This window comes from Mirounga angustirostris, unplaced genomic scaffold, assembly GCF_029215605.1.
Source record: "Mirounga angustirostris isolate CCGP_5_RB_7025 unplaced genomic scaffold, mMirAng1.0.hap1 SCAF_2, whole genome shotgun sequence".
Taxonomy (NCBI): Eukaryota; Metazoa; Chordata; class Mammalia; order Carnivora; family Phocidae; genus Mirounga; species Mirounga angustirostris.
Window position 1 is genome coordinate 150,037,669 of NW_026991710.1, and position 71,587 is coordinate 150,109,255.

Below are 71,587 nucleotides of genomic sequence, written 5' to 3' on the forward strand. Positions count from 1 at the left end.
TTTCTCTCTCTCAAATAAATAAATAAATAAATCTTTTTAAAAAAAGATTGAGAGGTGAGCCACTTTCTTATAATTTCAGAGCTGTTGGCCCAGTGTCCTGGATGCTAGAGCTAATTCAGTGTGTCTCTGGGGAATAATGTCTTTAGGTCTTTTCCTGACCATTCTCACATGACAAAAAGGAAAGGTAGCCTGTGTTCCTTGTATGATACCAGATATGGTGAGGATAATTTCAGATTATTGGAGCTATCATGACTGCTTAGAACTCAAAGGGACCTTGAAGATCCCCTAGGTCCAAAACATTTTACAAAGATGCTGAGGTGAAGAGCCGCTTGGTGAACTGCCCCAAGTCATGCAGCTAGACGACAGCCAAACTGAACTACAATTCTGAAACCTCAGAGTCCATCTTTGACTCTTTCTGTTAGACTTCCTCCCTCAGTGTTTGAGGAAGCAGAAGCATGGGTAGAGATGGGTACGGAATCCAATGCAGAAGTATATGACAGTGGTCCCCTTCTAGAGCCCCTGGGGCCCAGAGATTCACCCAGTAGGAACCCACAAGCCGTTTTTAATGAGTCAGAATACCCCAAGGTAAACAGCCATCCAGTTACCATACCAAGATCATAAAGCAAACCAAACTGAATGTCTGTGCATTGGGTGGGAACAGTATTGGCTCAGTGTATCAACTATCTGGCACTTGTTAGCGGAGGTTAGCAGTTATGCCTTTGTGCTTTTAAAAACGGAGGTGTCATTTACATGCGGTTCTGGTTTTGATCTATGAAAAATGAGGAAAAGCCGAAATAATTATGTAAGTAAAACAATTTCAAATCATGAGAATTCTAGCAGGGGCGGGGTGGGGGGAAGGGGACTTCGGCCGTGCTAAGGGGGAAGCCATATTAAGGAAATCTGCAAGGTGAGCTGTACCAGGAAATGGCATTCAAGGATGTCACAGAGCCAGGGGGGAAGTGGGTTGACCTCCTGAAAGTGTTTCCCACCCACATCACTATAGCATTGCTGGGGGATTCTCTGAATAATATAGCAACACCTTTAGGATGAAAAGCACATTACCTATTGCTTTGTTCAGCAGAGAGGCCTGCTCCTAGGTCTACTGAGGATTCTGTTATTTCAGTCTTTTCTTACCACACCTGTCCCTCAACCCAACTCAAACGTCTCCGATAATCAAGAACCCTAGAAATAACAAATAGTGTCAATTTTTTATTTTCTTGTGTTCTAAAGGAAAAGAACAAGGGAGGAATGATAAATTTAATTTTTTTACATCTCTAATTAGAACCCATTTCACTTGAGCAAATCCATCTTAAAGAAGAGGACACACAAGAGACTACAGTCATTGTAAGGGGTCTATAGTATGGTCTACTAGTACTATTTACTAGTACTGAGCTTCTTCTGAACTAACTCCTTGCAATCAGAGATTCACTGCTTAGAAATCTGCCACTCCTCAGTGATTAGAACAGCAGGTGCCCTGGGGAGCCTGGGTGGCTCAGTTGTTAAGCGTCTGCCTTCAGCTCAGGTCATGGTCTCAGAGTCCTGGGATCAAGCCCCCCATCAGGCTCCCTGCTCGGTGGGAGGCCTGCTTCTCCCTCTCCCACTCCCCCTGCTTGTGTTCCCTCTCTCGCTGTGTCTCTCTCTGTCAAATAAATAAATAAAGTCTTTAAAAAAAAAAAAAAGAACAGCAGATGCCCCTATTTAAAAACCTCTTATAAACCCAGGGTGGAGGCAGGCACATCTTCGTTTCTCAGGTGAAAGGGACCACCACAGCTGTACGACAAAAGGCAATCACCAGAAAGCACAGAGGGGAGGGGAGGAAGTGTGTGTGTGTGTGTGTGTGGTGTAGGCAAGGGGGTCTCATTTATCACCCTTTACTCAGGAGGAGAAGCTCTGTCTTTGCGTCCATCTGAAGACCTCCCCACATGGAGCCTGCAACCACTTCTAGAGCCTGGGCCCAAGAGCGCTGGGTGCCTAGCAGGCTTTTTCTGAACTCTTCTGTTCCTGGTAACCCCCAGCACTGCTGTCAATCACCTCTATAAAACTGTGAACCCACACGCTCCCAGGCTTCAGACCAAAAGCAAGCTGGACTTGGAAAAATGAGGTCTGTTTTAATGTCCTCTTCACTTGGATTAGTTAGTTCTCTCTGTTACTAAATAGTCTGTTTGCAAGCGCCATGCCACAGCTCCTGGAGGGGAGAAAAAAAGTCATCCTGGAGCCAGTGTGGTTTAGAATAGCAGCACACCCCAGGAGGCTGCAGGACAGAGGCTTCAGTGGCTGAAATGAAAGAAGTGTCCAGGAGCAGAGAGACCTTGGGAATTCAGGTTCCAGCTCCCAGGCTAAACCGTGAAGCCCCAAGGCTGGTGCTTGGTTATGGGATGACACCTATTGGGGTTGTTATGGGAGGTGGCATTTTGGTGTTCTAGCTTCAAGGGAGGCAAGGATGCGATCTGAAGAGTAGCCTCCAATGTCAGAAAATGGTTAAAAAGCCAAAAAGACCAATCACCTCCACTGCAAAAGCAGCTTTCCAAACGGCGATTTCTCATGCAGTCAGTATTCAAGTGTGTCAAGTTCTGGAGGCTCGAGGGGTGGGAGGTTCATCCAAATAGCCCGTACCCCAGCTCCCTTAGGTGTAGGTTCAGTGAATATCAATATATTTTCACTGTTGTCATCCCAAGCCAGATACAATCACAGCTAAATGTGCTACAACTCATCCGCTAAAGGCATTCAAAAATGTTCTCCGACCGTTACTTTAAACTGTGCTTCTAAAGGTTTTGTCCTAGCAAGAGGTGAGATAGTAGGGGAATGTGAAGGACTGCTTAACCTGGACACATGAACTGTCTGCTTCACTCACATCAAGCCAGACATTCATTGTAATGACGCCATCCTTGTGAGTGTCCCCTCCCCATCCTTCCACACCAGCCACTTCCCGCCCCTCGGGGAATTGCATCCTTTAGAACATCCTGATTGGGGGCGCCTGGGTGACTCAGTCGTTGGGCGTCTGCCTTCAGCTCAGGTCATGATCCCAGAGTCCTGGGATCCAGCCCCGCATCGGGCTCCCTGCTCAGTGGGAAGCCTGCTTCTCCCTCTCCCACTCCCCCTGCTTGTGTTCCCTCTCTCGCTCTGTCGCTCTCTGTCAAATAAATAAATAAAATCCTTAAAAAAAAATAGAATATCCTGACTGGTAGCAACTTAACCTCCTCTGAGGATGGATGCAATCTGGGGAAGTCACCAAGTCTGGTGAGCAGGGAGGCTGAATCAGGCTTCCATATACCATCGGGGGGAAGCACCAAGTTATGACTCTTTAAGGAACGAGGTTGATCTGGTGGTGTAGGTCATTCTGTTCTGAAAGCCATTCCTAAAGGGAAGTGGCAAATGTCTTCAGCAAAGACTTCATCATCAGAAAACATGCACTTCCCAAGGCCAGCATAAATCCTGGTAGGTTTTATTAATGTTTCTGAATCTCTTGTTACTTGTAGTTGTTAGTCATCCGCTATGCGTCCTTTTGGATGGTAGCTACGTCTACTTAGTAGGTTTAACTATTCCTTAGCAAATTTAAAAGCTTTTCTGATTTTACATAAAATATTGGTTGTTCTAGTTTTTTTTCCCCTTCCCTGCTCAGAAACATTAGGGGTGCTGTGAAAGGTCAAAGCCACCAGTTGCCTGTGGGTTTGGCAAAAGCCAGTTGAGAGCAAGAGGCAACCACCACCAACAGTTCTGAATGGGGGCAGGTCTGCTTGTCTGCGTCCCATCCCGCAGGTACTGAGTCAGAGGGTAGCGTCGGGACCCCCACCCCCACTCCCAGCCCACCTTTACAATGAAGCAATTAAGCAATTCTGTCGCCCAAGCAGGTGAAGACAAATGGATAAAGGAGAAGTTTTCATCTCCTCTCTAGAAGCTTCTTTGGATCAAACCATAAAGAAGTGGAAGAGGGCAAGAACAAGTCAGGGTGATCTTAAACCACATGGGCTGGACAGACCACTGCCCTGCGCTCTGCCTCATGCCCCAGCCCCTGCCAGTCCCGAGGAAAGCTCTAGAAATGGCTCCCTTCATCAGGCAACAACTGTTGGGCCTTAGGAACTTTAGTTAACAGCTGGCCCGTCTCTTAGGAAACCAAAGCCTAGAGGTTACCCGGCAAGGTCGCAAACTAGTCAGTAGCAGGGCTGGGATGAGTGTTCTTTTCACTAGCCACCACCACATACAGAGGAAGTCCTGGCCCACTGCCATAAACGACTGAAAGGAGAACACGATTTTATGCTGCCTGTGAGCAGATGGGCGAAGGGGCCTCCGTGGCTCAAGATTGCCTTGCAAAGGGCAGCATCGAACCTCCCAGTACTGACCTCTGAGGGAGGAGAAGGAAAGAGGAGTACAGATAAATTTATTAGTTAAATACTGATTTTACAGCCATTTCACCTTAAGACAATGTTAACAGGTTCGTGGGTTAGGGAAGGTATACAAGGGTGGCCTTCATGGAAGAAAGCAATGTAAATGATGATTAAAACAGAATCTTGGTTTAAAAATATTCTCTGCTACAGCCAGTAGGATTTGGGGGTCGGGAGCTGGGCGTCTGGGGGGAGGATGGAGGAAGGCCACAGTCAGCTATAGCTCTGCTGCTGATGAGGACCAGGAAGGAGGCGTCTCTGTGAGCCCCAGCATCACGGGCAGAAACAGCAACATGGAGAAAAGAAGGCCAATTCCAGAAGAGCACAGAGCTGGAGACTCCCTCAGGGCCCACCCTCGGTGTCTTCTCTTATCGGTCATCATCTTTGCGTCTGCGTTTGGTTTTGTTGTGTTTGTTTGCCTTGAAGTGATGTTGCGACGTCCCTAGTTTTCTGCCTCCGGGACAAGAGACTTCTGCTGGGGAAAGGATGCAGGTGCTGCTGCTCACCACCCCTTGGACGAGCTTAGCCTGCTGTCTGCCCAAGAGGCCCAACTCCACAGAGCAAGAGCAGCGTCCGCAAGATCCAAGTGCAAGCGAGCCAGCATCCACGGAAAGCCTCTGCCCGCTCCGGGGACGGTGTCCACCAGACCCGCTCTCCAGAAGGATCTCAAGTCTTAGGTGAGCGTTTGTCCAACTTGCTTTAGCAACAGAACCTTTTTGTACGTACTCGGGACCCGCCTGTGCCTGATGGGGTGGATGAAGGATTGGGGGACAGTTGTGGGGGAGACTGCTGTGTGGCTAAACTGCCGAGCTCTTGTTCTGCAGAGGGAGAGACCTGTTCAAGCCGAAGGCAGAGCTGAATCACTCAGCGGTGGAAAGGATTTTTATTTTCAGAGGCCTTGTGGGGTGAGGAGTGGAGGTTTGAGCCGTGAGCCAGGGAAATGAACTTGGGAGAGGCGAAGTTGCCAAGTTATGATTTTGCCAAAGGCACCTGCAGTGGGTGAAGCGGCCCTCTCCTCCATCTCCCCATGAAGCATTCAGTAACATCGGGGCTAAACTCAACGTTTCTGGGGTCAATATTCGGTACTGAGGAATGCAGGGGTGTGCCAAGCCTGAAGGGGGAGTGCTGGACAGGGGCAGCAGCGGCCTGGAGGGGCTTGTCACATCCACATGCATGTCAAACAGGTGCCCTGGTTCAGGCTGGACCAGAGATCCCAGCGCCTTGACCCCTCCACCCACCCTCAGATCCCCAGTGCTGGGAACACCATGGAAAAACCACCATCTTAGGCCAAGGTGGTGGAAAGGTAGGGCAGAAGGACATCTCGTCTCTTGTGCGGGAGGGGTGGGGTGGAAAACAAGAAACAAGTCTCTTACTCCACAGAAGGGACTTAAATGTGCTCATAGTGAAGGGTGGGTTCTTCCAGATCAGAGTCTGGGCTCTTTCCAGTAGCCCACCCTTGAAAAGGCATCCGATAAAATCCAACACCCACTTCCCCTAACCAAATTGTCAATTTCAAGTTTCTTCCCAGTTGTTCTTCTGGAGTCATTCCCCAACAGAGCGGCTTGGCTCCCAGGAGCCCAGAGCCTCATCTCTGCTGTCCTCCAAGTCCCAAGTCCGTGCAGGAATCTGAGGAGGGAAGGAGGTGACATTATGCAGTGATTATGTCCCCATGACCGTCAGCCAAGGCCAGGCTATTCCAAGGGTCCTGCTTGGAGCTGGCCTGCGGTGACTGGCTGACGGAAGACGCGTAGCCTTGCGGGGAGAGCTTCAGGGCCGAGAGGACTGGGTGGATGGAGGGCCCGTGGCCAGACATCGCACTAACTGAGAACGTCTGAAAGCAAAAAGGGCACGATGAGCTCAGTGGAATCACTCCTGAGGGCTCAGGAACGGGGGGTCTGGGCTGGGGAGGGGAGCCCCATGACAAAGATGTCCCTCAGCTAGTTCCCACCCCTAGGAAAGGGATGAGGGGAGAGGGCCCGAGGACAAGGGCAGGATAAGACACAAGCAGCCCTTGTCTGTTTTTCCTAAGCCCTGTGCTGTGGGACATGAAGGGTCTATGTGATTCATTCGCTTCTTCTGAGCGCTGGGACCCAGTACGTGTGTGGATACTGTGCCTTCTCAGAAGGCTCTGATAAGTCACGTGAGACATTTTCTACGGTCTTATCACCACTGGATCTCCATGCCCAGAAGAGGCTCCTCGCTCTCCTGGTTCTATGGGACCAGCCTCTTTACCCTGACAGTAAAAAGCTCTTTAGGATACAGCCTCCCTCCAGCGCATGTGGAGAACAGATCGGAATTAACGGGAAACGGTAACCAAGCGTGGGACTATCCTAATCCCAAATAGGGGAACCAAAGAGGGAAAGAGTCGGGGAGTAGGAATACCATCATATTCGAAAGAGGGAAATGACAGTACTGCCAACCTGTCTTCTGGACACATGTCTGAGGCTGGAGCTGTCGCTGACCTTCATTAAATGGCATCCTGCCTGTGACCTTCTCACCAACCCCCTGTGCCCATCCACCCTGCTCTCTATAGTTTCCACACCTTTGCTCATGCCAGGAGGGTCCTCTTCATCCCCCCCTCCTCCTGTTAAAATCTATCCATCCTGGGGCACCTGGGTGGGACACCTCAGTAGGTTAAGTGTCCGCCTTCAGCTCAGGTCATGATCCCAGGGTCCTGGGATCGAGTCCCGCATCGGGCTCCCTGCTCAGCGGGGAGTCTGCTTCTCCCTCTGCCCACCCCCACTTGTGCTCTCTCTTGTGCGTATTCTCTCTCTCTCAAATAAAAAAAATCTTAAAAAAAAAAAATCTATCCATCCTTCAAGGTCAAGGTCAAAGCACCTCTCACTTAGGAGACAGACTTGCCTAGAAAGCCCATGCGCCATCCCTCAATGCACACTCAGGTTGTGGTTGTGCCCTAATGTGTCCCTCCCCATAACCTGTGTCCGAAGGTCCCGGCATGGAGGAGCTACTCAACATTTGTGTGTCACAGCTGTGTGCCCCAATCATTGTAACTTGATCCGATGTGCTGAAATAGACCCTCGTGCAGTCAAGGCCCTAGCCTCAGGTGGGGCCCCAAGGGCACCAAGCAGCTCCTGCTGCCACCTGCTGGGGCCCGGCTACAGCCCCCGTGTTCCAGGGCTGACCCATCCACCTGGTCCTTGGCAGTGTACCACTGTCCCCCAGGCGGTCCCATCTCCCCGCCTGGGGGTGTACCTGGGACATGGAGCTGCTGTGCCCGTAGTGGGACGACAGCCCGGGCTCTGTCTTGATGGGGCGCATCTCTTCGCTGCTGCTGGTGGCGGCGTTGCTGGAGTTGCTGGAAGCGCTGCTGGTGGGAGGCAGGCTCTCACCGCCCGAGGGACCTGGAATGAGGCAGAGTCAGGCCACCCAGGCCAGGGGCAGGGGCGAATGGACGGCGGTCCTTGGAGACAGCCAGGGTAGGTCTGCGCTAATGGCTTTATTTAGATTTGCTGGGGAGTGAAGCAGGGTCCTTCATCAGCACCGGGCAACGATTCTCAAAATGGGACACATGAAAATACCAGAATTGCAAGGGAACTTTTTCAAGTGATGGGCTCACCACCCCTTATTCCAAATCCTTGAGACCACATATGTTTCAGGATTCAGAAGTGTTTGGATTTTGATACTGTATGTTAGAGTACTTCCAGTGGAGCCTGAGACAACACCCCATAATTAAATACATCCATGGTTCTGCAGCAAAACATGTGAATCTTCACACATGGGATAAATAAAGACTATAAATAGCTGGAGTCTGTTCAGATTAGGTTTCGCTGCCAGATCTAGCTCCCTGGATTTGGAATTTCGGACTGAACCAAATGCTTGCTCTCCCTGTCACCACAACATGTAAGGAGATGAAGTTCCCCAGGGGAAGGTGCTGTACTTATAAAACAGTGTGGACACAGGCAGAAAGGCTGAGGACCACTGGTGTGAGACACAGAAAATTCTAATGAGACATACTGCCAGAAGGGGTAAGCTGTTGTGGAATCTGGGAATGGAGAACTTTGGTCATGTTCTTGGTAGTGGAAAGGGGAAATCTGTCTGTTTCTCATGCCTTAGATTAAAAGATAAACTTTCCATCGGATCAGCTGGTTTATTTTCTCTGCAATGGCAGCATGTCCCCATTGAAACCTTTACTTTGGTAGCAGTATTGAGGAGGGTGTGCTCTTGATGGGAACATGAGTCGTCCTCATTCTTCATCTAGAAACTGAGAAGGCAAAGTGGCACATGGGACAGAATAGGGACCTGGAAGTGTAAAAACTTGGGTTTTAATTCCAGGTCTACCCACTCACAGCTGTGTGACTCTAGTTAAGTCACTAACCTCTCTGTGCCTCAGTTTGCTCAGGAATAAAATGGGGATAATGGGTCACATGGGGGTCTTCAAGGACCAATGAGCTAGTAATGGTAAAGTAGCTTTCTAAAACGCTAAGTACTACATGATGTTAACTATACACTGGCTTACAAATCAAGCTGTTGTGAACAGGACTAACGGGATCCTGTCCTCCTAGATCCCAGTTATCTCAAGGAGAATAGAGAGGAACTGAGCTCTTGAGTGGCTGGCTGCAGCACCAAAGATGGGAGGGATGAGTAGTTCTCCTTCTGGCCCCCAACCGGTCCAGCTGGTCCACTATGGCCTTTGCAACTGGCAGTGATCATGCACCTTGAATTGAGCCTGCTTCAAAAGCTCCCCAAATGTTGCATGGTGATGCTACTTTTCCCTGGGTTATCATTCTGTCCTGAATAGCTGGGGCTGGACAATGCTATCATGCCTCCGTAGCCTGGGCTGGCCCACCTAATACCTGATTTTCACATACTCCAAGGGCCACTGAGTTAGTCCTATAATTTACACACGATTTTTTTTCCTCACCTGCCGGTGTCTTAGATTTATTAAGGTTCTTGGGCTTCCGTTTTCTGGTTTGAATCCCCTCTTTCCGCATTGCAAGAGGCCTTGGGACCTAGAGGGTTACAAGTCAATATATATGGTTTTCCACTTGCACATGATCTGCTACAGTATTTAAGGCAACATCTAAGCAATTCCTCCATAAACCTTGGGGCTGGGACTAGGTGAATCAGCCCCTTGCACGCCTGCTGAGAAAGAAATCAAGTATGTATTGAGCTCCTATACTACATGCTGTTTGTTACACTCACCCTGGAGAAATGGAGGCTTAAAGGCACCATTCCTTCCCTCCAGAGCTTCAGTTGACTGGGAAAGACAGACAGCAGGAAACAACCAGACTCATAAGTGATGTGGGAGAACGGAGAAGAAACACTAAACTGTGTCCCCGGCTGGGGAGGAGGGGAAGTGGCACACGACCATATCAATGAAGGCTTCACTCAGGAGGTGATGCCTAAGTTGTGGGAGGTTGTCAAGTAGACAAGGGGCAGGCATTTCAGGCAGCAGGAACAGTATTTGCAAAAGCCTTTAGTTTATCAGCAAAATCAAGACACTATGAAAGTGAAAAGGGGGTGCTATTAATAATTATGCTAAGAAAATAGGCAGACACGGGGACAGCCCCAGTGAATTGAGACGTCAAGTCACTCTACTTAGAGCAGCTCAGCATTGCACTACGTCTGGTTGGAGCCAACCATGGTCTTTCCGTGGGGGGTGGGGAGCAAAAAGAGATCATGTTGGGGAGACTGCGCTGTGGCCAGGTCCCGAGATAAACAGTCCATGGACAACACTTTTACTGCATTGGCTTCTCATAAACAAGCAGCGACTGTCAGGTGCCACGCTCTTGAACCATTCACAGGTGCCTACACAGGGTCTGGGGAGGAGGCTTGCTGGATCACCTTCCTAGTATTTTCAAATAGTGTGCCTTCCCCACGTCTGGTTTCTCTTAGGTCAGGCCAACCAAATCTTTTAGCTCCTGCTCTGTGCTTGTCTCCTGTATGGGACTCATAATGGCCATGCTTGAAATACTGAAAGACAAGTAATTACCACTTCAGAGATGAAACATGGAATGGTTCAGAGAGAGGGGCAGCAAATTAGGTGAACTTGAACCTGCCTTCTAGATCAGTATTTCCACCTTTGGAGGGAAGTGTCCTCTCCTCCCTCCAGCCCCCCACCCCGACCTTGGCCCACTTGAAGCCCATCCTGGCCTCAGAAGATTATAGCCCTCATGTTTATCCCCACCAACCTCAGTACTTCTTTAAAAAAATTTGTAGTAAAATACGCCTAACATAAAATTTATCATCTTAACCCTTTCCAGTCGTGTTAAGTATATTCGCATTGTTGTGCAACCATCACCACCATCCGTCTCCAGAACACTTCTCATCTTGCAAAACTGAAACTCTGTACCCATTAACCACGAACTCCCTATTTCCCCCTCCGCCAGCCCCTGGCAGCCCCCATTCTACTTTCTGTCTCTATGAGTTTGATTAGTCTGGGTACCTCAAGTAAGTAGAATCATATGAGACTTGTCCTTGTATGATTGACTTCTTTCAGTTAGCATAATGACTTCAAGGTTCATCCATCTGGTACGATGCGTCAAAATTTACTTCCTTTTAGGGCGCCTGGGTGGTTCAGTCGGTTAAACGTCCACCTTCAGCTCAGGTCATGATCCCAGGGTCCTGGGATCGAGTCCCACATCGGGCTCCCTGCTCAGTGGGGAGTCTGCTTCTCCCTCTGCCCCTCCCCCTGGCTCGTGCTCTATCTCTCTTGCTCTCTCTCAAAAATAAATAAATGAAACAACAACAACAAAAAAGAATTTACTTCCTTTTAAAGGCTGAATGGTATTCCATTGCATGGACAGATCACATTTTGCTTACCCAACCGTGGACACTTGGGTTGCTTTCACCTTTAGCTATTGTGAAGAATGCTGCTGTGGACATGAGGACACACATTATCTGTTCAATGCTCTGATTTCAATTCTTTTTGGATCTATCCCCAGAAGTGGGATTGCGGGGTCATATGCTAATTCTATTTTTTAATTTTTTGAGGATACAATTTTTTTTTAAGATTTTATTTAGTTATTTGTCAGAGAGAGAGAGAGAATGCACAAGCCGGGGGAGCGGCAAGCAGAGGGAGAAGCAGGCTTCCCACTGAGCACGGAGCCCGATGTGGGACTCGATCCCAGGACCCTGGGATCATGACCTGAGCCGAAGGCAGATGCTTAACTGCCTGAGCCACCCAGGTGTCCCGAGGACACAATCTTTTTAATACCTGCATAATATTCCTTTCTCCATTTCTTCTACCATTCCCCTATAGAGGAACAAGAGTTTCTTTAACCATTTCCCTACTGAAGGTTTTTTTTCTCCATTTTCTCTATCATGGTGATTCAAGAAACATCCTTGATACACTTTTCTGCAGAAAGAAGTATGAATGTTCTTAACTATATTTTTGGCTATTTTTTTTCTCACTAACAAGAAAATATGGTACACTTCTCATGATGAGCACCCAAATAATGTACAGAACTGTTGGATCACTGGGGCACCTGGGTGGCACAGTTGATTTAAGTGTCTGACTCTTGGTTTTGGCTCAAGTCGTGATCTCAGGGTTGTGAGATCGAGCCCTGTATTGGGCTCCATGCTCCGCGCCAAGTCTGCTTAAGACTCTCTCTCCCGGGCGCCTGGGTGGCTCAGATGGTTAAGCGTCTGCCTTCAGCTCAGGTCACGATCCCAGAGTCCTGGGATCAAGTCCCGCATTGGGCTCCCTGCTAGGCGGGAAGCCTGCTTCTCTCCCTCTGCCTCTGCCTCTCTCTCTCTCTCTGACTTTCATGAATAAATAAAAAAAAAAATTAAAAAAAAAAAAAGATTCTCTCTCCCTTGCTCTCTGCCCCTCCTCTCCCTCAAAAAAAAAAAAAAAAAAAAGAATTGTTGAATCACTGTATTGTACATCTGGAACTAAAATAACACTGTTATGTTAGCTACACTGGAATTAAAATTAAAGAACTAATAAAAAAAAATAAAGAAGACATGAAAAGATTCAGGAAGACTAAGGTAGTACTGCCCCTCCCACCCCTCTGCCATCAATCCTGTCCCCACAGGGCAATTGGAGGACCAGCCTGTTATGTTTCTTACATTTGAAAACATTCTCAAACGTATATGCACACCTACAGATCTATACACGTATGTACGTGTGTATTCATCCATCCATCCATCTATATCTGTGTGTGTATTTAACACACCCTCACCCCCATAGTATGGGGTCATGCTATGTGTATTACTTTGCAATGTGCTTTTTTGTTACTCCAGGTCAAGATACATAGCTCTAACTTAGTATTTTTTAAATTTCTGCACAATATTCCACATCACAGTACTGCCATAATTTACTCAACCATTCCTTTATGGGACTTTACGGTGGTTTCTAGTTTTTGCCACTACGAATACTGCAGCAATAAACAGGTCAAACATCATTACCTACTGATTCTTTTATTGTTTTACAGGCTCGTTTCCCAAAAGCAGAGCTGCTAAATCAAAAGATATGTGTGTTTCTTATCCTTAGTAAATATGGCCAGGGGCGCCTGGGTGGTTCAGTCAGTTGAGTGTCTGCCTTAGGCTCAGGTCATGATCCCAGAGTCCTGGGATCAAGCCCCGCATCAGGGAGCCTGATTCTCCCTCTCCCTCTGCCTGCTACTCCCCCGGCTTGTGCTCTCTCTCTCTCTCTGTGTCAAATAAATAAATAAAATCTTCAAAAAAAAGGTACTGTCGGGGGCGCCTGGGTGGCTCGGATGGTTAAGCGCCTGCCTTCGGCTCAGGTCATGATCCCAGGGTCCTGGGATGGAGTCCCACATTGGGCTCCCTGCTCAGCGGGAAGCCTGCTTCTCCCTCTGACCCTCTCCTCTCTCATGCTGTTTCTCTCTCGTTCGCTCTCTAATAAATAAATAAATAAAATCTTAAAAAAAAAAAAGGTACTGTCGGGTTAATCTCCTGTGAATACTTGCAGTAAGTCCCACGCAAATCAATAACAGATGAGAGTATGCCCCCAAATCCACACCAGCGTTTGACCACGCCGGCACCTGAGCTGGGACTCCCAGCCTCCAGGAATGTGGAAATGAAGGTCTGTTGTTTAAAGCCACCCGGTCCGTGGGGTTTTGCTACGGCAGCCTCTACGGTCCCTTCCGAATCCAAGGGTCTTTGCTAAGGAGGAGACAACGACGTCGAGTCTGCAAGCGAGCGAGAGCGGACGGCCGGGAACGCCGGGGCGGGGCGGCTACTTACGCCGTGGAGCTTCATGTAGAGGCCGCAGGCATTGCACACCGGCTCACCCTCGGCGTTGCGGCGCCACAGCGTAGTCGTGGTGGTCTGGCAGTTGGCACAGGACAGGCCCACTCGGCGGGAGGCGGACTGCAACAGAGAAGACAGAGCCTTGGAGTCCAAGCCGAAGGCAGGCGCTGCGGCTTTTGCTCTTCCGTCGCGGGGAGCGCCGAGGGCCTGGCCGTCCCTGAACGGGTGGCAGGGTCAGCCGTAAGAGCCCTGAAGGAGAACCTCCGAGCAGCCAGCCGAGGCGCTCTTTCTCCCCTCCCCTAAGCCACTCGGGGCGGGGGGTGAGAACAAAGACTTCGGCGGCAGGGGGAGTAGAGTGGACTCTAGTCCTCACTGGAATCAGTGGCATACCAATCATTCAGCAGACAGGACCCTGCGCGCAGAAGAGCTTTCCTCAAAAGGAGAATCAATGGGGACCTCGGGTGGGGGAAGGGCGCTGGGGGAAGAACTGTATTCAAGTGTCTTCAAAGGCTGGATGGGCCTTAGGACCGCAAGAAAGGTAAATGTCCGGTTTTAACCTCTCCGTTCCTCCCTCCCTAATATACATGAAAGCTAATTTGTGTTGGTCAAAATCAAATCATACTAGAAAAGACCACGGAGCCGAGAACCAAAAACCCCTTTACGTGCTCTTTCCGGGCCATAGGGCCCAACACACACTGCTTAATCTCCCCCCTGGGCTTCAGGTTTTATTAACCGATCAGCTGAAAACAGGGTTAAGGAAGAGTCCCCCATCCTCCTGGGGCAGAGGTGAAAACAGGAGCTGTCCAAGGCAAGGCTGGACTGGGAACTGGGAAGCCTGGACTCTGGTTCTAGACGAACACTCGGTATCCCTGTGACCGTGGGCGAGGCTGTTAGCTTTGCTGGGCCTCACTTTTCACTTCTGCATAATGAAGGGGTTAAACTAGATGGTCTGGAACATCCTGGCATATGGAGCTAACTCTAAAGATATGGGAAATTACTGCGTTGCCACCCAGCCACCCAACCCCTCCACAAACACCATCTTTTAAAGACGACTTGAGGGGCGCTTGGGTGGCCCAGTCAGTTAAGCATCTGCTTATGGCTCAGGTCATGATCCCAGGGTCCCAGGCAGCAGGGAGCCTGCTTCTCCCTCTCCCTCTGCTGCTCCCCCCACTTGTGCGCGCTCTCTCTCATTCTCTGTCAAATAAATAAATTAAATCTTTTTAAAAAAATTAAAAAAAAAAAAAAAAGATGACCTGAAGTCCAAAATTCAGAACCTGGGAATTCAGAACCAAAGCGTGAGCCCCAAAGCCAGGTGAGAAGGGTGGACTTGAGCAATCGGCGCACTTGCTTACCAGCCGGCGCTGAGGCTTGATGAGGGGCCGGTTGATGCCGTTCATCTTGTGGTAGAGGCCACAGGCATTGCAAAGGTAATGCCCTGTCCCGTCGCGCCTCCAGAGCGGGGTGGACATGGCCCCACAGTTGACACACTCTCTGCCTTCCGAGAAGTCGTCAAACATATCTACTGGGTGGAAAGTAAGACAGAGGATTAATTCTTTCAGTTTGTGCCCAGAAACCTTACCTCGGAGAATCCGGAGGCCAAGGAAATAATGCCTTTTCCTTGCAAGGAGTAAAAGATGGATCAGCTTCAGCTGCCTCCCTTTTCCTGACTGGGCTCGGCTCAGAGGACTGTCAGGGGAAGTGGACATTCTTACTCTTGGGCATCGCACACACAGCACAAGACCCGGGTCACAAGAAAAGGAGGACTCGGGCAGCGACCACCAGCAGCCTGCGTTTTAGTCCCTCTCTCTCCTCCAGAGCCGGTGGCCCTGAGGTTCTCACCCAACACTGAATTCTGCCCAGACCTTTCTCTCTTTTTTCCCTTCAAAACTGAGATTCCTTTTCCCTTTCAATACAAACACAAAATCAAACAAACAAAAAAAGGAATTACTCCAGGGAAATTAGAAAATAAAGTGTGTAAAGAAAATACACATCATATATAATCCTGTGACTTCAAGATCACCAGTGTTATTAACATTTTGTTCTATTATATCCTTTGCAATATTTTATATATTGACACATACTTTGCCTAGTCGAGGTCAAGCTATTGAGCCTATTTTTTTCACATAATACCAAGGCATTTTTCCCACATTAGAAATTCTTCATAAACTCGTTTTAGCAGAGTATGGTATCCCATCTTATAAATGTGCCATCCTCATTATCATTAAACTTTTACTTAATCCCTACCCAGTTTCTGATTCTTGTTTTGTAAATACTGCTCATTTTGTGCACAAATCCTAGCATTTCTGCCTATTCCTTAGGATACTCCCCTAGGAGTAGAATTACTGAACCAAAGGGACTACATTTTTGGAAAGTTTTTGAAATTTTCAAACTGCCCTGCAAAAAGGGCTGTGATCCATTTTTGTTCATTTTTGCCATTTCAATATATCTGTATGACATGCTGTATCACAGTTTGACACTTTTTCCTGCTTATTGGTACATAAAATACAGGTCCATATTGCAAGCAACTGTGACTTAGAGTCACTCACACTTCCGTGGGCACATTGCCACCACTCAGTCTCCTGCACTCACTCACCACCCCCCAACCCCGCTCCCCACCACCTCTATTGCCCAAGTCTATAGGATTTTACAATTGACAAATTTCATTCATGCCCATTTCAGTTGCCTTGCTGATATAGGCTGGGCCAAGTTTCTTATTCTCTATGATCTGTATAAGACCTGGCTCAGAATTCCAGAAGTCTCCCTGACTCCATGTACACCACTTCCTAGCCTGAAAAATATTTTAGATCCTATCCAGATTTTCTGTCCCTAAATGCAGCTACCCTGGTGTTCAGATTGTTCTTGTCCTACCACCAGAGGCAAGAGTGGATTCTTCTCTTGTAACGGGGTGGGGAATATTTGGAGAGGAGGGGTTTTAAGAGCTCTCCCTCTACCAGGACCTAGTACTGGGTTTTAAGGTCACACATTCTGCTAGTTCTGTGGCCCAGCTACTTGCTCTAAGGGAACGTGGGCTGAAGAAGAGGATGGTGGGGGGCCCTCCCCTCAACTCTGGGTACACAAACAGTCATTTGCACCTGCAAACAAGTAGCTGTGTGTCCACACCGAGTCAACAATGTGCAGGTGTGAGGGGCTATTTGCTCAGGCCAGGGAGCTGAGCACACACCCGTCACAAGAGAGGCTATTTTTGCACCTGGGTCACACGGAGAACCCTCCGGCAAGGTCACCTGCTTTCAGAGCCGCACACAAAAGGACAACTCCCGTCCCAGTTTGCTTCCCCGCGCCTGGGTGAGGCAAGGAATGAGCCCGCACGCCACCTCCACCTCCAGACCCTCAAGTGCTGCCCTTGTCCTGAGCCGGTCAACCCTGTTCCCTCGGCCAAGGCCTTCCCCTGAGGCCAGGGGAGTTCACAGGAGGACTCTGGAGCAAGGAGAGGTGCTTGCAATGTCGGCCTTTGGTTGGGGGGTTTGCAGTGAACACTAGATGGCACTACAGCCTCAAAATTGAACCAATACACGGTATTCTAGCCTAAACCATGCTTGGGGATGGAGGACTCTTTCAGATCATGTTCCTTCCCAGTCCAAACCTAATGCGACCCTCTTATTCTTTTTTTTTTTTAATGGAAAGATTTAAACACGCTCAAAAGTGAACAGAATGAACTCTTATTTTTTTAAAAAGATTTTATTTATTTGACAGACACAGCGAGAGAGGGAACACAAGCAGGGGGCAGTGGGAGAGGGAGAAGCAGGCTTCCCGCGGAGCAGGGAGCCAGATGCGGGGCTGGATCCCAGGATCCAGGGATCACGACCTGAGCCGAAGGCAGACGCTTAACAACTGGGCCACCCAGGTGCCCCATGAACTCTTATTTAATCATCATCCAGCTTCCAACAATTTGTGGCCAGTCTTGTCCCTTGTATCTCTCCACCCTCTTTCCTCCATCCTGTATAATTGAAGGAAATCCCAGACATCCTACCATTTCATTCATAAATATTCCAGTATGGAGCTCTCATAGATAAAGAATCACACTCTCCTCCCTTTAAAGATAGTAAACTGGGGGTGCCTGGGTGGCTTAGTCCGTTATGCATCTGCCTTTGGGTCCTGGGATCGAGTCCCACATAGGGCTCCCTGCTCAGTGGGGAGTCTGCTTCTCCCTCCCTCTGCCCCGCCTCCCTGCTCGTGCTCTCTATCTCAAATAAATAAATAAAACCTTTAAAAAAAATCTAAAAAAAAATAAAGATAAGCAAACCGGTTTCTTTCCCGTGTTCTGGTTTACCTAAAGAAGCCTCCAGAGACAAAAATCTCATAATCTGGTCCTCTCTTTTGGAGGGGAGATCTCGTCTCTTCACACTTCTGGTTTTATATGAAGGGGTAGAATCTCATCGAAGGAGCCATCCAGGCAATTATAGGTTTCTCTGCTACTTACTGGCCTTAACTGAAACCCCAACACAAAGATTTGCCTTAGAAACTCCTTCACACTTGCCTCACAGAATAGGTTACACTCAAGGCAATTATTTTACTGGCCAGGGAAAGGCACTGGAGGTTGGCAAATATGTATTTGTCACCGACAAATATTTACTGAGCATCTGCTATTTAAGCACTCTGATAGATGTCCCAGAAACTAAGAGGGAAACTTATTCTCAGAAGGCTGATAACCGAGGTGGGCAAACTGGGCCAAAATACCAATAATGAGTTAACAATACTGCTCAACTCATTTTCAGAACACACCTTAACCAATATGGGATTTGGATGGCAGATACTTCTTGTCTACGGTGGGAAGTGCAGAAGTCAGACCCAGAATGAAGGGTCAGGTGTTAACAACAGTAGCCAAAGAAGAAATGGCATAGGAGGTCAAGGCCACGCTTCCTCAAGGCACCCTGTCAGATGCACCAAGTCTCTCTACAATCCACTAACCCTCCAAATTTACAGAAGTTTCCATGTTTTCTACCAGAAAGTCTTGCCATCCAACCTACTCAATAACATGTTACCAAAGTTTAAATGCTTATTACAAAGACACTGTAACAATCGAGGAAAATGTTTACCCCTCACGTTAAATGAAAAGTGCAACACATGAACTGCCAGACCACCCTGATGGCAGCTAAGGCACTGCGAAGGAAGACGTTTTTGTTAGGCTAGTTATTGTAATGTGGACTTTTCTTTCTTAAAAATGCCATTCTGGAATGCCATAGTTGCCTGTTTTAAAAAAAATCTGATAAAAAATTAAAACAAAAACAGAAAGACTTTTGATCACCTTGAGCAGCTCCCAGTCCACTATGGGGGGACTATTTTACTCTCTTGCATCACACACACACACACACACACACACACACACACACACACACCCCTACCTTGGGCTGAAGAAAGGAGAGAACGAAGTTCAAACCCTGCTGCTTAGCAGCCACCCTGCCAGAAGTGGGAGCTGATAGGCAGTGAGCCCCACACCAGCACAAACATCTGGTGGGCAGTGGCCTGAAGCCAGTTTCTCAGCCTGATTTCTAAGGGCACAGCTGTGACCTTCACTTATGAAAGCCCTACCTCTCCAGTGCTGGGCATCATGGCCATTGGTCCAACCGCTTAGAAGGCAGTGGCAATCCAACTCTCTCGGAAATGGGTCAGCATTACCCCGCATTGGAGGAAAGACTTGTAATAATAGTTGTAAAGTACTTTGCAAATAAGAGGAAAAACTCACAACAATGGCTGTAAAGTGCTTTGTAAACACCAAATGAGATAAGAGTGATGGATTATTGTTAGGTTTGGAGGGGTGGGGAGGGAGTGGGAAGACCAGGGACAAAGCTTGGTGCTGGGTTTTCGCAGGGGGAGGGAACAGATAAAAGAGCTAGGAGATTTGGGAATCTGACCTTTTCACCAAGCACGGGGGTGAGGGGGGCCGTGCTCAGAATTGTAAATTGTGTCTCACTCTCGGATTTGGCCAACTTGGAGGCTTGCAGGCAGCCTGGTTGACAGTCTGTACCTATGAGGGCACAAGACTACTGCTCATGGGAAATTGTAGTTACTGATATTTAGCAATGAGACACACAAAATGAATTGGGCCCTAACCCCAGGAATGGGGATCAAATGCCTCACCTCCATCCATGACCCACTTAGGAAAGCACTGTTCTTAAAGAGGGAAGCAAACTCAGCCTGATTTCTGAGGCATCCGATTTCGTAGGGATGTTCCTAGGAATTATGGCAGATTACTTCTACCCAAGTGCCTGAAAAGAAAAATGTGGGCCAGGAGGTTGAAGGATCCCACCCCTGACTTCCCCACAGAGAAGTGATGCAATCAAAGGCAAAGACTCCGACCTCTCCCCTGACCTGCTCCATCCATCTTGGGGAACCCACCCACAGGCAGGGCTAACAAGCAAGTCAGGGTTGGTGAAGGAGGAGGAGTTCGGCTGCCTCCATTTTGACCTCAAACTCTTTAGTTGAGTTCTTCTTTCCAGCTTGTCTCTGGGCTCAGGCAGAAGACCCTAAAGGCAAAGCATCCCCTGCTGAGAATCAAAACTATCCCCTTTCTTAAGGAGGATTACCCTGAGCCAGCAAGACCCTGCCCCTGATGGACTCTAGGACAGTGATGGGTTTGACTCTCCCTGCCTACTTCCACGCACCCACCCATGTTTGCCCCCCATCCCCTATTTTCCTTACCTAAACCTGAGAGTATGTTCTGGGCTTTGGAGACAGTCTTTGACACGCTAGTCCCCTGTTTCCCGGTGTCGGCCTCACCGAAATAAATCCCTTTTTGCTTTGCCTCAAAACTCTGCCTTTGGATTTTGTCAGTGGGGAGTGGCCGAACCTGGCCTGTGTAGGGCCCCGGAGCCAGGTGCTCTCGTACCCCTGCCCCCAGCTACACTGGGAGAAGGAAAGGAGGAAGAAGGAGAGGAGAAAAGTAGGAGGAAGAAGGGGAAGGAATCAGAGGCCAGGTTCATGGCTGGCACCATGTGTTGGGCACTGCCTGAGAGCTGGACTTGTCTGCCCACCGCTGCACGTTGCCGGTGTGAATGCCAGCCAAATGGGTGGATGCCACAGAGCCTGGTTCTGCTTGGCCGTGGCGGTGCCCCTCAGGCCTTCCGTCTTTTGAGTGGCTTGCTCTTGCTAGGGGAAGCTGGGTCTTGGGCCAGAGCCCATGTTGAGCCCCCTCCTTCACCCTCACCCTTCACCCTCCTGACACTATCTGACCTCGGGCCCTGCACCACTATTTCTGTGCGGGCACGGAAGCCCAAACATTTGTCATGTGTCTGCTCTCCTGGCCCCTGTAGCAAGTGCTGGGCATTGAGATGATGTATCAGACAACACTGGGGCAAAAATCCCTGCTCATAGTTGTTTTGGTCTAGCTGGGGATACACAACCCCAAAGAATTATGAAATGTGACAAACTGCAACAGCGCCTGGGCTCTATCACGCACCCCCACCCCTCCACCCTTAGCTGCACGTCCTCAGTTGCCCTAGACCACGCTACAATCTATTTGGGGAGAGAAGGCACGTGAACACAGTGGAAATTACCCATGCTCTGGGCAGCTATTCAATGCTCCGAAACAGAGGCCAGCAGGGATCCAAGGCCTGGGCGAAGAGAGAGGAGGTACCTGCCCAGAGACCTCCCCAGAGCCAAAGGGGCTTCAGGAACAAAGTCCCGAGCCCCACCCATATGTCCCTTGCTGAACCCCAGCCCTGTGTCCCATCCAAAGTTCACCAGAGACCGTGCCTGGATTTCCTGACAGCCCTGGCTCGGTCCTCCGGGCTGGCGCCTGGGGCTGGGGCACAAGGAGCAAACAAATCCTGAGGTTCTTCTGGCAGCCTGAGCCTTCGGTCTTCTGGGCTTTGTCAGGCTTGGCCTGTGACAGGGGGCTGCCAAGGGGAAGGCGGACACAGCTCAGGCAGCATCGGGCTGGCAGGGGTCAGTGCGCCGAACCTGAAAGCTCTTGCGGCCACTGAACAGAAGCGGCTCCCGCCAGGCCTGGCCCGAGCGGCCCGGCGGAGCCCGGGGCCTCTGCTTCTGAGCGCGGAGGGACAACATGGCAGCGCCTCACGGGGGTTGTCCGTCCCATTCTGACCGCGGTGCCGTGGGGTGCGGAACACTTTCAGCATCTTACGGACAATCATCTACATGAAACGTTTAGCGTGCTACATTTCTTAATAGTCACTGAATAATATGAGAGACCTTTCAACTCTTCTCCAGGTGAATATTGTCACTGCACTGGAAATAAACTTTCACCTTCACACACACACAAAACACTGGCGTTCATCTAGGAGCCTGGCTTCGGGCTTGGAAGGAAAGTTAAAGAATGTGACTCAGGTTCAAAAAAAAAAAAAAAAAAGAACACCCCACAAAGAAGCAAGAACATTCCGAGAGAAAGGAAAAAGCACCAAAAACAAGAAGGGAGGAAGAGAGAAAGAACGAGAAAGCAAAAGGAGGAGGTGAGAGAACAAATGAGACCGGAGAAAAATATTTACAGCACGTTGCCAAGAATTAATACCCCCCTAACACGCTAAGAGAAATGACAAATTCCAAGGGAAAGATGAAATGAAGGCTCCACCAGGTGACTGGTGCCCCGTCACTGAAGGGACTATGGAAAGAGTCAACCATCTGTCTTTCCTTTCTGTGACCAACTGCCCCTCCCTTGCAGATCTCCAAGCTCCCGAGTATCTGCCTCTGGTCCTACCTGGTCTGGGCTCCTAGCAGGAGCAGAGTGGGAGGCTGGCCCAGAGGGCAGGCAATGGAAGAATGTTAATGTGGTTAACGTGGCTCAGAGAAGATCTTGCTGAATCAACAGCAGAGCTGGGACTGGAAACCCACACTCACTGACCAGTCTCTTAACTGTGGGCCCAGAATCCCACGAGCTCCAGCTTCTGACTTCACCATCCTGTTGGGGACCCACCCTTTCCCCCAGCAGCAGACAGTGTCAACATGAGCAGTTCAAAAATCAGAATATGGAAAATAGTTTAAGGTCACAATATCCCATGTTAGCAGCAGGGGCTCAAAAAGTCCAGGACCCATGGGTGCTCTGTTTTACAGAAGTGTCGGAAGGCACATCTGTTTCAATGCTCTTCAGGACACCAAACTGAGAAGTGCTCCCTAGCCTTCATTTTTGTGATTAGATTTTGAGACCTTCGAGAATCCCTACATGTGAGAATATAATTGCAGCATAAAGATTTCCCCACAAAATGCAGGGTCACTCACCAGCCCCAGGAGAAATTTCTTGGTGTTTTACTATTCGAGGTTGATCCTCAGTGATGATTAGGTCCTGGGCTTTCAGCATCGTACAAAGTTAAATCCATTAATGACAGAGATTGCCACATTGCTATGAAAAGTTCTACGATGTTAGGTACTGACAATATGACTTTGTTTGCCAGATCTGGAAATTAAACACTCATACACCCCCAGGAGAGGGTCACCACGGCCCCTTCCCACTTGTGATCCACGGGCTGGGATACCATCTTTAAAGGAGCCAAAAGAACAAAGCAAAGAAGGGAATACTCAAAGATTGTGTTGTGTTATAATTTCTATCTGTAAAACTTTCCCTAATGTTGTTATTTTTGTCCTTCTAACAGTAAATGTTTTTACAAACACTGTTTTGCCCAGTTGTCTCCTCTGGGCTTCTCTCTCTGGGCTTCACTCTCCCTGCCTTCTGCCCATTACCATCCAGTGAATGAGAAGTCTAGAGTCTTCCCTGTGGGACCTCGGGAAGAGGCCCACGAAGTGTAAGCTAAGACCAGTTAGTGTGCAAGAGCCTGAGTCTCTACAGGCTGCCGTGTCCACCCTCTTAAACCTGGAACCACGCTGGCTTTCCTCTTTTCTGCCAGGTCTGACTAGGAGGCCATGTCTGATTCGTCCTCCAGAATGGGACACTTCTGAGGGAGAGGAGCTGATCCCTAATTACTCTGGGACAACAAATTTAAAATCAGGATGTATGGCCACTCTCAGCAGAATGTTGGTTGTGAGACCTCCAACTCTGACACTTACTCCCACTGTAGTCCCTACACTCGTTTCTCCCCAGTGTCACCAAGTGTCTTATTACTGGGCTGATTTACTGCCTCCCAGACAGGGTGCATGCAGAATGCAAGGAAAGAGGTGTGTAAAATCACTCTAAATGCTGGGCTCCCTAGTTGGTGGCTGATATCTCACAGCTCCCTGAGTTCTGGTTGGCTTCAGCTGCCTGGGTCTGGCCTTAGGCTCAGCTCCAGCCAAGAGAGCCCTGACTGGGCATCAGCAATTGAAAATGTCTGCCACTTTTTGGAATCTGAGTACTGAGCCCAAACTGTAACCTCCCTTCTCTGGACCCTGCCTTGTTCAGTGACTATGACCACTGGTTAGCTCTGAACATCCCCTAATCATTTTTGCCCCTGGGATGACTTGTCTCCTTTAAGTCTCCATTAAGTCTCCTGGAGGGCAGGTGGCCCAGAGTCTTAAAAACTGGAAGTGATGTTTGGGTGATTCCATGAACATTCAGGGGAAGAAACCAAGGTCCAGAGAAGGTGAGTGACTCACGTGAGATTCCAGAACATTCTGTGACCTGATCCTTGCCTTCCCCAGCACCACGCTGCTCTTAGGCTGAATCACTCTATCTGCAGCGCTGGGCATACAGCAGAAACTCATTGCACATTGACCAATCAGATTTCAACAAAATCCAGCATCCTAAAGTATCTAACAAGACAGTAGAATGGTATAAATCTGAGGGCTCTGCTTGACAACCTGGCCATGCTCCTGGACACACGTAATAACTCAACTGAGAGTTAATTACACAGGGCCAGAGGTTTCTCATATGTATATAATGTGTGGATATACAATTATATATAACGGATGGATAGATATGGAAAAGAACTCCATGACGCAGTGACAAAACTGCTCTAATAATACATTGGAATAATCAAAGGCATCCCCCCCCCAAAAAAAAGAAAGAGAAAAAGGTTTACTTTTAAGATGTTCATGGCAAAATACTGGAAACAACCCAAAGGTCCATGGATAGGGAAATGAGTAAGAAAACTGAGATGCGGTAAAAAAAAAAAAATAGGAAAATTTGCGTTGATTTTTAAAATGACAATTATGTGGACTATGTTAAGATTTTCTCTTCCTGTAACACAGTTTAAATTCATTAATGAAGCAATTAATTAAACAAGCATTTCTGTATCTGGGGAGGCGCATAAGAGGCACTGGGAACAGCAGGGCAAAGGCCCGAAGCTTGGAGGGAAATGGACAGTTAACAATAACACCAAGAGACCACTGAGTGTGTGGTTCCATTTGCATGAAATATCCAGAATGGGCAAATCCACAGACAGGACATAGATAGTGGTTGCCAGGGGCAGGGGGGAAAGGGATTGGGAGTGACTGTTACTAGGTACGAGGTTCTCTTTGGAGTGATGAACATGTTTCTACAATTGTCTGGGAGATGAATGCACAACTCCGTGAATATACTAAAATTCCCTGCATAGTACACTTTATTTTACTTTTTAAGTATGCTCCACGTCCCATATGGGGCTTGAACCCATGACCCCACGATCGAGAGTTGCATGCTCTACCGACTGAGCCAGCCAGGTGCCCCTGAAGAGTACACTTTAAATGATGAACTTTAAAAAAATAAAAAAGAAAAAAAATAAATGAGTGAACTTTATAGAACATAAAGTACCTACTAATAAAGCTGTTACAAAATAACTAATAAAAAATTGAATTTTAAAAAAGCATCTCTGCTTAGGAATTAGAGGATTGGAGATATCTATTTAATGTCTTCAATTTCCTGAGATCCTCTCATTCCAAAACCAAGTGCCTCCCTTCCCACAGGGTTAGCCCCTTGGGGCTCAAGTATCCACTATGGTATCAACTATTCTTCCCACCCCACAGAAGGAAAGAGAAAGGCTCTTTCCAAGGTACAGGACCAGAAAGTGTGGGGATGTATAGGATGAGCTTATCAAAAGCTGCCTGGCCAATCACACTGCGGACAAAGTCCAACACTGGTCCTGCATCCTCCAAGTCACTGGGGCGGGTCAATGTCCCTCTCTAGGCCTCCTGCCAACCTGCGTCAGTCAGTCATTTAAATGTACCCTGGGAGTGGGGGTGTGGGGAAACAAGCAGTCCCTGCATTGATGGTGTGACATGGTACAGCCTGGGGCTGGGCGGGGGGCGGGGGGGGGTAGGTGGCAATTGGACAGTATCTTAGCAAAAGCATGGGCCATGTGATCTAGAAATTCCATTTCCAGGAATTTATCCTACAGATGCACTTGCACTTGTGTAAAATGGCTCACATATGAGAATATTCATTGTGGGTTTTTTTTTTTTTGCAATAGCAGGGGATTGAGAAACAACTTATATGTTAATCAATATAGAACTGGTTAACCCAATTAAAGTACACTAGCCATAGAAAATAAAGATATTTCATATACTAATATGGAATCCTTTCCAAAATATGCTGTGAAATATGAGCAGGAAGGTACAGAACGGTACATACGATACCCTCTCACAAAAGAGAAGAGTCTATACACACATTTGTTTGCATATATAATAAATACCTGTAGAAGGACAGACAAAAAACTGATAATATTGATTGCTTCCAGGGAAACATCCCCGTGGCTCAGGGATGCTTTTGTTCTTAGAGTCTTGTGAATCTTTTGAATACTGAACTATGTTAATTTATTTCCTCTTTGCAATAAATAATTCTTTTGTATGTAAAATAAATAAGTAAATAAATATGCCGTTAACATCACCACTGTTTCATGTAGCATTATTTTTAATTTAGAGCAGGTTCTTTATAGGCCAGATTCCATTTTCTGATTTCCCATAAAAGCATCTTACCGCCTCCCATTTTCCAAGTGGGTTCTCGGTCGCACCGACCCACTGTCTTCCCGCACAGTGCCCTGTTCCTGTCTCAGGGGGTCCTCAGACAGGCTTCCACAGGCAGACTCAGGCTCCAGCCCCCACTGGATCTGGCTTGGCTTCTAATGCTCTATTACACCCATGCACACTGCCTGTTTAGACCTCGTTCCTTGTATTAGAATTAGGAAGACTGAGCGGGAGCTTTGGCCAGACCCTCTCTCAGGGCCATTTGAGTAGACTTAAACCAGGCCAGTCTGGGCCCACTGGACTCTGAAACCCCTGTCCGGCTTGTTATAAGCTGGCAGGATAGAAAGGAAATACTGAACAAATTGCCAGACCAGCTCCCTCAGGGACCAAGACAATGGGTCTGGAGGGAAAAGGCTTTTCCTTCAAGCCCAGCGGCTGTCGGCTGTCGAGAGGAAACAACTTCCCTTTCGCCTCCTGGAACTGCAGCAGCCAGCCGGCCAGCCAGGGAGATTTATGGAGTTATAATGTGACCTCTTTATTGCTCTGAATGCTAGGGAGGCATTTCAGGGGAGATTTACGCCTTTTAGAAGGGGAGGGGAGCCAAGGTGTAGAAACATATACAGGGGACTATCAGAATGGGAGGGGAGCCAAGGTGTAGAAACATATTCAGGGGACTATTTTCCCCTCTGGGGGTTTCTTGAGGATTACTTAATCAGACCAAAGTTCAATTCAATCACCACCACTTTACATCTTCTGCTAATACACCTAGTTTTCCTGCAAGCTTGTTGCATGAAGTGTGGAGTCTAAGGACAGTCAGGACGGCTCTGCTTTGAATTGTTAAGACAAACAACACAGAAAACCAGGATGAAGACCGTGTACAGCAGTGCTAGAAAACTGTGCCTCCCTAGCAACGGACCTGGGCTATATTCATTTTACCTGTCTCTGCCTAGGATGAGGGTGTTAGACCAGATAATCTAGGTCCTTCCTAGTTTGAGTATTATCCAGATTAAGGTCAGATCAAATGTATGAATTACTCTGCACCAGTGGTTTTTCTGTCACTTGCTTTTTTGAGCTGCAGAACGCTTTCTTCAAAGAAAATTTTATTTGAGGAAGCCTGACATAAAACAACAGAAGAGTACAGCGAATTAGGTGAAAGGATGTACCAGGCTCTTCTCAAATCCCCCTCTACACACAAGGTCCTCCAACCACTAGAGGGCGCAGGAGCATAGCTGCAGGAGTGTTACTCAGGACTCTACCCGTGATGTGAATGGGGTCCATCCACTGCTTCAGTATCACAAACTACATTTACCAAACCTATAGGCTGGGAGCAACGAGAACCGATTCCACAAGCAAGCAGGGGTGGAAATGTTTACCAAGAGTAATTCTTCTTCTCTTGCTCTGGTCTCCACAGCTCAAAAAAAGGAGTATTTGGAAAAGATGATTTCTAGCTCCTTACTTTTGAAATCATCCAATTTGGCATTACACTGTAACTCTTCTCATTTATGTATTTAAAAAATTTTCCTCCTTAATTTAACTGCTATACAAATTCAAACACTACGGAAAGATGTCACATGAAAAAGAAAAAATCTCCACCATTACCAATATCACACTCCCTCCGAGGCAATGGCGGCTAACAATTTTTCTATCTTTTCAAACATTGTGTATCTTATTAATTATAATTTTATTTTAAAAATTTAGAAATTACATAGAAGTACCAAGAATAAAATAATAATCCCTGTCACCATCTCTTATCCAGTCACTATTTTGAATTTGGAATATATCCTTCCAATTCATTCTTGTATTTTGACACACATGTATATGCACCTCTCAACAGCATAAGTCTGGTTTTTTGTTTTTTAAATTTACTTGAATGCCTTCACACTGTACATCACATTTATAAATTTACTTTTTAAAAAAATATGAAGTGTTTCAATAATTGAGAAAAAAGAATATAAAAGCACTCTTAAACTCACCACCTAGCTTTGTCCATCTTGATATTTTACCATATTTGCTTCAGATATTTGTAAAGGAAAAAAAAAAAAAACACTGCAAATACAGTCCATTCCTCTGTGCCTCCCATCATCCCAGCCTCTTCCTTCCTTCAGTGGAAATAACCTCTATTTTGAATGTCATGTTTATGATTCATGTGAATGTTTTTACTCTTGCAATATGTTTGTATTTTTTCAAACAATACATAATATTCTTGTATGTTTTAAACTCCATAGAAATAACACGCAAGTTTTATTTTCTGCCTATTATTATGTTTCTGAGTTTTAATTATGTTGATAAGCATGGAGGTACTTTGAGTTGCTTTTATAGTTTTCCACTATATTAACATATCATATTTAATTCTTCATTTCCTTATTGATGTATATTCAGGTTGTTTTTCAATTTTCATTGTAATAAATGCTGCAGTAGTCATCCCTGTTCATATCTGTTTATATACATAAGAAAAGTTTCTCTAGGGTATATTAGACATGCATAGACATGCTTAAAAATATATTTATAAAACACTTATGTTTGGTTTGGGTTCTGTTTAACAATGTATCAATTAGCTTTTGCTAAGTTATGCTATAACAAACTGCCCCCAATATCTCACTGGCTTACTATATTAAAGATTTATTTTTGGGGGCGCCTGGGTGGCTCAGTCGTTAAGCGTCTGCCTTCGGCTCAGGTCATGACCCCAGGGTCCTGGGATCGAGTCCCACATCGGGTTCCCAGCTCAGCGGGAAGCCCTCTTCTCCCTCTCCCACTCCCCCTGCTTGTGTTCCTGCTCTCACTATCAATCTGTCAAATAAATAAACTCTTTAAAAAAAAAAAAGATTTATTTTTTTGCTGTTCCACATGACAGGTCAGCTGCAAATGGGCTGAAGTTCTGTCAGACTCTGGGATCCAGGCTGAAGGCCCAACCTCTATCTGGGTCTTGCCAGCCTCATGGCAGGGGGCAAAAAGTTATGTCAGAACCACATAATGGCTTTTGAAACCTCTGCTTGGAAGCTGTACAATTGACTTTTAGTCCCATGTCACTAATCAAAGCAGGTATCATAGGCAAGCTTGTGTGATCAGGGTGGAGGATATAACCCTCCCCCAGGAAGGGGCTGGTGGGAAGAACAGGACCATTTGCCTGAACACAAATGAGATCATACCCTAAGAACTCTTCTGCAGCTTAGTTTTTTCATGGAAGCACATCTATTTGGACATCCTCCCATATCAGTACAGATCTACCCTCACTCTTTTAAGAAGATTTATTAGTTCTACATTTCATTTTTATTTATTTATTTTTTTTAGTTCTACATTGTAAAGGTACATGACACTTATGGGGTGCCTGGCTGGCTCAGTAGGTGGCACATGCAACTCTTAATCTTGAGATTGTTAGTTAGAGCCTTACATTGGGTATAGACTTCACTTAGAAAAACAAAACAGGGCGCCTGGGTGGCTCAGTTGGTTAAGCGACTGCCTTCGGCTCAGGTCATGATCCTGGAGTCCCGGGATCGAGTCCTGCATCGGGCTCCCTGCTCGGAAGGGAGCCTGCTTCTCCCTCTGACCCTCCTCCCTCTCATGCTCTCTGTCTCTCTCTCATTCTCTCTCTCAAATAAATAAAATCTTAAAAAAAAAACAAAACTAGGTACATGCCACTTACATTCTATTCCGTACTTCCTACAGTTGTTTAGCTGTACTTTGATATTTGAAAGGATCCAGTGCTCAATGGCCGTCTTTTTATGCCACAGCTTCCCCATTTCTTATGCCTGGGCCGTATTTTGGCAGGCCATTTTTCACTACTGCACACAAGAGGGCTGTAATGAACATCACTGCATTAATTTCTGCCCCAGGACCTATTTATTTTCATCTTTTCTGATTTCTGACAGGGCAACTTCTCCCTTTTGTCTTTTTTTTAAAAATTATCTCAGCTATTCTTGTACAATAAGTCTTCCATATAAATTTGACAATCAGCTTGACAAACTGCATTTAAGAAATCCTGCTGGGGGGTGGCTCGATTAAGCAGCTGCCTACGGCTTAGGTCGGGATCTCTGGGTCCTGGGATCGAGCCCCACATCGGGTTCCCTGCTCAGCGGGGGGTCTGCTTCTCCCTCTGTCCCTCCCTCCCACTCGTGCTCCCTCCCTCACTCTCTCTCAAATAAATAAATAAAATATTTTTTAAAAAAGAAAGAAATCCTGTTGGGATGTTTGCTGGGACTGCATTAAATTGATGGATTTGCTTGGGGCATTTGGAAGAAAGAACACTGCTATATTTTCCATCCAGGAACATAGTATCTTTTGCCATTTAGTCATGTCTTCTTTTACATCCTTTAGCAATTTTGATAGCTTTCTCCATAGCGATCTTACAGATCTGTTTACCAAAGCTGACCATTCTCTCATTTGCAGATAATGAATACACTGCCTCTTTCTTTCCAATCCCATTTATGTTCTTACCTGGGAACTTTACAGCCTGCTGGAGAGCTGAGAGGTATGGATCCTCAGTGTGGTCGAATTTCCATTGTTTTTGATAGTATTTCTATAGATGGGGGTAGGAGTTGTTTCCTACTCTCACTGGAGATGAAATTTTTACTTTTGGGGGTTCGGTTTGGTTTTTTAACCTGATTTGTTCGTGTTCAGGGAGGTCTGGGAGAAAGCAAACCTTTCCTCTGCTTCTTTCACACAAAGTGTCCACCCCCTTCTTCACAATACATCCTTCTCAAATCCTATCACCGGCTCCTCTCGGCTCACTGGACTTCCTAGACTAACCCAGCACTTCCATGGGTTTACTTGACAATCACATCGATACTGAATTACTTATTTTATTCTTGTCACAAAGTATCATTTAAATCATTCAGTGTTACTTTATTCTTTTCTACCAAACTACATTTTGCTAAGCCAAATTATAAGCACACAGAGATCAGGCTATATTTCATACCTTGTTTATTGAGTTAGTTTTATTTTCTCTCTCCTTTTGCACTCTAGTCTAGAAGTGGAGATTCCCTGCACAGAGGCTGCGCCGAGCTCAGCTCTCGGCCCTTCTTCCTCCTATCCAAAACACCACCGCCGAGTCCCAGCGCTCCTGGAGCATATTTGATGACAAAGGTCTAGTCGTTCAGTGCATCCTTTTACAGCTTTCACTTACTTGGCAGACATCTAAGGAAAAGTGTGAAGCTGCTACAGAAAAGCATCTGGTACAACAAACTCAGGAAGGACAGTACTACCAACTATTACATTCATACTGCTCACACCTTTGGAGAAGGTTATAGAATGTGGTCTTGAGGAGAGAGAAGTTTTACAGTTTACTCTCTATTCACTAAACTTTCACATCGTCTCTGTTTTTTTTATTTTCAATTGTAGTAAAATATACGTAACACTAAAGTACCATTTAACCATTTTTAAGTGTACAATTCAATAGTGTTACGTATATTCATACTGCGGCGCAACCCATCTCCAGAACTCTTTAATCTTGCTAAACTGAAACGGTACCTGTTAAATAACTCCCTTCTCCCTAGTAGCCCCTGGTAACCCCCATTCTACATCCTGTCCCTATGGATTTGACTACTCTAGGCACTTCATATAAGTGGAATCATATGGAATTTGTCTTTTTTTCCCCCCCTTATTTTAGAGAGAGAGAGAGAATGCAAGAGGGGGTGGGGAGGGGCAGAGGGAGAGGATCTCAAGCAGACTTCGGTGCTGAGCATGGAGTCCGATGCGGGGCTCAATCTCACAACCCTGGGATCACGACCCGAGCCCAAATCAAGAATTGGACACTTAACCAACTGAGCCACCCAGGTGCCCCAGAACTTGTCTTTTTGTGGCTGGCTTATTCACTTAGCATAATGTTTTCAAGGTTCATCCATGTTGTAGACTATGTCAGAATTTCCTTCCTTTCTGAACAAATATTCCATTGTATGTATATACCACATTCTGTTCATTCATTCATCCATCTAGGGACACCTGAGTTGCTTCCACCTTTTGGCTACTGTGTCTCTCTCTTTTTGGTCAATAATGTATTCATCTTTACAAAAAAGATGACCCAGCTGGGGAGAGTCCTCATGGCAGAGTCATTCCTAAGACTCGGCTTTCCAGGAAGAAACTCAGAGGTAGCAGTAGCTGCAGAAAAGCCAGGATGAAAGGAAAATCCTGTGGCGGTGAGACCCTGAGGGAAGGAAGACTGCCCAAGTAGCCCAGCCCTGATAGAGCTGCTCAGGAGCACATCTGGTGACCTCAGCACGTACAAATCCTTGAAATGTGAGGACGTGCGCCCTCAGTGCAGCTGATGCAGGGAATGGGAAGGCACGGGCCTGGGATGTCAGGCTGACTCGAGGCCACGAGCCTCAGCGCCCTTGTGGCCTCGGGCACCTTGCAGCCTCAGTCAGTTCACCTGCTAACAGACATTGCAACTCCTGCCCGCAGGACAGTTGTTGCGAATAAATAATGAAACAATGCCAGAAGAGAGCGGTGAACACCGTAAGCTCTCAGAGTGTGTGCTGGGCCTCGATGCTACCACCAGATCTCTCCAAACTGCCCGGCGGCTGGTCAGGCCATTCACACAGCTGCGAATGGAGACCCAGGCTTCATTCTCCTCTTGGCTGCTTCTAACCAGTTGTTGTCCTCAGTCCAAAATGGAGGACCAAAGGGCCCCGCTCCTGAAAATAACAGCACAAGTAATTCACTTGTTCCTGTTTTTCACCTTCTACTCCTATTTTCGGTAGAGTCATTAAAACACCCCCACAAGTCTTCACCCTCCCGTTCCCATTCATTCATTTTTGCAAAAGAACTGGAAGCCTAGAACGCCCATGTGGACAGTGTGCAGCTTCCACCAATGCTCCTGGAAAGACAGCCAGATCACTTCTCAGATGGACACCAAGTCCACATCTCTCCTCTCAGAGAGGCAAAGGCACAAAGAGACCTAGGTCCTGGTTCCAGCCCATAATATCGGTCAGAGACGAATGCCCAGGCAGGTGTATACATCAGGTTATTAGAATAACTACCAAATGAACAAATAAGCCACTCATCCTCTTCTTCCTATCTTTCTCCAAACCCTCACAGTCTGGCAGCCCCCCTGGGTTAGACGCATTTCCTGGCAGAAACCCACAATGCAAGGGACTTGCCCCCTGCTCTCAGCAAACACAAGGTAGCGCTGTGATCATGTTAACCATAGTGGTGCTGGATTCGGACCCTCGGAGAGGCTCTAGGAAGCAGTTCACGGTGGAAGGAGCGGGGGAGGGGGGTCTCACTTATTCTCAGAGATTCCCAGAGACAGACCCCATCATGGCTTTCTCCAAGCACAAGCACACACACGCCCTCCCTGGCGGCAGCCACACCACCTTTTCTTTCTGAGCACAACTCAACGTGGTTTTTTCCCATATCTAGTGAGATCACTAGAGGCAGACAACTGGTTCCAGCTCCCTTAGGAGGAGTTTTAAAATATTCTAAAGCTATGACAAAAGTCACACTTCAGGTATCTACAACCCCAATTAGCCTCTGTTTATGTAAAAGGCCCCCCTATGTGGACGGAATTATAGACACAACTAAGTTGGATGTGGGGTCTATGTCCCTAAGTGTAGATTAACACTGAGAATGAGGGCAAATTCTAAAACCCTCATTTAATTCAACTTGGTAGCAACCTAACTCTGCCCTTTATTACTGGGATAAAACAGATCCTATTTGGTCCCTTTAATGATAATTGTGAACATTTACTAACGGGTGACTAATGGCTAATATTTAAAAATACTCCCTGCGTGTCAAATACGATGGTTTATGAACGCTATTTCCTATTACTCACAATAACACTATCAAGTGGCTTTCATTCAATCATATGCACATGATAACTGGGGAACACTGCAAGAAGAGCTAGAATTGTAAATCAGGTCCGGACCCCAGACCCTAACTACGGGATGCTTCTGTCGCTCCTACTATCAGCTGCCCCATAGTAAAAAGTTGGAGGTCCCAACAAGGAATAGAAGCAAAAATTTTGAAAGTGATGAGTGAAAGTCTGGCTAATGGGCTCTGCCTTCACCACGAACAGCTGTGAGATGGCCAGCTGCCCCCTCCCCAGCAGATCTGTCTTCTCTGTCCTTCTCCCCCTGACAGCCCCTTCTGCCTCGCCCTGGGGAAAGGGTCCCCTTTATTAATGCCATTCCTGGAGCTGTGTTTACACAGGGCAGGAAACTTAATATCAACATTCCCCGAAGGAGAGTGTCTTGTCACCTCTGTGAAGCACTTCAGGCAGGCGAGACCAGCCTCCTACCCAAATCAAAAGGCACTTACACCCTTTAAACAGAGTCTGATGGGAGAGTTTGTTTCTACAGAGACTCTTTGAGTTCCTGAGCCTGTCTGTTATGATGAGGTTGAGAGGCAGTCACTCGTATACACAAAACTCCCCCTGGTGCCTCAAGAGGCTCTCTAAGAAGGATCTTGGGAATCTGTTCAAAGTGGGGAGGAGGGAACACAGTGGATTCGGGCACTCAGTAGGTAGGAAAAGACAGACTCAATGAGCAAAATTCTATGAGGCTCTGTAAACTGGTAGGGAAAGATTATAATCGATCTGGCTCTAGGGGCAGAACACTGATAAGATGTGAAGACTTTGGGAGGGCGCTTAGGAAGCCCAAGGGGGCACCATCAGGTCCCAGCAGAGCACCATAGGATCAAGGAATGAACCCAGGTGATTTTCAAAAGGTAAAACATGGAGGGCACCTAACCATATTTTTAGCTTCCTTTCCTGGCTTCTCTTACCCAACATCTGTTACCCTGGACTGCCCCGCACTCCCCTCCCACCTTCAGCAGAGCAAAAGTTCAGCTCTGCAGATTTCCTCTGCCCCTATTGCTCTCCCCCATACTCTCTCTCCCCTATTGCTCTCTCCCCTGTTCCCAAGGCTTCAATCAGGGTGATGAGCCCACAGCCTCAAGCCCATGCCACCTGTGTCCTGGAAACCTCACCTGCATGTCCCTCACCCTTAGCTGCCTCTTCCCTTGTTGCTACCTTTGGGAAGACCCCTGGGGTCTTCCATGCTCTTCTCTCTCCTCCTGGCCTTCTGCCCTTGTAAGATTCTTAACAACCCCTCGATCTCCTTTCTCCCCCAACCCATGCCAGGCCCCTCTCCCTGTAAAACTGGTCATGGATGGGGACATGCTCATACCTGGACTTCTGTCTCTCAGGTTCCTCCCCTTACAAGGATGCATCCTCTCCTCCCGCTCAATGTCTCAGTTGCGCCAGACCGCAGGTATCAGTATGGGAGTCCAAGGGCCCATACATACACTTTCGGATGAGTTCCAGAACTTATCTTTTCAGATAATGAACATTTATTTAGTATTTACCATTTAATTGTATCTCAAACACCAAAATGAATGAGGTATACCCTGAAAACACTTCCAGTCTACTGGAACTGTAATCCAAATAAAAAGATAGCACCACAAGATACAGTGAGAACATTGGCCCTATTTGATTCTTGGGAGTTCTGCCTGGAGATATGTCAAAGGTTGCCTGCAGGGACACCTGGGTGGCTCAGTCGGTTAAGCATCTGCCTTCAGCTCAGGTCATGATCCTGGGGTCCTAGGATTGAGTCCCACGGGCTCCCCACTCAGCAGGGAGTCTGCTTCTCCCTCTGCCTGCCGCTCCCCCTGCTTGTGCTCTGACAAATAAATAAATAAAATCTTCAAAAAAAAAAAAAAAAAAGGCTGCCTGCAGAGATAAGCCCACTGCAGAGATTCCAATGAGAGATCTCATTCCAGCTTTCACAAGATCCACCTTCTGCTCCCTCTTTGATACCAAGAGGCAGTGTGATCCTATCTTCTTTGATTCTTCCTTGTTTGTTTCCAGTTCTTCCACAGTCAAGTGAGTGAGAACAAGAGAAAAAAGTTGTCTGCATAAAAAGCCATTAGGGAATTATTAGGGTAGAAAGAAAAAAAACCAAGACCATCAGATATTAGATACTGTTTGCCAAGGTGCTGGGTAATAATCGCTAACATCGGGACATACTCCCAGTGTGCAGCGCTCCAGGGTCCATGCTCTTCACCACCAGGAGAGACAGCAGCAACTCTGCCCTCTAGAGTCAAGAGCTAGATTCGGAAGCTCCAATTATCCTGGCCTTCCCGTCAAAGACCAAGACCCACTGAGCCTAAGCGGTAAAACCCAAGGGACTTTCCAGAAATACAGAATGTGTTCTTCTCTCCATAGGAAAGCAGTCAAATAAGAGACTCCCAGTTCCTGCCTGGTGTCCTTCCTCGAAGTGCCATTTATTTTCCAGGCTGACCCAGCAGTCAGAGGCTGCCAAGCAGAAGGGGAAAGTGATTAATCAGATCCCCCAGTCCCTGGGCCATGGAGGAGGCTTAAATGCGAATGTGGGGTGAGAAACTGTACTCACCAATTCACTAAATTCCCTATTCAAGTTACCCCAGAATTTTTCAATCCAGCAAATTAAGGTACTGGGCAAAAAAAAAAAGGGGGGGGGGGACGAGTTCCTGATGGGTAGTAGAATCCCAGAGAATGAAGAAATGACTTGGTCCACATGAGTGGTCAGTGATGTGAGGCCTCAATCCCGGGGTTCCTGCCTTGATCTCGTGTCCCATTTGCTACTATGTGTCCCCTCCTTCGCACCCCCCACCCCCACCAGGAGATTATCAGCTAAGCAGGAGGTCTATACAGTAGGACTCACTCTCCATGACAACACGGAAGAACGGCTCAAAATCCAAAAGAAATGAAGCAAACTCGAATGCAGTTTCCAGGTGGGCAACTTCAAGATGACCACCCCCGGGCCTCTGTAAACTGGGGGGATAAGAGGTGCATGAAAGTCTTCTTACACATACCTCCCACACCACTTTGTCCTCCAACTAAGGCTGTAGAAACTCAAAAGAAAGATAATGAGGTCATTACCATGGTTTTCACCCATGCCCTTCTTTGGCCAATCTGGCCTGATGATTTTCTCTTGCCTTTCCTTCCATGTCTTTTGCCTTTACTCACTCATTCTCCAGGCTGGACAATACTTCTAACAGCCTCTCATTGAGCCACTGCTTTCTGTCTCCATGCCAAGCAGTGCGAGAAACGGTGAGTAATGGGTGATAATGTCCAAAATGCCAATGTGACCATCTGGGGTGGAGCACCACATCAAGAGGCAAGACGCAGGGGGAGTCTACCTGGAATATCCCAGCTCAAGTAGTTGAAGAGGAGTACAAAGCCAAAAGGTGGAAACCCTGGCGGTAACCCCAAAAGCAAGGCAAGGCATGACCAAAACAAATGCACAAAAGTGGTTTCGGTAACAGACCGTCAGTCAAAGTGTTGATGTTTTATATCTGAGACTCTATGGATATTATGGCATATAGCAAATGTAAAATTATGTTGGGGTGGTTGATAATGTAATTTTGGGCGTGGATGAAAAAAGTTATAGCTGTAAAGTTGCATGAAAGATGTAAAAAGGTACAGCTTCCATGGAAAACAGTATGGTGGCTCCTCAACACCACACAGAATTACCCTATTACCCCACAGTTCCACTTCTGGGTGTATGTTCCAAAGAACCAAAAGCAGGGACCCAAACAGATTACGTGTAGACCCATGTTCACAGCAGCATTGTTTACAATTGCCAAAAGGCAGAAGCAACCCAAGGGTCCATCACAGATGAATGGATAAACAAAATGTGGTGTATACATACAATGGGATATTATTCAGCCTTTAAAGGAAGGACATTCTGACACGTGCCACAACATGGGCGAACCTGGGGAACATTACGCAAAGTGAAATAATCCAGACACAAAAGGACAGATACTGTATGATTTCACATACCTGAAGTAACTAGGATCAAATTCATAGAGACAGAAAGGAGAAGGGTGGCTGCCAGGGGCTGGGGGAAGGGGGAATGGATACACAGTTTCAAATGGGAAAGAAGTTCTGGAGAGGGATTGTGGGTGATGGCTGCACCGTAATGTGGATTCACTTAATGCCACTGAGCTGTACACTTAAAAATAGTTAAAATGGTCAATTTTATGTTGTGTATATCTTAGCACAGTTAAAAAAGGATGCATAAAAGGAAGTAAAAGCATTTTAGTCCTAAATTTCAATCAGAAGTGTGGTATCATAAGATAAATTTGGATGGGATGGAGGAAGTTTTTCCTGACTCTATATGGAATGACTAACCCAAGAGCAAAAAACACAACTAGCGGAGCTAGCTCTAGGAGTTGTGTCCAAATACCGTTCCTCACTAAAACGAGCCAGCACTTCCTAGAGAAAAGGCCAAATGCAGGTCTGGGAGGAGAAGATGCTAAGAAGAGCTTGGAATATTTTGTCGTATGGAAAGCAGGAAAGGATCAAACTAAGATTTTATCAAAAGAACTCAGGAGCCAATTTGGACAGGTTCCCACTGGCAAAGACAGAACAATCTGAGCTTCAATCAGTATAATAGCTACATGGATTATAACACATCATATATGTTTAAATCTCTGAATTCTTAACGATACTAAAAAAAAAAAAATTCAGGGCACCTGGGTGGCTCAGTTGGTTAAGCAACTGCCTTCGGCTCAGGTCATGATCTCAGGGTCCTGGGATCGAGTCCCACATCGGGCTCCCTGCTCGGCAGGAAGCCTGCTTCTCCCTTTCCCAATCCCCCTGCTTGTGTTCCCTCTCTCACTGTGTCTCTCTCTGTCAAATAAATAAAATCTTAAAAAAAAAAAAAAAAACACCTCATTGGTAATCTTTGAAGGATGTCAGGGAACTAATTTATTATTTTGAAAAGTAAAGTGAAAGCAGCAAGCATTCATCCTGCCTTTCCTATACAAACTGTATCTCAGGCTAACCAAATATTTGGTAACTGAAGTATTTTTTATTGTTACGGATGTATTTCAGCTAATAAATGAGTGCATTAGAATATCAACATTTGCAACCCCTAATGGAATAATGGATCTAGGCAATGTCCATCAATGATTGCTGAATGTGATCAAGTGTATTTTTCCAATTACAGATTTACATGAAAAAACAGGAGGACAGAGGAATATGTTAAATGTCATGAAGGAAATGCAATCAACAAAATCGAGGCTGTAGAGTAGGAAAAATCTACAGGAAAAGCCTAATTTCTTTAGCAAATATATTGCAAGAAAAAGAAGAAAGGGTGAAAGGAGAGCCTACAGATTAAAAGAAACTTGAGGGGCACCTGGGTGGCTCAGTCGGTTAAGCGGCTGCCTTTGGCTCAGGTCATGATCCTGGGGTCCTGGGATGGAGTCCCACATCGGGCTCCCTGCTCAGCGCAGAGCCTGCTTCTCCCTCTCCCTCTGCCTGCCTCTCTACCGACTTGTGCTCTCTCTCTCTCTGTCAAATAAATAAATAAAATCTTTAAAAACAATAAAATAAAAATAAAAATAATAAATAAATAAAAGAAACTTGAGAGACACATCAATAGAAGCAACATATGGACCTGATTTGGACAAATAATCTAAGAAATTTAGACAAGTAGAAAATTTGAACACTGACTGGATACTTAATGATATTAAGGAGTGGTAGTTAATTCAAATCAGGGTGATGCGGGCATTGGGGCTATATATTTTTTTAAGTGTCCTTATATCTTTTCATACAGAAGTATTTATAGATGAAATGATAAGTTGTCTGGAATTTCCTTCAAAATAACATAGTATGGCAGAAGGGGGGCATATAGATGGAATACAGCTTGTCACCAGTTGCTATTTGTTGAAGCTAGGGGATGAAGAGAATTGAACTTCAAATCTTTATCTTCACCTCGAAACTTCCTGGGAGGTAGATGCTCCGGTTAATCTATCCTATGGGGCCTAGTGATGCATAAACAGTATTTTTCCCCGTAATTATCTATATTCCTAATTGAGGCCACTCCTGGCACCCTCCTCACCTCCAGAGACAGTACCAGGAGTGGGTGGGATTACAAAAGAGGGTGGGACCCCGCCTCCTGGATTAACCAGGCCCCTCTTCTTCCCAGGGCAGGGAGCTGGTTTGGGAACTAGGGTTGGCCTGGAATTTTGCCCCTTCTTTCCACCTCAGCCTAGACACAAACCACACAGCCCTACTGCTAATGCACATATGCGTAACTCCTCCAAAACATCCTTCTAGCATGCGGCCTCCTTTCCATCAGACTTCCTTCTCTAATTGGGAGTGGGTGCGGAAATACCCAGAGGGGAGGCAGTCATTGCCTTGCGGACACAACACAGGGGTCTCCTCTGCCAGGAAGCCTGGTCTGGGGTGGCAGGGCCAGTGTAAGTATGCTAATGGCTCCCGAGGAACCCAGACTTACCCTGCTACCACCCTCCCTGCACCAAGAGGGCACGTTCACTCTTTATCTCCCCTCCCACGCTGTAAGCTGCTGGGATAGAGGGCCATCTTGCTCATTTTTGATCTCCCAAAACTAACAAGTGCCCAGCTCACAGGAGGCAGGCAAAAATATCTGTTGGCTGGTGGTTGGCTGACAAAACAAATGATGTGTCTGGATCTGGTGGCTGGAATGGAGCTCTACCCTCTATGGATCTCCACGGGCTCCTAGAAACTCAGACGCCAAATGGGTTTAGTAATAACAGAAGAGCAAAACCAAAGGAACAATAAACTGAGACCAACTCTGAGGTAACTTAACCCACGGTTTCCAAAAGTTGTTCTTACATTTTAGGAGTTAAATATTTTGTTATGTCTAATAAAAAATAAAACTGCCCATCAAACCCCAAATTTCACAGATACTGTTGCCTCAAATGAGGCAGGTGGCCATGGAAACTGACATTACCGAGACTGCACGAATTTGAGTTTGATGCCCAGGCAAGCTCAGGAAGGTTACAAGTTATAGGATAGTTCTGGTATGAGGAAAGACAAAGCCAACATGAACTATTATCCTGGGGGAAGTATAATACCCTGGATTTTAAATACCCCAAAGGGCCCTAGAGCAGCCCTTCCCCTTCTTAACCATTTCTGCTCCTGGACTGATATCGGAACCTTACAAATGTTGGCACTGGAGACAAGAGAGGCATGGTAAGCTGTCCAAAGTCATGCAGCAGGAAATTTAGAGGGCACAGGACAGGGTCCTAGGGACCCTCAGTGCCAGACTGATGGGCCTTCACCTCATTGACTTCCCTTTCTAAAAAGTAGGTTGAAAGCTACAGCTCACGGTTCACAGCAAATCAGAGCCTCACAAATCAACACATCTTGCAACTGGTCACCTCTCTTCACGGGGGAACCACCTAAAACATATACATATGTTCCAGCTTTAAATTGGCTATATACACAATAAACTAGAAGATGGAAAAACTAAGTTTTTACACACAACTCTCCCATTTGATTGGCTATTTGTTATTGGCAGTTCCTTCTGCCAATTTCCCATCTTTGCTCTGCTTAAGGGATCTGACTTCAGGAGCCAGTCTGGGTCACTGATTTTTAAAAACTTTCTTCAGTGCTGAAATAACTAAACAGTAACTTTTATGACTGTTTAAATATATACATATACACATGCCTGTATATGTATGGTAACCAAGAAGTCAAGGATTAATGCCTAACGGTGGTTATCTTTGGGTGGTAAGATTACCAACTATTTGTGTGCTGATGTGTATGAGTTTTTTATTTTTCCATATTAAACATGCACGGAGTTTAATGAAAGAAGGACAATTAAGTGTTACTGATACTATTTGAAAAAAAAAAATACTATTTGCTTTTCTGAAGCCATTTTTGACCTGAAAAACATTTTCTTTTTTCGAATAAGCAGTATTTTCCTATTAAGTGTGTACTTTGTAAGAACCACATTCTTTATTTAGGGTCAAGTTAAGTTCTTTCTATGTGCTAGGGAAAGGTTTTATTTGTTGTTTGTTTTCCCCCCACCTAGTCAATTTCGAGGGGTAACTTGTATTATTGCCTCTCTTTACCTGGTTTGATTTATGATCTTGGAAGTCAGGTCATTCTTTGCTAGGTCGAAGAGAGACCGAAAAAAAAAAAAAAGGTTTCCCCACCTAATACCTGATAAAATATCTGAAAAGGTCGTTGCAGACCTTGACAGAAACATACAATTTCAACCCAATCTGATAAAACAACAACTCTGAAAACTTTTATCAGAAGAACACGTAACTTACCATTTCCCAGCTCAATTGACTGAACTTTTTTATCTGAAATGACAGACATCGTAAGATAGGAAAAGCTGCAGATAAGAAACCAAATTGAGTTGTCTTGAATCAGATCCGATTGTCTGCCCCTGGTTCAAACTCCCACACCTGCTCTGAATGGGTCAATGAGAGTCTCTTGGCACCGTCCCCGAGGGGTTTGGAAACATTGCAAAAGTGGTGAACTTTGAGACTTCAGCGTTTATTCTGCGATTATAATTAACCTGCTCACCAGTTGCTATTGATCAATTCTGAATGGAGGTGATAAAGTTTGACTGGATTTCTAGAAGTAAAAATGGAGCTTTAAACCGGGAGGAAAAAGGGAAGACTACAAAAATAATTTAAGAATCAAATTCCATTTTAAGATCTGTAATTAGGGAATCCCAAAGCCTATGGTTTAATAATCTACCATATTGTGGTGGTATCTCCTTGATTTCTCATCCTCCAAAATAAAGTATATCTATGACTATTCAACGCAAAGTGAAACACAGCCTCAACATTCCACTCGCAGAGGCTTTTCGATGACTTTAAACGTATGGAATGGCTTACCTGTCTGGATTATATTCCTCCCTTGGTGAAAAAAAAGATACTTAGAGTCATGAAGTCAATTTTGGGACTTCTGCAAAATGCTGAAGGCCAGAAAACCAAATTCGCTTCATTCAGATAAGAGGCTTGAATATCCTGGCTCAATTCTGATTACGGAGCAGTAATAGATAAAACCATAGGCCCCCTGCCAGAAACAAGAAAGCTTCCACCGATGGCTTCTGTGTTCAGCTCAGCTCAACTCCAAGGGGCTCGGTCACTGTCCTCATCCATACCCCTATTCTCATCTTCAGATATATCTGAATCTTCAGAGGAAAGGGAATACAGAAAAGCTGGTTCTAGGTTTCTTTGAGGAAAAGGATTTTTGATAGAGCCGTATGTTTTTGTCCTTCTTTTGCAGCCAGCAATCCCCCCCAGAATGAGAGAATCCTCTAGCTTGGAGGGTCTGAATTCTGGGAAATCTCTCTTTAATTCGCCGCACAGCAGAATCTGGAGGCTGAAACGGAAGTTGAAGTAAGGCAGGGATTCCTAACGTCATACTCCCCAAGTATAGGGTGGGCAGAATCAGAATGAGATGGAAGGCCACTAGAGAAAATAGGGTACCTGGAGAAGCATTGGTAGGGAGCAGGAACACAGAGGAAAAACTACATTGGCAGAGACCAAGTAATAGAAAATCCTAAAGTTTGAGGGGCTCCTGGTGGCTCAGTCAGTGAAGCATCTGCCTTCAGCTCAGGTCATGGTCCCTGGGGTCCTGGGATCAAGCCAGTGGCAGGCTCCCTGCTCAGCAGGGTGTCTGCTTCTCCCTCTCCTTTTGCCTCTCCCCCATGTTTTCTCATGTGCTCTCTCTCAAGTAAATAAAGTCTTTAAAAAAAAAATCCTAAAGTTTGAGTCTTTCAACCACGATGCACCTTATGGTACTGAAGGGATAAGCGCCCTCATCTTAAGGTTGGCAAATGCAAAAGGAGGTATATGAAAGGAAAGCATGTAAATCCCAGAAATTGGGCTTCCCTGCGTGCTAAGCCAGAGCTGTTGCTTACTACCACTGGGAACTTGGGCAGACTACTTAATCTTTCTGAGGATCAGTTATGTCTCCTGCAAAATGTAGAACACATTTCTGCCTCTCAAGAAGGACTTAAAAGTCCCTTGGGCGCCTGGGTGGCTCAGTGGTTAAGCGTCCGCCTTCGGCTCAGGTCATGATCCCAGGGTCCTGGGATCCAGCCCCACATCGGGCTCCCTGCTCCGCGGGAAGCCTGCTTCTCCCTTTCCCACTCCCCCTGCTTGTGTTCCCTCTCTCGCTGTGTCTCTCTCTAATAAATAAAATCTTTAAAAAAAAAAAAAAAAAGGACTTAAAAGTCCCTATCACCTGACAACTTCCCCATTGACCCTTGATAAAGGATCCAACTTGCTATATATAAATTGCATTATAGAGAGCAAGATACAGACACATATATAGCACAAGATAGAAGCTCCTGTCCCTAAAGAGTTGTTAGCTAGTTTCCAAACATAATGTATCCAAACTTGTAAATTTATTTTGCACAAATTAAAACAGATCAGAGGTTATCCCTATTATAGCCCCACCCATATTATCTTCCCTACTTGCTTTAGAAGGAGACAAAGAAAATAGCTCTATAGATAGCCAATAAAATGTTTAAATAAGCCTTCATGGACTGTGTTACATGACGCCATGTCATGGACCATAGAAAGTCAATAGAACAGAGTGATACCCATTCCCAAACCATGAGAGGGCCTTATCACCTGCACCTTATTCAGGATTTGCAGATCAAAAAAGTCACCAGCGGACAAATACTTCCAAAAGTCAAAAAGGCTCGGTCAAGTTCTTAAAGCAGCAGCATCCAGGGGCCTCCAAGAATTGCCCTTTAGAGCAAGGCAATGAAAGAACAGGCAGTCTTTCCTGGCAGTCCTTCCTCTTTCCTATGCAAACAAAAGCGGCAACATTTGCAGCCGGTTTCAGCTCTACATTCCCTACAACTCAATTGCCTTAAAAGGACAGGCTCAGGGGGGCGTCTGGGTGGCTCAGTGGGTTAAGCATCAGCCTTCGGCTCAGGTCCTGATCCCAGTGTCCTGGGATCAAGTCCCACATTGGGCTCCCTGCTCAGTGGAGAGCCTGCTTCTCCCTCTCCCCTGCTGCTCGTGCTCGCACTCTCTCTCTCTCAAATAAATAAATAAAATCTTAAAAAAAAAAAGGACAGGCTGAAAATAATTGGTTAAAAGACTTGCCTTCGGGGAAGGTAATTTGTTTTTCTAAGATCATCCTATCACTGCCTTAGTGGTTTTCTGGCTCTCGCCCCAGTATAACCTCAGGGAGAACTGCCACACCAGGAAAGGGCACCCATCTATGTGCCCCCAATGCCAGTAACTTGACATTTGCTGAGATTTGCTACCAATAGACATAACTAAGCGTAGGATAAGAGTTTTTTGTCCCCTCGGTAAAGCAATCTCCTGTTGGATAAGCAAAAACTAAAAGCTAAATTCAATAAACAATCTGTACTACAAAGTACTTTTTCTGTGCATCTATAATTCTAAATATAGAACCCTGTTTTAAACAAAAAGAGGGCGAGAGACTCTCAGGAAGTTAATTCATGAATGCTGTATGTCTCTTTGATAACTTAATTGGTTCAGTATGTTTTTTTTAAATTGGTAATATATTCACATGGTTCAGAATTCAAAAGGTTCCCTTTGCACACCAATGTTCCCAGCAGCATTATTCACAAGAGGTGGAAACAACTCAAGTGTTTGTGAGGGATGAATGGATTTAAAAAATGTGATATATACATACAATGGAATATTATTCAGTGTTAGAAAGGAAGGAAATCATATGACATGTTACAACATGGATGAACCTTGAGGACATTATCCTAAGTGAAATAAGCCAGTCACGAAAAGATGAATACTATATGATTTCATTTACATGAGGTACCTACAATAGTCCGATTCACAGAGACAGAAATTAAAATGGCAGTTACCACGGGCTGGGGAGGAGGATATAGCTGTTGTTTAATTGGTATAGAGTTTCAGTTTTGTAAAATGAAAAGTTCTGACAACCTGTTTCACAATGATGTGAATATATTTAACACAACTGAACTGTACACCTAAAAATGGCTAAGATGGTAAAGAATAAAATCAAATAAAACTTAACTTTAACCTCCCTATATTTTTTTAACCTCCCTATATTTTAAAAGTATTCTATTACTTAATGTGCTAATAAAGAAGCATAGAAGTGACTTAAAAAATGGTTAAGGGATGCCTGGATGGCTCAGTGGGATAAGCAGCTGCCTTCAGTTCAGGTCATGATCCCAGGGTCTTGGGATCGAGCCCCACATTGGGCTCCTTGCTGGGGAGGGGGGGGCCTCTTCTCCTTCTCCACTGCTTGTGCTCTCTCTCTCTCTCTCATGCGCGCGCGCTCTTTCTCTAAAATAAATAAATAAATAATCTTAAAAAAATAAAAATAAAAAATGGTTAAGTTAGTTACAAATTCAAAAGGTTCCACAGGGACGCCTGGGTGGCGTAGTTGGTTGGGCATCTGACTCTTGGTTTTGGCTCAGGTCATGCTCAGGGCCATGGAATGGGGCCATGGAATGGAGCCCCGCATCGGGCTCTGTGCTATGCCCAGAGTCTGCTTGAGATTCTCTCTCCCTCTGCCTCTTCCCCTGCTCGCTCTCTCTCTAAATTAAAAAAAAAAAAAAAAAACCTTAAAAAAAATCAAAAGTTTCCAAGGCATATGTGGTAAAAGTGCTTTCCCACCCTTATTCTTCATCTCCTTAGTTATCCTCCCCATGGGCAATCGACATTACAAATTCCTTGTATTTCCCGAGATAAATTAAATATTTTCAAATGCATATACTCTTCTCTCTCTCTCTTTTTTTTAAGTAGGCTCCACGCCCAGCACAGAGCCCAACATAGGGCTTGAACTCAGGACCCTGAGATCAAGAACTGAGCTGAGATCAAGAGTCGGACCCTTAACCGAATGAGCCACTCAGGCGCCCCTGCCCTTCTTCTTTTTTATTTACACAAGTAACATGCAATATACATATCCTGTACTTATAAATATCTTTGGAGAGGACTCTACCATCACATAATGAATTTCCTAATTTTTTAAGCCTACATGCTATCTATTGTTTGTATGTCCAATATGTATACAAACAGTTCCCTGATAATAAACATTTAGATTTTATTTATTTATTTGACAGAGAGAGAGACAGCGAGAGAGGGAACACAAGCAGGGGAGTGAGAGAGGGAGAAGCAGGCTTCCCGCTGAGCAGAGAGCCCGATGTGGGGCTTGATCCCAGGACCCTGGGATCATGACCTGAGCCGAAGGCAGATGCTTAATGACTGAGCCACCCAGGCGCCCCTGGGTTTTTCCCAGTTTTCGTTATTATAAACAGGGCTACAACTGTGCCAGTGTATTTGCAGTTAAATTCCTAGAAGTTAAATTTCTGGGTCAAGAGTAGCTACTTTATAATTTGTTGGATATCACCAAGGGCTCTTCAATTTACACTCCCACCCACAGGTATCAGAGTTCCTGTTTCCCCACGCCTCAGAGTATGTTTGTTTTCTCAGCTCATTTAAGTTAAAAAAAAAAAAAAAATGGGAAGGGATACAGAAGAAAGTGTTATCTAAAACTGTCTCCTGTGCATCATTCTACCTGAGTGCTTCGAAAGTACCTAGCAAATGTGGCCTGACCTTTTGGTGGGACACAATTGGGCAGGTGACAGATCTCACTGGAAGCAGTGACACACCCCTGGCCACACCACACACACCTTCCTCATTTAATTGGTTCTCAATCTAGCAGCACAGACCAGCCCCAGCTCTGACTGACCTGCTCAGGGTGGTAACCGGAAAGTCAAACAACTTCAGTTTTCTCAGAGACTGACAAATCATTTTCTAGCCAAACAAGCTACTTCAGAGTTGATCTTGCAAAGTTCCCTATATAAATGAACTGGCTCTGAAAGAAACCGGCTTCATTGATAAGCAGTTCCTCCAAAGATCCAGAAAACACTTGAGAGAGTTTTCCACTGACCTATACCGTAAACAAACTCTCATGACCCCACGAATGAAGCAAAGCTTTTAAAGAAACCACCTGGCTGACACTGGGTGATGCATGTGTTTCACCGTGTTATTTTTTTAAATCAACCCTTAAAATGATTTTAAAAATTTGAGATCCTTTGACAGCATTATAACTGCTTGTTTCTCTATTACCCCAAAGAATTGTTATTTCACAATAAAGCATATTTTCTTCGCTTTTCCAGTAACATCTGCTACAAAACTATTTCCTTCATGGCATATTTACACATAATTTCCACGGTTTCCTTTTCTGCTTTAAGTATTTGCAAGCATTAATTAATACAAAAATCAGCTTTATTGTGGTATAACGTACATACAATCAAATACTCCTGTTTTAATAGTGCATTTCCATGAGTTCTGACAAACTGATATACCTGTGTAACCACCCTGATTGGTTCCTTCACAAGGAGACACAGCTCTCTTACCCTGCTCTAGCTATCTCACGTGCATACAAACATGGGCTCTAGCCCTTGAAATGCAAGAATTCCCTGCCCAGCTCCACAGGCAGATGGCAACCCACCATCTCCTTAAGCACTATCAGTGCCCAGGGGGTTATTATTAAGAGAAGTTATATTCCATATTCCATTTCAACAACCACAATCATGTGTGAGAAAGTGTTCGTGTCAAACCTAATGTTCGCTCACCTGGAGCAACACAATGTTAAAAGGACATAGGCTTGGGCGCCTGGGTGGCTCAGTTGGTTAAGCGACTGCCTTCGGCTCAGGTCATGATCCTGGAGTCCTGGGATCGAGTCCCACATCAGGCTCCCTGCTCAGCAGGGAGTCTGCTTCTCCCGCTGACCCTCCTCCCTCTCATGCTCTCTGTCTCTCATTCTCGCTCTCACAAATAAATAAAATCTTAAAAAAAAAAAAAAAAAAGGACATAGGCTTTTGCCTTTCAGATTATTATTTTTTTTAAGATTTATTTATTGGGGGGGGAGGGCAGAAGGAGAGAGAGAGAGAGGAGGGGCAGAAGGAGAGAGAATTTCCAGCAGGCTCCCTGCTGAGCCCAGAGCTAGACACAGGGCTCAATCTCATGACCCTGAGATCATGATCTGAGCCGAAAACAAAAGTCAGACGCTTAACCTACTGAGCCTCCCAGGCACCCATCAGGTATTTTTACACAGTCATTCTCTCTCTCTCTCTCTCTTTCTCAGACACCCTGTAACTTCTCCAACCTAAAACAGCTTCAGTGGTTTCTCAAGGGTTCCAGAACCCTCTCCCACCCTGCTCCCTCTTCCCCAGGACTCCTCAATGGGCCTCTGAAGCAGCCACTGTGTGTTATTTTTGACCTGGGCAGAGTACTGTGGCAACTGCCTCCTAGATCTCTACTCAAATATTTGCCAAGTGCCCAGCATGTGCCTGGCACTTAAATATGAGTAAGACTCTGTACCTGCCCTCAGTAAGGTCACATAATTCCATTAATGCAGCCCAATTAATGATGTCAATGGCTGTTTCAGGGTCAGGCTCATATTGAACTTGGAATGAGCTGGAGTTCATATACATTGTGGTCAAGGCAGAATAACTCCTTCCAACCTAAGTGCACGGCTTTACAGAGGCCCTTGTTAGCTTTTATTACTTTGATTTTCGTCTTTTCCAATAACCAACATAAGAACTCTGGCAAGATATTAACTATTGTTAAAAACGAGGCAGTTAATACTTCATAAAAAAATAAAGCTATTCCCTTATTTCTCCTCATTGAAATTGAAACTAGTTTCTGAGGTGAAGAGTGAATTAGTCTGTGTGGTTTTACCTATGACTGTAAATACATTATTTATGCAAAAGCCAAGCTGTGTTGTATCATTTCATGGTACTACAAAATGTGATGGCAAATGAGGGTTTAATTTTCTTTTCCTTTCCTTTCCTTTTTTTTTTTTTTTTAATTGCAGGTGCTGTGCTTTTCCTGGCAAACTCCTACTTATCCTTCCAGACCAAATGCAGATGACACCACTTAGGTGAAGACTTCCAGATTCCTAGACAGAAGAAAGAACCACTTCTGTCTTCTCTCCTTTGCTCTTAGCTCATTACTGCAGCATGCTACAGGGTCATTTACCCATTTTCATGTCTGTTTAGGGTCACCAACCATCCTTGTGTATTGGGGACTGCCCTAGGTTTAGCACTAAAACCCCCAAGTCCTGGGAAACCCCTCAGTCCTGAGAAAATCAGGAAAACAAGTTACTACGTGATAGTGAGTAGCTGCTTAACAAAATAGCCATCTTTTATGAGGGGCCAAAACCAACTACTTCACAAACACTACCTAATATTTGTCTAATATAAGACAACACTGAAAGGAGTTAGGATTATCCTATTTTACAGAAAGAGAGGGGAGACTGAGAGGTAAGTAACTTGCCCAAGATCACAGGGGTACCTGGAATTGAATGAACCTTCGCCTGTCATACAGCGGCTCTCAATAAATATCATGGAATCAGTAATCACTTGTCATCATGCTTCTATCACTCAGCATCAGCCAATATGCCAGTGTTGGTCCTTGATAAACTAGCAGGCATTTACAGAAGGGTCCGTATGATAGGAGGAACAGATAAAAAAATATATATTTATTTACATGCACTGCTTTTAAATGAACTTGCTTTTAGGTAAGTGCCACCTGCAGAACATGCTGAAGATATGAATGCCAGCAAGTTCCACATGCCTCATGTTCTCTCACAAAGATAACATGGAGGGGCGCCTGGGTGGCTCAGTCGTTAGGCGTCTGCCTTCGGCTCAGGTCATGATCCCAGGGTTCTGGGATCGAGCCCCGCATCGGGCTCCCTGCTCGGCCAGGAGCCTGCTTCTCCCTCTCCCACTCCCCCTGCTTGTGTTCCCTCTCTAGCTGTCTCTCTCTCTGTCAAATAAATAAAATAAAATCTTTAAAAAAAAAAAAATAACATGGAAGTTTCCTGAAGACCATTTAACACACTTGGCTACGTATAGAGGAGATAATCCAGCTGCTAGGCCAGACCCAAGGGCTGTTTTCAGGTGGGACTTCCTGAACTAGTGGAACAGAGCAGAGTACTGGGAAGACAGGCCACATTTCTCAGCAAGGAGGTGCTCCTTGGAGGTCAGCTTGTCGTTTGCTGACCCTGAAATTTGGGAAACGTTACTTACTCCAGCACCCTCCTAAGTGGTACGGGTTACATTTTAGAATTTAAATACTGTGTGCATTCATACAGTATCTTTTTTTAATTTTTTTAACATTGTTGTGGTTGTAACTCTGAAGACCAGAAAAGCATAGCCTCCATTTTTGGACTTTGAACTTTTTTTTCCCTAATCCAACACCAAATTCTCATTCCACGTTATAGGGGTTAGAAGCAACCTTTCCACTCCCACCACAAGTTAAAAGAAGTGGAACTCTGGAGACCATTTCTCCCTATTTTAAAACGTAAGTTCCAGAGAGAGCGTTCCAGAGACAACGGAGAGTTCTGAGAATGCAGAGCCAGAGCGCCGCACCGCGCCCCCCCCCCCCCCCCCCCCGCCAACACACCCACCCCCAGCTGCCATTGTATGGAGATGCTTCAAGCAAGCTATCTGGCTCAGGCCCTCCGAAGGGCTCCGGAGCCAGTTGCTCCTCCCCCCCGGGGGGGTGCCGTCTGGCTCCCCTGAGAAGGGGAGGGGGAAACTAGGAGCCACAGACCCAGCCCCGGCGCCACTTCCACGGTTAATCAGTTTACCTGGGATGTGTATTTGGCTGGACCCCCCTGGGGACCTTCCCTGGCCACCCAGGGTCAGAGGATAATTTAAAAGCTCTTCAAAGCCGGGACCCTTCTCAGAGCCAGCCTAAGACTGGAAACCTGGGAGGGACAGGCTTTACTCTTCAAAGTGAGAACAAATGTGAAAGGATTTAGCACTTAGTAGGTAGTCAATAAATGTTAACTTTGTTTCTCAGGTCTGGGCTTCCCCTCCCCCGCAAAAGCCATCTCCAACCAAACCCGATCCTGTCCCTTCCTGAAATTCCACAAGGCCACAGGTCGTTTGCATTTTGAACTAGTGATTGCCACTTCCCTTACTTTGCCAGCCCAAAGCAACCAGACCCTTTTTCAGACTTCATTCTGTTCAATCTGTAAATCGGAGCAAGAGAGCACACGTCTGCCGGCGTTCCCAGGTCTGTCATTCACAGGAAATATTAAACTGTGCCCATTGCGATTGTTATTTCTAACCTCAGACCTACAGACAAGAGGACGCTCAACTTATGGAAGCTGCTGCAAAGTCTCCATTTAAATCAGGTAATATAGAGAAGCCCCTTTGGGGTTCCGGTGTCCCCGGACGCTGACCAGGCGTGCGCTCTCAATACACCCCGCACATGCGCCGCCGCAGACCCCCGCAGTGCGCAATGCGCTCTGGCCCCCAGGCACCCACAGGGTGCCAGCCCCAGTTCAACCCATCTCCACTGCTCCAGTCCCTCCTTTGTACCAGGTGTGAAATCCCGACAGGAGAATCATCTGCCACTGCGAAGGATCCTCCAACTGGGCCGCCAAATGGCCCAGAAGATCTTGGGCCCTAGCCAATGTAATCAGTTCCCTGCTGAGGACTCCAAGGGAGGGCCGAGAGGAAATGGGAGCAGAAACCCCGCGATCGCTAACGCTCTCCACCAAGGGCTCCCGGGGCTGCTCCTCCCAGCTCTCCAGTGAGCCTGTCGGCCTCCCGCGGTCACCTACAGATGGGCATGGCGGGCTCAGACACACCCGACGTCTGGGGCTTAATGGGGACACACTCAGACCCTGCCACCCCGCAGTCCTCTCTCTTTGAGAAAAGCATCTCGAAAGCAGGCTCGCCCTCGCTTAACAGAATCTGGGCTCTTTGGGGCTGTGACCTTCACCGCCGCCATCGTTCGGCGCCGCCAGCTTCGGTCTTCCAGTTTGCTCTCCTTGAAACTCACGCGTCCTGCCCCTTCCCCACCGCCCGCCACCCTACACACACACTTGTGAAAAATTAAATGCCCCAAACAGTGCTCAGGACAGCCTGTTCCGATACCCAGCCGGCCCGGGTGCTTGCGCTCAGTACTCACCGAGATTGGGGTGTCGGGCAGCGGGGTTGGCCCTGCCGGGCAGGCTGTGCAGGACCGGGCTGTCGAAGGGACCGGCGGAGGCGGCGGCGGCCGCGGCCCAGGACGCGCCCACGTCGGCCATGTAGGCGGGGTAGGGGCTGGAGTAGGAGCCTGCGAAGCCCGCACGCCCGTACTGCTCGCGGCCCGTCAGGCCCGCGCCCGCCGCTGCGCCGCTACTGCTATAGGCCGCGGCTTCCCGGGCCGCGGCGGCGGCGGCGGCGGCTGCCAGGGACCCAGTGGTTCCCGGGAAGGAGAAGCGCGGCGACACAGGCGGGGGGGTGTAGGCGGCTCCCTCGGCTCCCGCCTGGCTCCAGCCCGGGCTGCCCTGCTGGGTTCCGGGCCCGGCACCCGACGGGGCCCCACCGGAGCTGCCGCCGGAGGTGGCTCCGGACGCGGCGCCCCCGCCTCCGCCCTGGAGATAAGACAGGCCCAGCACAGAGGAGGGCACCCGCGGCGTGGGCACGTAGACTGGCGAGGACGCAGCGCCCGCGCTGTGCATGAAGGCGCCAGGGCCGCCCGCCTCGTAGGCCCCGGGAGGGGGGCCGTGGTTGGCCGCCATGGCCAGGCTCTGGTACATCGCCCCCGCGAGCTCTCAGCTTCTGAGTCCTCTCTCCCACGGGCGAGTCACGGCGCAATGCAGGCACAGAAAATAATAGTAGAAAAAATAATAATGATGTACAGGTGAGAGCCTGTCACGTAAACGAAGATCAAAAATCAAAAGTAAAAAAAAAATCTCTCAAAAATATATACGTATTAAATCCAGCATCGAGCAAAAAAGACTCTAGGCTCTTGTTTATAGGAAAATCCCAAATTGAATTTTTGGTTCTTCCTGGAGGTGCTGGAGGAGGGGCTGAGTCTACCCCCAGGCCTAGAGGTCCTGAGCACCCACGAGTGGCAGAAGAGGCGGGGTAGTGCCTGGGCGCCTGTGCGGGGCACGGGCCTTCGGGTCACGCGGGCGGCCGTCGCTGCGCACGGACGGCGCTGGGTGCGGTAGGCAGGTTCCAATGCGGAGGGTCCGGTTGGCTCTTTTCCTCCTTTCCTCCTTGCTGCGGTCCTACCTAAATGAGGAACGACAAAAAGGGGAAGTTCATCAGGAGCATTCAGAGCACACTCGCTATGCTTGCGGTTGCTTCTCTCGAACTGCTAACCCAAGAAATCGTCACCCTCGGCGCCCAGCTTTGGAAGCCGTGCGCTTCCGAAGGAAGCTGCGGTCTTGGTTTTGCGGAGGCCAGGGGCTGCTCGAGGGAAGCCTACGGAGGGCAGCTCTAGGGACATGGGGCTTCACGGTTATTGGACATGTAATTACTGGTTGTGACCGAGGTTGTTGTTGTTGTTATTATTATTATTATATTATTATTATTATTATTATTATTATTACTGTATTGCTTGTCAGGAAGGACTTTAATTTTACCTTATTTTTCAAGCATATTCTTGTCTCAGTATTTTTTAAGTTCAAGGGTTTCGGGTTTCCGGAGTGCCTGGGGCACAAGAAATATTGCTCATCTCTGTCCCGCCTAACCCCAAGTGTCCCTGGCTGTGAAAAAACTTTAGATTGCCCACGAAAGACGAAGACAAACTTTATAAAAACCAACAACCTAAGAAATTTTTGTTTGTAACCTTTTTTTTTTTTTTTTTTTAGCTAGAGGCAGAGTCTAAATGTTTATACAGGAGCACAGGGTCTGCTAAATCTCTGTGAAAAGGATTGTGAAATCTCTTATCCATCCACACACTTTATCATGTGGAAGTCAAATCAGATGAGGTATTTGTTTCCTGCAAATAATTATATTTTAGCAATTTTGCAGATTGGGTATCAAAACCAGAAAAGTGAAAGGGATATCCAAGTTCACTTTCCAGAACTACTCACTGGGCCATTCTGATTCACTGAATGGGTTTTTCCATATAGAATCCCTGATCATCCACCCATGCAGGGAATTAGAACACCAGTGACACTGCTTCGAGGGGAAGAACAGTTCATAGGACTTGGTTATATCCTTGTATCCTGTGTTTTTATTTTCTCAGGCAATTTTCCTGATAAAATAAGAGCTCGACGTTCTGAAGCACCTGCTCTGTTCCAGGTCCTTTTCGTCACAGCTCCACTAAGGAAAGTGTGTCGCCTCCATTTACAGAAGACGGAACTGAAGTATTGGAAAGTTTTGAAACTTGTCAAAGATCAAAATACAATTAAAGAGGGGTGGGGGACAGAATCTGTGGGCCTCCAGGGTTTGAGGTTGACCACTACACTCCCACTTTTCTCCTTAAGATGAGGCAACCACTTTAACAGGGGTTTCTTTTTCATTGCAATAGTAGAATTACAAAGATATTAACTGACCTTTATTACACTAAATACAGGCTCTGTCACTCACTGAATGGATGCCTTTCGACACATTACTTAACCTCTGTGCCTCAGTTTCCTCATTTGCAAAAATGCAAATGTTAAAGGTATCTATCTTGTAGAGTCACTTGAGGATTGTGAGGATTATAAATTAATATATAAAGCACTTATAACAGGGTTTTATAAAACTTATTAACAGACACAAAGTTCTATATAATTGTTGGCCATTATTATTACAGATTTCTAGTGTGCCGTAAGACAGTGCCTCAGATATAATCATACTATAATAAATGGGCATCTTAATTTTTATAAAAAATTCTGAAAGTGGAATTTCTAATACTATATAATGCTTTTAACCATTTTTGCAACATCACTAATGATAATGGAGTTAATAGCACTGTATTATATAGTCACATGTTAACTCCTAGATGGTTTATTATTTGCTTTCAAAACTATACAATAAATTATTGGTTTGTTGGACATCTTCAGTAAGAAGTTTGGCTAGAGGGTGGATAAAAAAAAATTTGATCTGAGGGGTACCTGGCTGGCTTAGTTCCTGGAGCATGTGACTCTTGATCTCCCGGTTGTGAGTTCAAACCCCCGGTTGGGTGTAGTGATTACTTAAAAGTAAAATGTTAAAAAAAAAAAACAAAAACAAAAAACTGATCTGAGATCACCAACTTCACTCTTTGAAAATGAAGGCAAAAGATTAGTACCTCATAGGAATTTCTGGGCTTCAATAAGTAAATACATAGGCTTACCTTGATAAAATATTCAGTATTTAATTTTTACATCAAATAGTTGACCTATTTCATTGTATATTCTGTGATACTCAACTTCTGCAGTTCTAAAACATAACATCACACTTTTTTCTTACATAACTGCAGGAAAGGAAGATTTATAATTTTGTAAGCCAACTTCCAGTATACATACAGATGCTAATTTACAAGCTTTAAAATGTAAATGCTAAAACTGCCATAAATCTAACATTTGTCTTTATTACATGCTCTACCTTTTTAAATGGCTGGTACATTACCTGGGCATTGGATTACTGAACAATAGACGGTGGAGAAAATACCCCTCAATACCTTTCTGGAAAGACAAGAAATCATTCTGCTTGTTTTATTATTAAGCCTCGGTTCAGATATCCGCAGAGGTAGCATAGCGAGCTACTGAGAATGGCAGGTCGGCCTCGCTATGGGGGCTCAGGCCTGCTCCCCAGTTTTTCCTCTCCTCTTGATCACTCATTCCAGTTCACCTCAAATTCACAGACCAAACAGGAAATGCTTTCTTCGTGATTTAGCTCACAGCTCTTTTCCGATCCATGTTTGATTGCGGGAGGATCGAAAGCTTGCCCTAATGTCCGCGTCCATTCACAAGTCACTCCTGCTCTTTCGGCTCAGCTCGCGTCCCTGTTCTCGGCCTGCTGCGCAGAAAACTGTCACACACGCACCACACTGGCCGGCAATAATAAAGCTGGCCGCTGCTGGGGAACGTGGAGACTCAGAAGTGTGTGTGTTTGGGGGGGGGGGGGTGTATCCCAATGAAACCTTTCTTTAAAAGCCTGAAACCTGCTCTTGGCTGTCCATTCCTTTTCTGAGAAACACAGGAAATACTTCTCTGCCGCGCTTCCCCAACCTTCCCTGGAGAGCCACCGTGCTGCCCCAGATTCTACCAGCCCTGGGTCCCTCTCCACCCTGTTTCCCAACCGAAACGCCTCTTCGTTCCCTCCACCTGGTGACAGTTCACCACCCAGGCATCCTCCTCTCCCCTGAAGGACCCCCTCGCCCCCAGCCCAAAGCCAAGCGACATAATACTATGGATCGGGGCAGCTAACCGTGGCTGGCGGAGGGACGTCACTGCTTTCCTCCCGGGTTCCGGCCCTCAGCTCGCCCAGATGTAGTGTGAGTGGGTGGGGTTGTTAGCTTCGTGGGTGGTGTTTGACTCCCTGGACCCCAGTCAGGAAGGCTAGGAGGCTGGCCAGAAGCGCATAAAAAGTCCGGGCGCTCAGTAGCCGTTGCCGACTTGGAAGCGCCTGCCCGGGGCCGAGGCCCAGTCGCGCTGCCTCCCACCGCCACTCTGAGTCCCCGGAGCCATCGACGGGCGACACTGCTCCGTCTGAGCCCCTCCGTGCGGCCTGTCTCGGGTCAGTTGGTCAGTGTGATTTCGTACGGCCGTCATCCCCATCCAGACCCTGGCCTGGGAGGTGCAGAAACAAGGGCTGGAGAATATATACGCGGGGGCGGGGATTAAAAACGTTCAAGTTCACACACACACACACACACAAATCCAAAAGCACTTCGAATATCCCTCTTCGCTTCCCCCCCAATCTTACTTTGATTTAAAGACGTTATTAAGCCAATGCCCAAAGTTGAGCAGTCTTAGACCAATTTGGGGGCGGAGAGAGTGACCAACGTCTCCTTTCCATCCACCAGTTCCCTCTCTGCTCCCAGGCAAACAGCGCAGAGGAGCTCTGAATTTCGCTGACGGCGGGAAAGAGCGTGGTGGGGGAAGAAAAAGCCGTACCTGCCGGGACTTGAGCTTGCTGGAGGGCCGGCGCGCGCTCCCCTGGGCGCCCCGGGAGCTACGGCAGCGGCGGTGCCTCTCGCGGCCACTGTGCCGGCCGCCTCCGCTTCCCCCAGCTCCCGGCGCGGGTCCCCTCGCCCCTGCGCTCGCGTTCTCGGGCGCTGACTGGCCTGTGGGAGTCACGTGCAAGGGCGGGGGGCGGGGGTGCGCCGCAGAGGCTGCACCTCCGCTCCGCGCGGAGGCTGCGGGGCTGTACAAAAAACTCCCCCAACAGGCAAAGTCCAGGCGCAAGGATCTCGGAAAATGCTCAAGTGCCACTGCCGGGGAGCGGGGCTTCACCCACCGCGGTGCCTGAGGTCGATTCGGTTTGCAGTTTTGCCCAGGGTCAGCTTTATTCAGGAGCTCCCCTCTCCTACCTCCTCCCTCCACCCCATCCCCCACCCCCGCCTCCCGGTGGTCCGAGTCCTGCCCCAGCCCTGGACTCGCGGGGCAAGGGGCGGGGCTGATAGAAGGGAAGGTGACCTCTTGGGCGAGACCCCTGATCGGCGGTGGAGCACAGGGTCACCAGGAGAGCCGGGCTGGCTGCGAGTCTCCGCGAGGTAGTGGATAGTGGGGATCCTGCTAGCCCCAGACTGCGAGTGGAAAAGCCACGAAACCTGGGACTGGCCCACTCAAGTCAGAACGCAGTGACGGCAGCTTCCCTTTCGTCTTCTCAGCAGCCTCTCCAGCCCTCAAAGTTATGTATTTATGCAAAACGTGCACCCTTTCCTGGCGAAGCTTCCCATCTCCTATGGCCTCCCACCTTCAGATCTTTCCGTTTTCCCTGCAGCCTGCGGCGCTGCTGTACCAATCCGAGGGACGTGGCGGGGGCTTGGGGGAGCTTGGCAGTACAGCAGGGCTTCTCAGCGGAGAGGTCTTCCAGCCAGCTCAGCCCCCTCCCTAGAGCTGGGGGCGGGGAGGGTGGCAGGCCTGAGTCTGGAGTCGGCGTCAGTGCCTAGAGGCCCCAGCTCAGCGGGGCTGCGAGCCGGAGAGTCCCTCAGACAGGTCTAAAGGTTAATAGAGCAATCACAGGGCCCTATTACCGCGTAAAAATAACCCATCGATTACCGCAGCCTTCAGCCCCAGATAACAGCCGGCCGGTGGCTCTCACGCTTTCGGTTAAACTCCCCCCCCCCCCCCAAAGCCGAGTTTCTCTCTCTAGAGCAGGTTTTTCATACCAGATTAGAGGGGTCGGGAGGGGGCCGGGATACCACCCTACACGAAACCCGTGCGGCTGCGAAGGAAGGGTAAGGGGTTACACCAGCTTCCGCTGTTGGTAATCGGCAGTGGATTCCTGGCCTGCGCGAGGGCAACCCGGGCGCAGAGGACGAGACTAGGACGCGGGGCTGATTGGAAGGAAACCCCCAAAGGGATCCTGGCCAACTCATGGGGATTCTCAGGAAAATCCCGGAGGAAGGACTGAGCGCGGCTGCGCGGGGAGTTCTTCCTGAGCGAAACGTGCGGAGGTTCAGAGGAGCCTGAGCGCAGGAGAGAAAACTGAGGCACCCCGCGGAGCCGCGGAAGGCCTGCGCGGGGGCTGGACGCACCCTCGCCGCCCCCACCCCGACCCCCAGGCAGCTGCTCGCCTAGGCCCCTTCGCGCCCCGGAAACTAAGAACGGTCTGTTGAGGGACCCTGCTCCAGCTTCCCTCAACTCCTCGCTAGCGCCTCTGCAGAATTTGGCGCTGGCAGATCCCAGATGTCTGGGAACTTAAGAGGGAGGGGGTCCTGGGGACCTGGGAGGCTGGAGCGGTTTGGGGAGGACATCGGGGAGTCGCACTTTCAGACGAATGGCGGAGAAGGGTACGCGACCCCTGCACGGTCGAAAACGACATCCCCATTGGCCTACGAGGGCTTTCTGGAGACTTAAACGTGTGGGCTTGGACAAGCGGCAAGCTGTTCTGGCCTCTCTGTTTTCGGTGGGGATTTGTGGCTCCAGCGAGGCCCAAGGTCTCAGAGCTGCCTTCAGCACGAGACCCTCAGAGCTGAGCCTGCGGCCTGTGGGCACTGGGTTTTCTTAGCAACAAGCCAAGGGCTTGGGGTTTGGAGTCTGGTGGAGCGGCCATCCAAGCGTCCTCACCAAAGCCAAGGACACAGACCACTCCCAGGCGGGCTTCTACCAGTAGTGAGGGATGACCCGCGGCACGAGCGTGTGTGCTGAGGTTCGCTTTAGCTGGGTGCCCTGAGGCGACCCTCCCCCCCGCCACTGCTCCCACACTAGGCCTCCCGGAACTTTAGTCCCCTCTTCTGTGTGGGGGAGGGGGGCGGGGGGGGGGCGGAACAGGCCCTGCCTGCCCTAAGTGGCCGTTGTGAGACCCCAGATGGAAGAGCCTGGTTTTTCTAAGCTCTCGCTTGCTAGGAACCCCGGATTCACCGAGAGTCCTCTTCTGGCAAGGGACCCGACAGAGCTCTTTTACCCACGCCCCGTTCTGGCGCAGTTCAGGTGGGCTGAGGCCTGGGAGCCTTGAAGATTCGCTCCTTCTAGGAATGCGCCTGGGATAGAGAAATTTGTGTCTTTCCTGTGGCTCTTTTCTCTGGACCCAGCGCCCCAACTTTCTCCCCAAAGCGTTTAGCTCAAGGACGGTCCGGAAGGTGGTTGGCAAGCGGTCTGTTCTTTGGGGGTGTTTGATTTTCCCTCGCTCCCTCCCTCCGTCTTTCGGTCGGCCCCCTCCCTCGCTAGGGCAAGGCGGGAGCCCCCGCGTCCGCCGCGCTGTTGCCAGGAGCAGGGAGCATTTCAAGGCCTCCCTGGCCCGCCGGCTGGAGGAGATTTATCGGCTGCCGCTAAGTTCCCAGGCTTCTCTCTCGCTCAGGAGGCCGCTTGGGGGGGGGGGGGGGTTGTGTTTAAGGTTCGGATTCTTGGCTATTTTTAAGGACATGTCCCTGGGCTGGCCTGGGATGGTGGCCCAACCCCACTCACGTCCTCTTTCCGCTTTTCTTTCCCATAGTCAACAGGGAAAATTTAATACTGTAAAAATCTTTGATCTCTTTTTACTAAGGGCCTGGATCTAATGAAGAGTCACGTCATGAGATTTTAGACAAATAAGAATTACTTAGATGTACTGCACACTTTAAAAAAATCTCCCCAGGACACAAGAATAAATTGCATTTTCTTGCTCCCTTAAGACCTTGGGGACTTGAGCGGGTCCATACCCTAGTAAAGACGCAATTGTAGACTGGACATGGTGTACAGAGGAATCGGAACTCTATTTCCCTGAACAAAAGAGTTAAACTGTGGACGATGGAAATCACGGTGACACCAGCCAGGGTCTCCCCTCGTGGGGTAACCGGATTTCCTGGCGGGACCCGAGCCAGCTTATTGTAAACGCAGCGCAACCTCAGGTGCCAGAATCTCAGATTTTGGTTGATAAAGTCATTTGGCACCCTGCGGAAATCAGCCTCCGCTGCCGCCTTACAAAAACCAACAATGCCTGAAAAAACACGGGGCACCCAAAGTCTTATAATCGGAACAAGAGACCCCCATAGAGAGAGAGAACCAGAGAGGGAACTAGGAAGTCCCCCGTCGTCCTTTGTAACGAATTCCTCTGAGATGTAGACGCTTCTCTGCGGACTTGGGCGCAAGGGCTCATGACAGACATGCAAAGTGACCCGCGCTGAACGTAGGCTGGCTCTGGTCCCCACACGGTCCTCGAATTCCCCCACCCGGCCCCCACGTTTCCTCCTCTGAGACTCTTAGTACTCGCTCGCGTGACCCACCCTGCCCCCTGTGCAGCCCACCTCCCCACCCCCACCTTGGGCGGAGCTGGGAGAACCAAACTGCAGAGCCGGGCTAGTCCCCACTGACGCAAAATCGGAGAATGAATTAAGCTGCTGGACTACGTAGACCTTCTTTCCCTCCTTGTGCCTGGCGTTTGAACACCAGAATTCTTTGTGGGGTGGGGTTGGCGGTGTCGGGGACATAGAGACCCCCTCCCCCTCCCACCCAAATTAGCTCAGCGCCCCAGGAAGTGATCAAGCTTTTTCGTCCTCTTATTTTTAAAAATACTATTCGATGGGGCGCCTGCGTGGCTCATTCGGTTAAGCGTGGGACTCTTGATTTGGCTCAGGTCATGATCTCAGTGTCCTGACACTGAGTCCCTCTTCTGCCTCGGGCTGGGCGTGGAGCCTGCTAAAGATTCTCTCTCCCTCTCCCTCTGCTTCTCCCTCTCTCCAAAAATAAAATAAAATAAAATAAAATATTTTAAAAATACTATTCGGTGTTGCAAAGTGAAGCCAAGGTCTCACTCACAGACCTCCCCGAAAGCCTCCTTGGTGCTTCTGGCCCTGAGGATCAGAGTTTTTGGCACAGCCCTTAATATTTTATAGTCATTTCCAAATTACCAAACACTCTCAAATTCCATTTTTCTGGAGGGAACAACAACATTGGGGAGCTAGAGGAAGGAAGAGAAGGTGTTACCATCTCATACAAACAAGAACTTAGAGACCCAGAGACGCTGAGACACTTTTCTGAGGTGGCAAAGCCAGTGCACTGGACAATAGGTCTCAGATCTAGATTCCTGAGTCTTAGTTCTTTTTTCCACTCTATTTAATGTTGAGTTTCTATAATGAAACGCTTTTCTATTTTTTTTTTTTTTTAAGTAGGTTCCGGGGCGGCTAGGTGGCTCAGTCGTTAAGCGTCTGCCTTCCCCTCAGGTCATGATCTCAGGGTCCTGGGAAGGAGCCCCGTGTCGGGCTCCCTGCTCAGCGGGAAGCCTGCTTCTCCCTCTCCCAATCACCCTGCTTGTGTTCCTTCTCTCACTGTGTCTCTCTGTCAAATAAATAAATAAAATCTTTAAAAAAAATAAAGTAGGTTCCATGCCTAGCTCGGAGCCCAATGTGGGGCTTGAACTCAGGACCCCGAGACCAAGACCTGAGCTGAGATCAAGAGTCAGATGCTTAACCGACTGAGCCACCCAGGCACCCCTGAAACACTTTTTTAAACCCGCCTTTTGTTTTTCAAATATCTCTAAGATTCCTTTAATGAATACGCCTGACATTTAAAAATGAAAATCAATTTAAAATAAAGCAGGTCATGTCTCATAATCTAAGAGCCTGGGAGAAGAGAAAGAACAGCGAAAAGGAGGCTCCACATTTTCATTAAATTCAGGAAGGATGCCAGAGGCTTTTTAAATGGGGAGGGTGCTGCTCAGTCCCAGGGCAGCAGAGGACAGAACTGAAACCCGCCTAGGCGCCCGCAAGTCCGGGCACTTAGGCCAGTGGGCACCGAGCGGGGAAACTTCAGCTTGCTGCGGCCATGCTGACGCCCTCGCACACGCCCCTTTCCCCCTTCCTAGCCTGGCTCCCTCTCTCCCTCCTCACCCAAGAACCTTAAGAAAACTGCTGCAAACGGGAGCTTCCCACCCCCACTGTCCAAGCTGTGGGGAGACCGGCTCCTGGCCTGCAGACTCTCTGAGCTGTCGCGAGGGCACCTACTCTTTGGGGACGAAAACTGTCACCTCCGGGATCTCTCTTGGTGACGCGGGCCTCAATATGTTCACTTGTGGTCCTCTGTCAGGGACTTTTAGAAGTTGCAGATCTGGCAGCCCCGGGTCCAGGGCAAGAACTCTTGGAATATGTAAAATGTGAATTTGCTTTATTCATAGGCCTTATGTTCCCTGGAGTTATAAATTCGTTTATCTGTGGTTGGTTATACACTTCCCTCCCCACACACACTCCAGAAGGTAAGTTCCAGAAGGGCAGCGACTGTTGCTGGCACTTAGTAGATACTCAATAAATGTTTGTTGAAGGATTAAAATAACAAAAGGGATTGCTAACGGCATCTCTCTGGGCTGTTGGGAGTTGCAGAATGGAACACTCCCCTCCAAGGGGAATGTATCCCCTGGCACACAGTAGGTGCCCAGGGTCACCACCAGGACACAGAGGCCCAGGCTAGACACCAAGATTTGGGTCACTCGAGAGCATTTATCTGTGTGGCTCTGCCCCACCCTGGCCGACTACGACTCTCCTGACCAAATCTAGGTGGCTCCTAAGGAAACCCAGGAGTCCCAGCACTCTGGAGTCTGCAGGAAGAAGGGATTTCCGGGCGCGGGTGCGCAGTCAGAATTTTGGAAGTTGAGTTGGTCTAGACAACCTGATTAGGCGCTGAGACGGCGGCGATTAGTAAGGGAGGCCTGGGGCTCCCCGGAACGGAGACCAACGACAGACAAAGGACGACAGGTGCCAGGTGCGGGGTCTCCGGAGGCACGGAGGGTCCAGACCCATAGATCCTGCAACGATGGAAGGACCCAGCGAAACACTAGGACCAAGAAAAAATGAAGGAGAGGGTGTATGGAGAGAGGCAGAAACGAGAGAAAGGAGGGGAAGAGGGGTGAGAAAGAGGAAGCCAGGCAGAGACAAGGACAGAGAAAAAACTAGGGAGAAGGTAGAGAGAGAGAGAGGCCTGAGAAAGCCAGAGAGGGACGTGATCATTCATGCCTGCCTTCCTTCCTCCATTCTCTATTTACTGAGCACCTACTCTGTGCCCCCGAACTTTCCAGGAGCTCGGATTCAGCATGGAACAAAACAGAGAAAATTTTGTCTCCAGGAGATTACATTCTATAAGAGGAAGCAGGACAATAAAAAAGTCAAATCTATAGAGTGTTAAACGGTGAAGTGTTATGGGAAAAACAGAGCAGGGAACGGAGATACAGAGAGAGGAATTAGAGCTGGAGACCGGAGAAAAGAGAGAGGGTAAGATAGGAGAGAAAAACACAAACCCAGAGAAAGAAGGCGAGATGGGGTCAGGAGACGTGGCAACAGAAAGAGAGAGATCGAGACCCCCAGGGAAAGGAGAAAGCCAGCAAGAGAAAAGGGAAGGAAAGCGCCAGGGCTCGATCGGGATGGGGGCGGGGGGGGACCAGATAGGGACGAGGTCAGTCCGGAGTCGAGGGTTCCCCCACCCCCCTCCCGCCCAGATCCCGGGGCGGGCAGTGGTGGTGACGAGGACACCAGCGGCTGGAGCGCTGCCAGTCGTCAGACCCCGACGCACATATCGGGGGACTTGTGGGGCCACCAGAGACATGATGTTCCCATCGCCAGCTCCGGCGCGTTTCCGCCCAGGCTGCCCCCTCCTCCGCCAGCCCCGGCACCCTTCCCCTGGCCACGGAGCCCGAGGTGACCCGGAGCTGGAGAAGACGCCCAGGCAGGCGCCGCGACCTGGCGCGGCAGAGCGAGAGACAGGAAAGTGTCAAGGAAGCAGAAGCCCAAGTGCGAAAACAGCGGGGGGGGGGGGGGGGGGGGGGGGCGCGGGTTGCGGAGAGGGGGCGGGGGCGGCAGGGGATGCTGGCGGCTGGAGGCCTTGAGGTCCTTCACGCCTGTGCGGACCCACTCCACACAGGCCTGGGCTTCCCTGTAATGGACAAAAGGTCGCTTCACAGGCCACCACCCCACAGTTGTAGCAGGTGCCCATAGAGAGAGGTCTGCTCATTCTGCTAACACCCATCAGGACTTGGAGGTATTTATTGTTTGGGAATAATTGGTTTCTTGCAACAGCAGGAGGAAAGGGGAGGCATGGAGCTTGCAATAACTAGACCGACATATTTCTCTCCAAGGGTATGTACTGAACTCTGACCTGAGGGAATAAAAAGAACGAAAGATCCCTGGCATTCCATTACTTTCCCACCAGTTTCAACTTCCCCGCACATTCAGCAGGATTGAAAGACAAGGGTGCCCTCCCTTTAAAGTTTGCTTTCTTCCACAACCCCAGGCCCTGTTCAGCGAGGTGCTAATAAACAGCAAATTGCCACAGGGCAAGGAAGTACGGGGAGACAAAGCAAGAAGCCAAGGTCTGAGTGAAATGGAATGAATAATCAGCACCTAGGTAAAGGGGAGCTTTTCACTCTCGGAGGTGCAGAGCTAACCCCAGGAGTCTCTGCTAACCTTCTCCCATCCTTCCTCCCCGCTCCTACCACCTCGCCTCCGGAGCTGGAGCCTTTCCCTGGTGAGGGGAAGAATCTCCCACCCACCCTCCAGAAAGTCTCCGGAGAAGCCCACACTCTACTTGGAGGTCTGAAAGCAGATAGTATGAAAACACAGCCTCTTCAGTCAAAAGGGATCAATTTCTCAATTGCTATGAGAAATGTCTTTACTCCACTTCAAAAGCCCTAAATTCTCGGGGCGCCTGGGTGGCTCAGTTGGTTAAGCGACTGCCTTCGGCTCAGGTCATGATCCTGGAGTCCCGGGATCGAGTCCCGGGATCGAGTCCCGGGATCGAGTCCCGGGATCGAGTCCCGGGATCGAGTCCCGGGATCGAGTCCCGGGATCGAGTCCCGGGATCGAGTCCCGGGATCGAGTCCCGGGATCGAGTCCCGCATCGGGCTCCCTGCTCGGCAGGGAGTCTGCTTCTCCCTCTGACCCTCCTCCCTCTCATGCTCTCTGTCTCGCATTCTCTCTCTCTCAAATAAATAAATAAAATCTTAAAAAAAAAAAAAGCCCTAAATTCTCATCTCATTCCCCCCCTCCCCTTTCTCTCTCTCCCTCACCTCTGGTTCAGTAGCTAGCACACAGTCATTCCTCCCCAGATTCATTCATTTTTTTTTTCTCTCCCCCCCCCACACAACTTCATATAACACTATTGTCAGGGACTCTGACATCTTCACCCCAAACTCTTTGAATGTGGCTGCTCAGCAGATGTATTCTTTGCAGTATGATTCAGGATAAGAAAAGCTAAATGTAAGTTATGTTTTCATTTATAAAAGAGGATTGCTGGTATCTTCAAAACCTACAGTTGTATAATTAACTGACCCAAACTTGAAACCGCACAAATGATCCTCAACTGGGGAATAGATAAAAGGATATACATCCATACAACAGAATACTACTCAGGAACAGAAGAGAATGAAATGCCAGTGCACACAGCAACATGCGTGAATCCTAAACACAGTAGGGCTGCACAAAAGAGACCAGACTCAAAAGACTAAATGAATCCATTTATATGACACTGCCACAAAGGTAAAACCATAAGGACAGAAAACAGATCAGAGGTTGTTGCCAGGGACAGGGGGTGGGGCGAGAGGTGACTACAAAGGGAAAGGAGGAAATTTTGGGGAGTGCTGGAACTATTCTATATTTTGATTGTGGTGGTAGGTACACCATTTGTGTATTTGTCAAAACTCAAAGAACTGTACACGATAAAGGGTGATTTTACTTTAAGTAAATTTCATCTCAATAAATCAGATTTTTCAAAAAGCAGGGGGAAAATCGAGTGTTGCTGGGGTAGGATGAGATTCTTCCGCCCTTATACTCTCTCTATCTCTCTCTCTCTCCCCACTCCCCACCCACTCTTGTGCATGCACCCATCCCCAGTCCTTAGCGAGACTCCACATCCCTGGTACATGTTCAACTCCCACCTAAAATATTTCAGAAGAGTGATTTATATACAAAAGAAAGCCTTGCATCTCTTTCAGAAGGATCCAGTTTCCAAGGTTGGTCCTCCCTATTGCTCATCCTTCCTGGAGGCCAGCAAGAAATGCTACAGCAGTCTATCCTGGACACAGCTCCAGGGCCTGTTTCACACATGTCCCACGCCTGCATTCATGTTTCACAATGGGCTGCAGGGAGGGTGACATGTGAGGGAGGGTTATTCTGTTTTTTCATCCGGAGAGTCCCGGAGCCAGGTAGCAGAAGCTCAGAAACCGCTAAGTCACTTTCAGCAACACCACCATTCCCCAGGGAACCTGCAGACAGTGGAGGATGGAGAGCGAAAGACCCAGTTGGCCAGAACCCAGTCTGTCTAGGGAGACTGGGTTTTGTCCAGCTGTTCCCATAAGGCAAGAATAAGCCAAGGCATGGCCTTGCAAAAAATGAGTTTACCCCTGAGAGTAGAACTGTATTTCTGAATGGACTAAAGGAAAAGCATTTGCTGAAACATGGCCTTTCGGTACATGATTCTACTCAACCCACACAACAGTTCTGCGGAATAAGTGGTTTTGACTCATTCTTACATCCATTGTCCTTACACCCAGCTGCAGTTTATGATATGCACAGATATGGGCAACCATTGGGTGGGTGGTAATGGGAAGAAAGTATGCTCCGTGGCAGATAAAACCACACTTTGTATGTGTATTTTATAGAAATAGTCTAGTGGACATCACAAGGAGCCCAAAAGCCACTAATCAGATGGCTCTGCTACCTTTCCTGCTCAATATAAGTGTGTGTGTGTGTGTGTGTGTGTGTGTGTGTGTGTTGATTTCTACCCTTTCCCAGAGTTGTTGATAATATCATTATTTCTAACTTCAGTCAAACCACTGTGGTCATGAAGGGAAAATGAATGTTAAGGTTAACAAGCACCCATTGGTCGTTGGCTTTAATCTTATCCTTTTCACTTGAATTAAAAAACCAACAATACCAGCATTAGCAAAACACCATCATAAACAAAAACAGAACAAAACCCCACAAAATATTGTGTTTCCTGTTAGAAACAAAGTAAACAGTTTGGCTTTGTGGATTTCCCTGTTACTCTCATCCCCATCCTTGGAGAGCTTGCTAATTAATCAGTGGAAGCACCAAAAGGTGGGAAGGCAAGGAAAGATGTGAAGTGGATGCAGGAATCACAACTAGAAGAGCATGATGGTAGGCAACATTCTGGGAAACAAGGAAAGGAACCCTGGGGACCACCAAGGATCTGACCTTAGCCCCTGGGAGGCCTTGGGTAAATCAAGGACAGGGTTGTGGGCCACAGTCTTCCTCTTATGAAATGAAATTGGACCCCGTGATCTGATAGTACTTTCAGCCTTGATGTCTTCAGAACCTGAATTATTTAAATTCCCTTACAGATGTTGCAATTCATAGAGCAAACATTTATTGAATACTTACTATGTGCCAGGCACCCTGCAAACTTTGGAGAGATGTAAGGATGAACACAAGCCTCTACATTTAACTGTTCAGATCACTGAGAAACGGTCCAGCAAACAGGCAACGGGAGAAAGTTCTGGAACAGATAAATGCATGAAGAGAAACCATGTACACTCCTTGTGTGTGGAGGGGGGGGAGAGGAGATGGGAGGGGGAAGTGAATGAATTCAAGGAACTGTATTATTTGTCTGTGTAGGTGTCTCCCACCCCCCATACTTTTGACTCATTAACTATTCTCTTCCCAGACCTAGGGATGCGGTGGCTTGACTTGGGAGCAGGAACTGTGAGGACCCTGCACAGTTCATGCACTGACAGGCACACCCAAAACTTCCAAGATGCAAGACTTCGCCCATTTCATGTATTTGATCCCAAACATGCATATCGACATGGCTCCTGCAGAGTGCCAGTGCGGCCGTCGCATGGGCTGAGAGTCGGGGTCAGGAGATGTGGGCTCTAGTTTCTATCACCACCAGGTAGTGTGACCTCAGGCATGCCCGCTCCCCCCCCCCCACTTCCCATCCGGCTCTCAGTTTCCTCATCTGTGAAATGTACAAGTCGTGCTAGATCATTTCTAAGCTCCCTTGCAGCTCTTTAAAAACAAAGGAACACATCCTTAAAAGACACTAGGATAAAGAGGTGGAGTAAAGTCGAATATTTGTTGATTGATAGCAACATGCTTCCTCCGAGCCATGCGGGGCTGTTCGGGGCTCACACAGAGTCGCCCCAAACGCGGGCCTCGCCCGGGTCTCGCTCTTCCGAGGGGTCGCCGGCTCCCGCGCCCCGCGCGCGGGGTGCCCTGCGCCTCCACCCGCGCAGCCCGCGCCGGGCCAGCATGATGGATGGCCGCGGAGCCGGCGGCCTGTCAGGCCTTATTGATGAGGTGCGCGCTGACGGCCGCCGCGTAACCCGAGGCGGCAGGAGGCGAGCGCGGGGCGGCCGGCGGCCGCAGACTCGGCGGCGCTCGGGGTCAGCCCCCGGCCGGCCGCGCCCGCCCCCCCGGCGCGCCCCGGCCCCGGCTCCGCGGAGGGGGCGGCGGGTGCGGAAGCGCCGCCCGGGGCCTGGCGCCCCCGTGCGCGGGGCCCGCTTCCTCCCCGCGTCCGCCTCGCCTCCCGCCCCCCGCCCGCGCGCCCTCCCGCGCGCCTTCCCTCGCGGCCGCGGCCGCAGCCTCGTCCGGGCGCCGGCGCCTCCCCGGCGGGGCCCCCTCTGCCGCCCGGCCCGCGCCCGGCCCTCCGCTCCTACCCGGGCGGCGAGGCCGGCGCAGGCGTCCGAGGCCGCGGTGACCACCGGCGCGGCCCCCTCGGAGAGGAGGGCCTTTCCCAAGTGAAGGGGCCGCCGCCACACGTCTCGAAGGCGACACCGTCTAGGGGGACAGTAGTCGCTTTCCCCGCAATCACGGCGTGCGTGAGAGGAGAAAAGTCAGGACGCCGGCGAATATTCCATTTGAGGTCATTGGACATTCACACAATGACAGATAAGAAGATAGGCAGGTAAATAAAAGTAAATACATCTCCGTGTAAAGACGGTAATGTTCCCACGTGGCATCCCCCCCATGTTTGTACACTTCTTTTCTTTTCTTTTAAGATTTTATTTATTTATTTGACAGAGATAGCGAAAGCGGGAACACAAGCAGTGGGAGAGGGAGAAGCCGGCTTCCCGCGGAGCAGGGAGTTGGATGCGGGGCTCGATCCCAGGATCCTGACCTGAGCCGAAGGCGGATGCTTATCGAGTGAGCCACCCAGGCGCCCCCACTTCTTATTTTCTAATTGAGCAAGTATTCTCTTAAAATAGCAAAGACTCTTCACTTGCTCTCCTTGTGATATGATCGAGCTTAGTTCATTCTGACCCCTCCGGCTTAATTTCTCCCAGTGCCTCCTTCTTCCATCTTGCTTTGCCTTCTTTTCTTCCCCCTGCCCTTTCAGAATAAGAAAGGCTGCCGGGCTCTTAGGTGAGCGCCTGACAGGCTGCAGAACGGGGACAAGTCAACACTGGAGACAACTTAACCCGAAGAGCTAAGGGGCACAAGTTCTTGTCTTCCCCACTTGGAGGCAGGGACTAGCCCTAATTCTGCATTAGATGTGACCTAAGAACTGGAAAACAGGTACTCTTTTCTCTGGGGCACAGTTGAAAGAGTGGAGGTTGGTGTGACCCGAGAAACTCATTGGAGTATGCAGCTTAGGCCAGGAAGGTCAGGGTTTAGGCAGCAGGTGGTGGAAGCTCATCGATCTGGGAGTCCCGAGTCTTGGGTTCTAATCTGACCACTGCCACCCAGTGAGTGGCAGGACTGCAGGCAAATCACTTAACTTGTCCAAGCTTTCATTTCCTGTCTGTAAGATGAAGAGACTGGACCCCTTCCTACATCAACATTTGTAACATAGGGGGCTCCTGAAGTAGATATCACCAAATCATGCCATTCTGTGCCCCCCAAAGATTTGATACCAAGAGGCTCATTCCTGGTCCTGCACAGTCGAAGGGTGGGTATGCCAGGCCTCTAAGGCTGAACCTAATCTTAGTCACAGATAATGAGCGTGTTGAGCGAGGAACCCAAAATATGAGGCCCGTCTGAGTGTGTATAATAAAAAGGCCTGCAGATGAAAACTTCAATCCATTTACTAGGCAAACATTTATTGAGTAACAGCTAACACTGGGCACTTACTATATCCTGGGCATGGTGCCAAGTCGGCTGCGTGGATTATTAGCTCATTTATCCACACAATCACTCTATTTCCCCCATTTTATAGATGAAGAAACTGACGCACAAAGCTCACCCAGCTTGATAGGTAACAGAGCCAA

General features: G+C 47.9%; 1 protein-coding gene across 1 annotated transcript; it reads right to left on the reverse strand.

Annotated features, from left to right (window-relative positions):
- Positions 1 to 4,362: 4,362 nt before the first annotated feature.
- Positions 4,363 to 58,028, reverse strand: GATA4 (GATA binding protein 4). The gene is made up of 7 exons (XM_045879343.2): positions 57,913 to 58,028; positions 53,016 to 54,112; positions 14,912 to 15,078; positions 13,554 to 13,679; positions 9,262 to 9,349; positions 7,593 to 7,741; positions 4,363 to 6,210 (listed from the first exon to the last, which is right to left on the reverse strand). Exons 2-7 carry the CDS (start codon positions 53,629 to 53,631, stop codon positions 6,028 to 6,030), a joined length of 1,329 nt encoding a protein of 442 aa, XP_045735299.1. The 5' UTR covers positions 53,632 to 54,112; positions 57,913 to 58,028; the 3' UTR covers positions 4,363 to 6,027.
- Between the last annotated feature and the right edge of the window lie 13,559 nt (positions 58,029 to 71,587).

Coding starts and splice junctions, on each gene's coding strand:
- GATA4 (XM_045879343.2), bottom strand. CDS start 53,631: ATGTACCAGAGCCTGGCCATGGCGGCCAACCACGGCCCCCCTCCCGGG. Junction 9,350..13,553: donor TCTACATGAAGCTCCACGGC/GTAAGTAGCCGC, acceptor GTAACCCTCTAG/GTCCCAAGGCCTCTTGCAAT. Junction 6,211..7,592: donor ACAGCAGCTCCATGTCCCAG/GTACACCCCCAG, acceptor TTTTGCTTTCAG/ACGTTCTCAGTTAGTGCGAT.